Raw genomic sequence first — 72,089 nt, forward strand, 5'->3', positions numbered from 1 at the left:
AAGAAGACCAACCAAAGAGTATTACAACTGAAAAGGCTCAGCACCATCACCTCTAGGAAAGGGAAACTACCCACCAGGGACACAAAGCCCATGGTCTGATTCGGATGGGAGGAAAGGAAGTGACAGCAGAAGCTAGAAGACAATTTCTCCAGGAGTGATGCACATGTGTTCTTCATCAGTACGGGGTGATGATGTCACCTCCCCTTGTACTCACCACCTGCTGTCCCCCCTCCCTGGAGGTCAGAGTTTGGAGCACTACAGTGTATAGCTGAGTTGAACATCTAAGAATGAATAAATAATCATTCTTAAGCACGTGAGAGTAAAACTGGCTATGAATCCTCCTCCCCTGGACATATGGGGTTTATAACATGAGACCTTCACATTGTTTGGTAAAATTATTATTTATATTCTGCTTCCTAACTGAACTGAAATGAAACTAACATAAGCCCAATAAAGGAAGTCATCCTAACATTTGACAAATCTTTAACAAAAGACAATGTGTCTTTCATCCTCCGAGACAATGGACCCTTTGGATGGACATTTGTGTTTGGCACCCAGCCTGACACATCTGAAGCATCTAAATGTTTGCTGCATTAAAATCTTCGAAGTGCAGCAAAGTCTAAAAGTATACACAGTTTTCTAGTGTTTTAACTTGTGGTTTCTAAGGAGGACATAGATGTGCTCCACAACAAAAAAAAGGTGATATCACAGAGGAAGGCCAAACTGTGACCCCAGTGCATGACCTCACTTCCTTGACAATAGGTCCAAACAGAACTCTGAAGGCTCATGTCACCAAGCACCTTGGTCTGGTGACAGTTGGTCTTTACAGACAGTTGGCTCAAGACAGTCAACAGGGAGCAAGTTATGCTGCTTTCCCAGGACACAAGACCCCAGCCTCAGGATCCCGCATAGGTAGACCATGTGGGAATGGCTGAAAAAATGGTTCACTCATCCCAGAGCCTTCAGGATGATTGCTGGCAAATGCCAAAGGACAAGGGCATTAAAGGATGGGGCTCACTTTCCCCAGCCTTCTGTCACCCAGAGGCAGGAGAGAGACCAGGACAGGTGTTACTAGACTCAGCCAAAAGCCACTCAGACTCACTGAGTCCAGCAGAGTAACATTAAGGCCTGACCACCACTGTGAATCCCCCTACACAATTCCTGCCCTAAGTCAAGTGTGACTGGGTCTGACATGCCCTGAGGGCAGATGCTCATGGGCAGGTGCAGGTGGAGGGGGGAGATGCAAGCCTGGGCCACTGTCAGGTTCCCACCCAAGACCTGGCTGGTGGAACAGAAGGGCAGCAGCCTGTTTAATTCACAGTCTCCAGATTCCTCTTCTGTCTTCCTGGGTCGAAATATGGGTCAGAGCTGTCTGTCTTACAGAAATATAAGATTATCTGTGTTCAGAAAGAAAAACCTGTGTTGTCTCAGAGCCTCGGAGCCTTTGGCTTCCTGCCAGAAACTGTGCTTTGCCTCAGCAGAGTGGCATATAGGACACCAGTCTAGAGGCAGTCACAAAGCTATGTGTTCCATGGCCTTGCAGCAGACTCTGAGACTCACAACAGGTGCTGGCTCAGGCACAAAGTGTGTGTACAGAAAGGACTATAAAGACTCTCAGATGATAGAGAGTATCTTCGGGTCAGTGCTACACTGTACTTAACTTTGAGAATTTGCATGAAACTCTAGCCAGGGTTATTGACCCTGTGATTATCCATGGAAACTTTAAAAATGTTTTCTAAGGAAAGTAGAAAAAGAAACAGTTATGTACAGCTATGTTTCACTGCAGTACACTGACAGCTCTGAACCCAGCAGACAATGTCATGAGGCTGGTGATATGCACATCACCACTTCAATAAGGCCAAAATTTCTACAAATGATGGAGGTAAAATTTGGAAATACTTTAACAACAAAAACAGTTGAAATAAAATATCCTGAATATGCACTTAATATACCAAATATAAACTAGGCCTGGTGGCTCTTGTGTGGAGCCCAGTACTTGAGACACTAAGGAAGGAGAATTGTTTGAGACCACTCTGGGTTATAATGTGACCTCAAAGCCAGCCTAAACTCCATAGCAACATGAATCCTCAAAAAGATAAATACATCAAATCTAATGAACGTAATAGTGTACTAGTGATGGCCTTGTGACATTAGCATCACTATCATATTTTCACTGACCTGTAGTCTACTGGAAAACCTAAATCACAGCTGACTTCACAATAAAATATCACACTGTTTATCAAATGAAGTACACTAGTGAGTATTTGCTGTTCATCATTGGTATTTGGTGGTGATGGAGCAGTGCTTGCTGCTGCTCTCCACAGAAAAATGACTATTGCTGCAGTAACAGGAATGCACATGCATCACTGCAATATGTCCTTAACTCTTTGGGGAAGAGACCCACTAAAGGAGGCACTGCACTAATGAGAATTACTAATTTTAGTCTTATGAATACTTTAAAAACTGACTTCAGTAGTAGTTGAACTACTTACCTACATTACCACCAATAAGATTAAATAGTTCCTATAGTAAGATTAAATAGATCTTATGGTGATTAGTTCTCTCTTCAATGAAATAATGTCCCTATTTACATTTCTCTATTGTGCAAAAATGCTCAATAGTTCTTCAAGTATTTCTTGGCAATTTGTACATATTCTGAAAAATGTGCATTCCTTTCACGTTCCTATTGTTTTTACATGTTAGCTGTCAGGGAGTAATAGGCAGAATTTCTCTCATTCTGTAGTTTATTTCTTCATCCTTTTGGTTTGACTTTTTTGTGGCTTCATTGTTTATGCAGGAAGATTAAAATCTTACAAAGTCCTTTTTGCTTGTTCTGTCACCCTATCTTATTTTCTACACAAAACAGCAGCAATAGTATTTTTAAAAAGTTTTTTAATACCTCTAGATTCAGAACATGGAATGTCGGGCTCTTTCATGTTTCACTATGTTTTACTCCAATAGAGGCATATTTGAGACTGCTGCACAAATTACCAAAAAAAGTACACTTTCTGAGTAAAAGAAAAATCACAATTTCCAGTAGTGATTCTTTTATCCTATCATACATTTATATTCTTCATGTCAATGTACTTGTTTTCTTAAACTTAAAATGCAGGCATAAAAACAACTGTTTCACACTCTGCTCAACCATCTAGCAATTGCCTCCCAAAGTCAGCTTCAAAGCCATTATCATCCCATCTCATTCTCTCCTGATGCTTGAACTAAAGAAATCATCTTTAGCCTAATCTTTATAGGTAACTCCTTACCAATGCAATTATTTAAATACAAAATGATCAAAAATTGCATACTATTTGTTAGTTTTTATAAAATAACAAGTAATATAAAAGTGACAATTCTACTGTATTCAATACAAGAATGAATGGGTTAAATTGACAACTGCCCAAATGATGCTCAGGATGGTCACTGCAAAAACAAATGTTTTTCCCAAGTGATTCTCTGGGATAACTGCTAGGTGGCCAACTGATAAAAGGACAACTACTGATGTGCAATTGTGAGTATTAAAAAATGTTGATGCTGGGCAAGAAAGGGAGGAGATCTAAAGCATTAAGCAACATCTGAAGAACTTGAAGATATATTTTGAGTCAAAGTCACTCTAATTGTGTAGGTTAGACTCAACTTCCTCTTCCACTAATTTAAGCCCAGTGAGGTGCTAGGATCACAAGCATGCATCAACAGGGCCAGCAAGATTTACTTTCATGGTAAAATGAGAAAGTGCATGTACTCAGGATATGTGTCTTATAGATTCAGTATTCTATTATTAGCTATAATACAAACTCCAAATATTTCCATTGATGGTAAGCAGAAATATGCTGCAGAGAATCTGGCCACATGCTGTAGTGCAGAGAGGCTGACAATGTACTTCACGGTGTCTCTTACTTTGTGAAGTATATCAGGTTCTTCAGGTACAGAATAGATATAGTTTTAGTGGTGATTACGTAAGAGGTGAGTAATTTATTTTCCCAAGGATAATTGAGACTTGGGCAAGCTATCTTCACTGGATTAGGGGTATTAGTGCAATGTTCACTTGTGTTTTCATGACACCACAGTTTTTAACAACATAATTCCTAAGCAGATTTTGTATTCAACAACACTGCATTAAACATGTTATAAATTACATGAATGTTAAAACAGAAGTGAAAACCACAGGCCACAGGAAACCAACTGGGACTCATGACCCAGTGTATGTGTTTAAAGATAATCAGTACACACCACAAACATCATGCACTGGCCCTTATAAATAAAGTGATATGCCATTGTATAAATTCACAGTTCAGTAAAACAGAACACAATCTGAATCTTAATTTAGCAAATTTACTTTTTACTGTGTTGACAGCTCAAAATTTAGGTTTCCCTTCATGCCATTACTTCAGTATTTTAGGAAAAAACAGTAATAATTACAAAATATATAATGCATTCACAGCATCAAGGAATAAAATAAAGGCATTTGCATGATACATCCAATAACAACCTTTTCCCCCAAAACAACTCCATATTTAAGAAAAATGGATTTCAAAGTATGGTTACTCATAAATCATGCCAAATTTTATAATTTCTGGAGATATATATATATATATATATATATATATATAGATGTGCTATTGGAGACAAGTTATGATTCTGTCAGAATGGCACAATCAGAAATTCACAGTAGTATGGTTTACATTTGGTACATGTGGGGAAACCTTGCTAGCAAATAAAGATGCAATATAAACATAACAAGTAAAATTCTGATGGTTAGAAAAACAAAGGTTTACTTAAATGACCAATATTGGCTACACTGAGAAACAAAATCAGGCAACATAATTTACATGGTATGATATCCAGTGATGCTAGGAAATCATCAGATGTCTTTTCACAACTTGGAAAACATAACATTCATTAATGTACAAGTTATGTGAAAAGAACACAAGTTTGTCAAAAACACATACTCGAAGCCTCTACCAATGTATATCTTAATGCCAAATATTGCATCAACTTCAGAAACATCATTTATGAAAGAGAAAATGAAGTACGTGCATCAAAAGATTAAAACAATGCCATGTTAAAATTACAATTCCCCCAAAAAATAAGAGACTAGACTAATATCACTCTGAACAGTGAATAATAGTATTGCTCAATTTTATATCATAATGCTACAGAATTAGCATTGGGTTTCTTAGTGTCGCTTCTTCTTCAGAGTATCTGTTCATTACATTATGCATTATATTATTTGTTCCAATAAATAGTTCAGAAATTCTTCCCATGTGTGAATATCTATGTGTATATCTATTCTTTCTGTGTTATGGGGGAAAACAGATCAAAATAAGACAACAAAACAAATTCCTAAAAAAATCATGATATGAAAGAGACATATAAGACCACAATATTAGGTGATATACAGTACTTACTATGCTTTCTCTTGTTATTTTCAATAGAATTGTCCACATCATAAGGGATGATACAATTAAGCATAAGATTATATAGCTATTTTTATAAAAACACAACTTTGAAGCCATTGTAGGATGTGAAAGCAGTTAATAATCAAACCTGATGTAGAACCTGTGGTTTCCTACCAGAACCAGCGAGACAGGCCAAGGTATGGAATCCCATCCCAGTCTTGAGGAATTCCCTTCCTCACCTGGGGACCAGGTGGTTGCCCACTGGGACCAGTGAGTTGGGACCAGCGAATCAGAACCAGGGAGTCGGGCCAAGGCACAGAATACTTTCCCAGTCTGGGGTAACTTTCTTCTTCACCTGGGGACAAGCCCGCAGATTCCTGCTGGAACCAGCGAGTGGGGCCGAGTAACAGATTCCAATTCCAGTCTGGGGAAACTCCCTACCTTGCCAGCAAGATCAGCCGAGGCATGGAATCCCATCCCATTCTGGGTGAACTCGCTCTCTAACTTGGAACAACACTTGAAGCTTGAAAATACAGCAAAATGACAAAATGAAAGACCAAAATGCAATTTCAAACATCCATCCCATCCCAAAAAAGCCTAGGAGCCATGTGCATAGAATAAAACACATTCCACATAACTGAAATACCTGAAATAATAGTAACTGAAATAAAAAAGCAACTTTGGGAAGCATTACAGAAATTCAAACTAGAAATAATTTCGTAGGTAAAAAAAGAAATGTTAAAAGAAATGAAGGAGATTCTGAACATATCTAAAGAAGACACAGTTAAAAAATTGGAGGAACTAAACAAAAAGATAGAATCCCTGGATGAACTCTATAAGAAACAAACAGAATACATAAAGCAGATGCAAAGTGATATACAGGAAATCAAAAACTCCATTGAAAGTTGTAAAAACTGCCTCAATGAATGTGAAGATAGAATCTCAGACCTCGAAGACAATATTGCAGCCAGTGAACAGGAAAAGAAAGATCTTTTAAAAATAACAAGAAACCAGGAAATAACTATTCAACACCTGCAAGATGACACAAAGCAGAACAACATAAGGTTGATAGGGATAAATGAAAAAGAAGAGGACAACATAAAGGATGTCAAGAGGATATTTAGAGAAGCAATAGCTGAAAATTTCCCAAACACAAGATTGGAAACTGATATCAAGATCAATGAAGCATATAGAACTCCAAATAGCCATAACCAAAATAAATCTATACCCAGACATATAATAATGACCATCCCAGAAATTGAGCAAATGAATAGATTATTAAAAGCTGTCAGAGAGAAGAGACAGATCACCTATAAAGGAAAATGTATCAGAATCACAGCACGCTTCTCAACACAAACAATAATGTCAAGAAGAGCATGCAGTGAAATATTTCAGATCCTAAAGCAAAATGATTTCCAACCTAGACTGATGTACCTTGCAAAACTGTCCTTCAGAATCAATGCAGAAATAAGATACTTCTATGACAAAGAAAAGCTAAAAAACTTCATGATCACCAAGCCAACCCTGCAAAGAATACTGAAACACAGCCTAGATACATTTAGGAAAAATACACTAAACAAAACAGACAGTTAAAAAGAGCAGAAAATAAAGATGCAACAGCAGAAAGATAACATGTGAAAAATAAATCAATATATAACAGTTCTAATCATTAATGCGAATCGTCTCAATGGACCAATTAGAAGAAACCAAATGGCAGAATGGATTAAGAAACAAAATCCAACCTTATGCTGTCTACAAGAAACCCATCTAAACACAAAATGATATTCACAGACTGAAAGTCAAAGGATGGAATACAATACTTCATGCAACAGGAACCAAAAAAAGGGGGGGTAGCTATTCTGTTTGCAGACAATGTGAACTTCAAGCCAATAATGATCAGAAGGGATAAAGAAGGTCACTACATAATGGTTAGGGGAAAACTCCAAGAGGAAGAGAAAACTATCTAAATTTATATGCACCAAACTCCAGAGCACCTAGTTATGTATAACAAAAATGAAAAATCAAATTAGCATTAACACAATTCTAACAGGAGATCTTAACACACCATTGACACTAATGGACAGATCAACCAGACAGAAAATGACAAAGAAATAAAAGAACTGAATCGCACCTGTGAACAAGTGGACTTAATACACATATACAGAGTATTTCACCCAACAACAGTATACACATTCTTCTCAGTATTACATGGGTCATTCTCTAAAATAGACCATATATTAATTCACAGAGCATATTTAAATAAATGCAAAATGTTTGAAATTATCCCTTGCATGCTATCAGACCATACCACTATAAAATTAGAAATTAATGATAAAAGATACTGCAAAAATCCTACAAACACATGGAAACTGAATAACACTCTTAGTAATCAGTGAGTCACAGAGGAAATTGAAGAAGAAATTAAACAATACCTACAAACAAATGGAAACACAAATACAATGTACCAGAATCTGTGTGATGCAATGAAAGCTGTCCTCTGAGGAAAATTTATTGCACGAGTTCCACATTAGGAAAACAGAACGAATACAAATAAATAATCTGATGTTATACCTCAAAGATCTAGAAAAAGATGAGCAAGTCAAGCCCAAAGCCAAAAGAAAAGAAGAAATTACAAAAATCAGAGCAGAAATCAGTGCAATAGAGACTAAAAAAAAAAAAAAAATCCAAAAAATCAATGAATCAAAGACCTGGTTCTTTGAAAGAATAAATAAAATCGAAAAGCCCCTAGCCAACCTTATTTAAAAAATAGAAGAAAAAGTTCAAATCCATGCAATAAGGAATAAAAGAGGTGAAATTACTACAGACCATATTGAAATACAGAAGATCATCAACACCTACTTCGAAAACCTCTACTCTCAAAGGTTTTATAACACAGAGGAAATAGACAAATTCCTTAAGCATATGAAGTACCAAAGCTAGGTCATGAAGATGTAAAACTACTGAATAACCCAAATTCTATTAATGAAATTGAAAACATAATAAAATCGTTACCTACAAAGAAGAGTCCAGGCCCAGACGGATTCACTGAAGAATTCTACAAGAAATATAAAAAAGACCTAATGCCAACACTCCGCAAACTCCTCATTGAAATGGAAAGGGAAGCAATCCTTCATAAATTGTTCCTAGAAGCAAATATTACTCTAGTACAAAAACCAGAGGAGGACCCAACTGAAAAAGAGAACTGCAGATCAATCTCCCTAATGAACAAGGATACAAAAATCCTCAATAAAATATTGGCAAATAGAATGCAGCAAATCAACAAGAAGATCATATATCATGACCAAGGGGGATTCATCCCAGGCATGCAGAGATTGTTTAATATATGTAAATCAATAAATGTAATACACCATATCAATAGAGCCAAAAGTTATAATCACATGATCATTACTATAGATGCAGAAAAAGCTTTTGATAAGGTCCAACATTCATTTATGATAAGAACCTTGAAGAACATTGGAATAGGTGGTAGTTACCTCAATATAATTAAGGCCAGCAATGACAAAACAACAGCCAGTACCATACTAAATGGTCAAAAACTTAAGGCCTTTACTTTAAAATCAGGCACAAGACAATATGTCCCTTACCACAGCTCCTATTTAATATAGTACTGGAAATACTGGGCAGAGCAATTAGAAAAGAGAAATAAAAGGCATAAAGATACAAAAAGAAGAAGTTAAATTATCATTATTTGCAGATGACATGATACTTTATATAGAAGATCCCTGAAGCTCCATTGAAAGACTCGTAGATATAATAAATAAATTCAGTAATGTAGCTGGATACAGAATGAATACTCAAAAATCAATAGCATTCCTATACACTAACAACAAAGTCACAGAGACAGAAATAAGAGAGGCCACAGCCTTTGCACTAGCAACCAAAAAAATGAAATATTTAGGAATTACTCTCATGATAGAAATGAAAGACCTATACAGGGAAAATTATAACACACTGAAAAATGAAATTGAAAATGATCTCAGAAAATGGAAAGACATCACTTGCTCCTGGATAGGAAGAATAAATATTGTGAAAATGGCCATTCTCCCAAAACTTTTATACAGATGCAATGCAATCCTGATAAAAATACCATCAACATACCTCATACGATTTGAGAAATCACCCCTAAAATTCATCTGGAATGAGAAGAAACCTAGAATAGCAAAGACAGTTAGAGGCAGCAAAAGCAAGGCAGGAGGTACCACAATCCCTGACTTGAAGTTATACTACAAAGCAACTGTAGTACAATCAACATGGTACTGGAACCAAAACAGAGCTGAAGATCAGTGGAATAGATGAGAAGATACAACCACAACTACAAACACATTCAATTACCTTATCTTTGATAAAGGGGCCAAACATATTCACTGGAAGAATGACATTCTCTTTAATAAATGGTGGTGAAAAACTGGCTCTCCATATGCCTAAAACTAAAACTATACCCATGCTTATCACCATGTACTAAAATAAAATCTAAATGGATCAAACATCTAAATATTAAAACAGAAACACTAAATCTATTGGAAGACAAATTGGGTAAAAACCTTGAAGACATAGGAGTAGGTAAAGAATTCATGAACAGGACTCAAACCGCATGGGAAATGCTTCCCAGAATCAGTAATTGGGATCACCTCTTATTAAAAAGTTTCTGCACATCAAAAGAAATCTCCAGTATAGTGAAAAGAAAACCCACAAACTGGGAAAAATCTTAGTGAACTGCCCCTCAGACAAAGGACTTCTGTCTAAAACATATAAAGAATTTTTAAAAATGAGACCACCAAAATTCAAAGACCCAATCCAAAAATGAGCATCTGAGATGAATAAACAATTTTGAGATGAAGAAATACAAATGACAAATAAATACATGAAAAAACGTTCACCATCAATGGTCATTAGAAAAATGCAAATTAAAACCACACTGAGATTTCATCTCACTCCTGAAAGAATGGCCAAGATCAAGAAAACCACCAACAACAAATGTTGGAGACGCCGTTGGGACAAAGGAACTCTCCTGCACTATTGGTGGGAGTGTAGACTGGTACAACCATTGTGGAGTTCAGTCTGGAGATTTCTCAGAAAGCTGGGACTGGAAGCACTTTTGACCCAGATATTCTACTTCTAGGCATATTCACAGAATAACTAAAAGCATCATTCCACAGTGATATATGTGCACCCATTTTTATAGAATCACAGTTTGTAATAGTCAAATCTTTGAAACAACCTAAGTGTCCATCAACTGAGGAATGGATAAAAAAGTTATGGTGTTTTTATACAAAGGAGTACTACTCAGCTGTAAAGAATGATCACATTGACATATAAATAAATGGATGCAGACTGAGACCATACTCCTAACTGAAATAAATCAAACTCACATGTATAAATACCAAATATATTCCCTAGTATAAGAAATGATAATACATAGAAGTATGTGGTAATCATGATACCCAATCATATTGGTTTGAATCCATATAACGTTTTCACTCATTCAGTGCAATAGTTTTACCGTGGGTTTTTCGATTTTAGTATCAGTGATAGTACAAATAGCTATTCTGAAGAAAATAACACATCATAAAATCTAGTGCTGATTTAATATCATCTTCTTTGGAACTCCCATCAAGTTGTTGTACATGTTTCCACTTGTTTTAACATGTTGTATCTTAATATATTTTACTGTGATAGTATAAATAAAATTTTTTACAGGCAAAGAGATAATATAGAAATTGTTGTTCATTTTCTGTTAACTTGCTCTAAATACCCTGTAATTCTTTCATTCTCTTGAATGGCTTCACACTGTCTTGATGTGATTGATTCTATAGTATATGAAGTTATACTCAAATAATTCAAGGAAAGAGGCACTATGGTGACTACTATTATGTTAGATTACCTGGTGGTGAAACAAAATGATGCTTTAATTGTTCAGTTCTGGCCTGTGTTGTTCTATTACAATGTCGCTTTTATCTCGATCACCCTTTTTAAAAAAATTATTCTATTTTTTCTTATTCTTTTTCAATTAAAGGAAAACTAAATTAAAAAATAGCGGGATATATTATAGTAACTCTTTTGTTTTCCTATTAACCTTATTTTAACCCGAGTATTCCTCTCCCCATCTTGTTCTGCCTGATTTTACTATATTCTATTTTGTTTGGTAGTATCAAGTTTGAGGGTATAGGCAACCACTTTGTAGGCAATAAGATTTACTATGATGCCCATTATGGTTTGACTATTATCTTCTTTTGAAATTCTGTAAGGTCTCCAGTTTAGATTTTATTGGTCTTGTTCTCTACTGTTTTGATCAATTCTATTATACCTGATAATATAGGGAACTCTTTTTAAAAATAGCAAGAGGCACAGTGATAACCATTTTTGATCACCTGATATTCTATTTTTGCATCAAGTACTATGCCCATCCTTATGTTCTAACCAACTCTGTTTTGTTAACTCACTTGAGGTTTTATTCTCTTCAAAAAAAGTAATAAGAACTATGGGAGTAAAAAAAAAAACCAAAAGTGCATTGTTATTGTGAGGAAGAGAGGAAAGGAAGGTGATCTAAGGGATATAAGGGCCTGTTTGTGTGTGTAGTAAGGAAAACCATATTACTGAGCTTTTTTGGATCATTGAACAGAACTGTCTGCAGTCTTGCTGTAGGAATGTTCACTTTATATGCTTTAATTTTATAATTTGGACAACTGTTTCTAAGAAGACAATGTGTAACCTATTATCTAGTGATTTCTTACTGTATTTTTTTCTTGAAATTCTGTATGATTTGTACCTTTTACTGCTTTGTTTTTTTATGTTTTATTTCTCCTTAAATAAAAAATTAAACCTGGAATTTATATCTTTTATTTATTTATTTTTAGGTACTGGGGATCAAACTGATGACCTCACACTTGCCAGGCAGGGGCTTAAGCCACTGAGCTAAATCCCCAGCCTCAAATATATATCTTTCACATCTTATCATCTTCAGAGTAGTTGCCTCTACTCTTGGACTTGATACCAGCAAGCATACCAAATGTGAATAAAATCAGTCAAGGCCAAATAACATTCAGACAAACCAGCTTCAAATAAGATCAGTCATAGTAAGAAAATGTAAGTAATACAGATTTTCAGTGTTAGTTAATAGGAAATTAAGGATAGTTACCATCATGGTATAACCTGCCATTTTTGGGTTATCTCTCTGTGCCCTCAAATCTAATATGAGTAGACAGACCTGAAGAAAATATAATCAAATTAAACAGAGCAACAGAACTACTGTAGCTTTTAAATCCTGATACACTTTTAACAATGTGCTCTGCCTTCTTTTTTTAGGCAGTTCCTCACCTTTCTCCTTCTCAGGATACTATTATTCACTGTTCAGAGTGAAATTGTTTAGTCTCTTATGTTCAATTTCAGCATACATAAAAATAAAGATGTCTACTATGAAGAGAATGAGACACATTATGGTAATCATTATCAAATTCCCCAAAATGAGTCTTGAAGATCAAAAAAGCCTGCATCATCCTGTAATTATTTGATTAGTTCTATAATGTTCAGTATATATTCAATGCATGTGAAGATGGGAACAACTATTTTGAAGAAAACTAGAGACAGTAAGATAGAAAATGAACATCTCAGTGGACTTGCTTTGAAACCTGTGTTTCCTTAACTTATTTGTTATGAACTGTTCAGTTTTGTCATGTTTAATCTTACCATCTTTAAGATAAAAAACAAGTTTGCAGAACAGATAAGCATATTAATGTTTTTGTTGGATCACTGAGGTAAATTGTTTGCAGTGTCATTATTTTAATATCACTTTGTGTGTTCTAATTTTGTAACTTGAACAATTACTTCTAAGATGACAATATGTAACTAATCAACTAGTGATTTCTTATTGTTTATTTTTCAGAATTTCTGTATTATTTCTACACATTTTGGTTTTTTCTTTAAATAAAAATAATTCACCAAAAATATAAAAATTAAGGTTTAAAGACAAATTATTAAGTACATAGACACTATCCATACTTGAAAGTGAAAAGCCCATTTCAGTTTACCATGTTTAATTACAAGATGCCATGTTGAAGCACAAAGACACTTTAAAAAAACTAAAGAGGTGTAACTAATTAATGGAAAACCATACAAAATATGTACTTGAGTAGAGCACCACCTCAGATTTGTCATTTCTGGAAAATTTGTGAAGAAATATTGACATCAAACTTCTGTATTGATTATTTCTTCAGGTCTACTTGGACTTTTTAAAGTAAAATTGGATGTAAACTGTCTGAAGAGTGCTGCTTTTTCTATGTATTTAACAACAAACATGGATTGCCATATTTCTCACACTGTTAATCCACATAGGATCTCAGCCCAGTGAGCTCTTTCAGATATGTAACAATGATCCTGTGTGCTGAGAGTATACCCATAATACATAGAATTTATCTCTTGTGTGAGCTTCTTCACGTATTTCACTTACAATCTGGCTGCTGAAAGTGTCTCCACTTGCTTATGTAGCCAGTGGTTCTTCCCAGTGTGAATTCTTTCATGTGTTTTGCAATGACTGTATGTGGCAAAAGCTTTGCCACATTGTTATATACATAGGGTTTCTCACCAGTGTGGAGTCATGGATGTATTTTACAATATCCATGTGTGGTGAAAGCTTTCCCACATTCTTCACATAAACAGGGTTTCTCAACAGTGTAAATTTTTTCATGTATTGGACAATGAGCATTTCTGCTGAAACCTTTCCCACATTTCTTACATATATAAGTTTTCTGCCCAGTGTGAAGTTTTTCTTTCTTTTTTTTTTTTTTTTTTGTCTTTTTCATTTTTATAGGTACCAGGGATCGAACTCATGACTGCCTGCTTGCAAGGCAGGCGCTTATGCCACTGAGCTAAATCTCCAGCCCCAGTGTGAAGTGTCTCATGCATTATGCAATATGTACTTGTGCTCAAAAAATTCTCATGATGCTTATGTACACTGGTTTTATCTTGAGTGTGAACTTTCATGTTTCTTACAATGTCCATGTTGGGTAAAAGCTTTCCCACATTGCTTACATATATAGGGTTTCTCTCCAGTGTGAGTTCTTTCATGTTGCTTACAATTTCCAGAAGTGGTAAAACCTTTTCCACATTGCTTACATACATAGGGTTTCTCTCCAGTGTGAATTTTTTCATGAACCTTACAATATGCATGTGTGTTAAAAGCTTTCCCACATTGCTCACATACATATGGTTTCTCTCCAGTGTGAATTCTTTCATGAACCTTACAATGTCCATGTAGGGTAAAAGCTTTCCCACATTGCTTACATACATAGGGTTTCTCTCCAGTGTGAATTCTTTCATGAACCTTACAATATGCATGTGTGTTAAAAGCTTTCCCACATTGCTTACATACATATGGTTTCTCTCCAGTGTGAATTCTTTCATGTCGCTTACAATGTCCAGATTTGGTGAAACCTTTTCCACATTGCTTACATACATATGGTTTCTCTCCAGTGTGAATTTTTTCATGTTGCTTACAATTTCCATGTTGGGTAAAAGCTTTCCCACATTGCTTACATACATAGGGTTTCTCTCCAGTGTGAATTTTTTCATATTTCTTTAAAACTTCCCGTGTGTTAAAAGCTTTCCCACATTGCTTACATACATATAGTTTCTCTCCAGTGTGAATTCTTTCATGTTGCTTACAATGTCCAGATTTGGAGAAACCTTTCCCGCATTGCTTGCATACATAGGGTTTCCCTCCACTGCAATATTTTTCATGGATCTGAATATTGTGGTGTGTTTCTGCTTCTTTCACTTTCACATTGCCTTCTGCAGTACAAAGGAATACTTCTTTACACTGATTCCAAGATGTATGTCCATAGGATTTCCCTAGCTTCACATTTCTGAAAAAAGAAAAATCACATATAGGATTGATAACCATATTACTAAGTTTTCATGGGAGAGTTGAACAAAACTTTTTGCAGTCTTGCTGTTTGAATCCCACTTCATATGTTTCACTTTTGTATTTCATAAACTATTTCTATGAGCAGCATATATAATCAATGTCTTTAGATTTCTTACTGTTTATTTTCACTTTGAAGGGGGTATTATTTCTACTTATTTTGGGTTTTTTTGTCTTTCGTTACATTAAATTAAAAAAAGAAAAATTCACAGTGAAATGGGTCTCAGTTTAATGACTGCATTAAAGTCAATTTCTGTTTTTAATGCCTGCTAAGAAATTCTGACCATGAAGTAACAGAATGGCCTTGTAAGACATGTTGAAAACAACCATTCCCAAAAGAATGGTACACATTTGGAAATATTAAAATTTGGTACCTTTTGAAATGCAGAATCTTTAGCTTCACTTTGAGCATGGGTACATATGTGTATCACATACAGATCATTCTGAAATGTTTCCCCATCACAATCTCCCTTCAGTCCTTAACCTGTAGTTAGTTTCCTTTTCCATATGGTCAGTATTACTTTACTCTATTAACTCTCTTTCATTTCATTCCACAATTTATATTTTGGTTTCTTGTCTAAAAGAAACCCTGTGACCTTTTAGGTTTTAAAGCTGAGCTATTTCACTGAATTGATGGGAGAAAGAACCACCTATTTCTTAGGGCAAATGACATTATATTCTTTATTTTTTGATATTATATAACACATTTTTTTTCTTTTCCATGCTGGGAATGAACAACAGCTATTATCATAAAATCTATAGCTTTTTAAATCTGTTTTAAGACATTTTCACTGATCATTAAGCTGTGAGGTTCAACTTGAATTTGCCATTCTGCAAAATCTGATTCCTAGTGTGCTGGATTTACAACAATGCACAATCACAGAGAGTCTATTAACATTTTCCTTCTCCACAAATCCAGTGATAGATAGCTAAGCTTCTTCAAGGCCTGATCTATTATAACTTGATCTGCTTTGTATATGAGCAAGTATGTATCAGTATTTTATGCAGATTTTGAATTTTTAAAAATATATCCAGGACAAGTATGAGGGGATCAATTTCTAGAGACAACTGCACACTGATATTCAGAATGAGTGCACTTAACATTCCACCAGCTTTCTAAGAATTTTAGTTAGAATGGTGGATTCTTTAAAGCATGGCTTGGAAACACAAGCACTCCATTTTATTTCAAATTCTATTGAAATCGAAGAAATATTTAGATAATGAATGTGTTGTATTCACATGTATATATGGGTAGAAAAACTGAAGGGAGAATGTCATAACTCAAAGTGTATGCCTTTCATACACATCTATATGCAATGTCATACAATTCCATGATTTAATTCACTCATTATACATACCCTAGCTTATACGTCTTTGGAGACTATTACTGACAATAAATTGAATGGTGCCTCATTTCTTTGGTGGTCATTTTTCTGCTGACTCACTAATTACTCAGGAACATTACTTCTCCTTGTGAGTGCGAATTACCTTAAGTATCTCCAGTAAATTTTGCCTTCTTTTTCAGCTTCCTGGATATCCCCAAGTCCTCCTGAATTGTAGACATAGAAATATCAGTGCTCATTAGAATTATACATACAAATTAATAGATTTTGTTTAGAGTTATGATATAATGTGTCCAGGTCTGAGCTATTTTTAAAAATATTTTCACATTGTTTTTAATGAAACAGCACTTATGCGCGACATACAACATCCTGACAGCATGAGTGACAAAAGTATTTTGTCCTTACCTATTGCAGTCATGTTCCTAAAGGTTTCGCCCATCACATCTCTGTAGAGGTTCTTTTGGGATGGACTCAGCAAAGTCCACTCCTCATTGCTGAAGTTCACAACCGCATCCTCAAAGGTCACCAACTCCTAAAGGATACATATATTTCTCACACGAAGGTTGAGACACCAGGTTTGGGATATCTTAACTTTTCTCCTACAAATCTGAATCAAAAGCAAAGTGTGGTGGTATATATCTATAATGCCAGCACTCAAAATGCTGAGGCAGGATAGTTTCCGTGAGTTCAGGGCAATTCTAGGCTCCATAGTGTGTTCAAATCCAGGTGATATACATACAGAAAAGTTGTCTCAATAACGCAAAACAAAACTAAACAAATAAAACCAAAACAACACAGCTGAATGAAGACTGATTTCATCAAATTTAAATCCAGGTCTTGGTCATTAATTTAGTGAATATATACATTTTTGAAGACAGCAAGTTTGATGATAGATGGCAACTCACTGCTAATGTAACAGTGAAATAGGAGCACTGATTCTTGTGCTCAGTCACTGCAATATTCCCTGTTTACTGTCTCTAAAGCAGAGCTCACAGTGAGAAGCCTGTCTGACCAGCATCCACAAAGCACAGAAGCAGATAAATATCCCATCAATCAACTGGGAAGTAAAACAAGCACCTCCCTTCCCTGGTAAGTGGTGATGATGTTGCAGACTGTGGCCTATCCAGGGGGCAAACCAGCAGCAGCTCCTGAGATCCATGCCATGCTGGAATTTAGGACACTTGGAAGGCAATCAAGCACCACTTCTCCATGGTAATGGAGAATGTGGCCCTTCCAGGGGGAGAACCAGCAGCAGCTCCTGAGATCCGCGCCATGTGGGAACTTAGGATGCTGTGAAACCAAACAACTAGCCTGTCGCCCTACTAAGCAATAGTGAACATACTGATGCATGGCCTAGAATCAACATCCCACATCCCTACCCCTCTTCTCCTGTTCACCCCCCATTAGCAAATGGGAATCAGAAATCTGAGGGTCTGCTGGGAAGCAGACCATAACAAATAAGGGGGACTCCCTTCTATTAGCTCTTTGAAGGCAAATATATTTATTACTGTTTTGCTCTATTCTGATTAATTGTATTGCTCTGTACAATATTCTGTTTTGGTAAGTACTATAATGTTCTGTATTTCATTTCATTTTGATATACGTGTTTGAAAGAACAACTACTATAAAGATAATACATTACACTGTGATACCTATTACTGTTATCCCAGTAACCTGTTGTGAAGTTGTGTACCAATTTCACTGTATGATCATAGTTGTATTTGTTCTGTTGTATTTTACCACTTTCAAAATTTAAAAAAAGAAAAAAAAAAATCTCATCAATCACTTAGGCCAGTGAATACTTTGTTCTTAATATACTTCAGCAGCATTTTGAAACATGAATTTGTTTTCATAGAAGAAAACATAAATAACATCCAATATGATATACAAATAATACCTCAAATGTTAGTGGAAAACACTGTTTTTAAAAAATAAGTATATAAAATCGAAGCAGGCCCAAGCTTTAATTCATAGCTCACTGTCACCAAGCGATCACTTTGAATTCAGATATAAGGAATATATCTTGGGAGGCTGGTGAAGGAGTTCTTCCTTGAATTTGAGGCTACCCTAAGTTACAGAGCTGTCTAAAATAGAGAAACCCTGACTGAGATAGCCTACAGACAAAGTGAAACTTGATAAGAGAATGCATAGGACGCCTTTGGTTTGTTTTTAAAAATTGTAGCCATACAATACGGAAAAATTCCAACAGTATTCAACACTTTCTGAGAAACAATGTGGATCTCTTCCATACAACAAAGAAAACACTTTCATAGTTGGGTATTTAGCTCAGTGGCATGAACGCCTGCCTGGAAAGCGTAGGTCATGAGTTTGATCCTTGGTACAAAAAGAATCCAAATTTCACCTTCATTCACTGGGGCATAATTAGAGATAATCCAAATTAGATCTTAAGTATGCAACACAAAATTCGTGGGTTGACAGGGAAGTGAAATACTGATTGAGCTGGTGTTGATCACCTCAATGAAGCAATCAGAATGGTAATTTAGCTTCATGCTTACTGTAAGAACTACCTGAATTTCAGTGAATACCCTCTCTGTTGTATGTCCTGCTATAGGCTTCCTGAATCCTGTCAGTCACTTGCACATCTTTTCCACACTCCTCTAATCCATTCTCAGCATGAAACCCTTCATGCCTAACGATTGATATCACTGCAAAATTTCTTTTTAGAGCTTCTCCTTTACACCACTTAGTAAATTCCATTGCAGAGCATTCCCATATTTAAACTGTCTATGAACAACCAAGCCACTAAATCTGCTCTTAGTTCTGAGATGACACACTTATTCCTTTCCATTCAGAAGGATATCATGTGTATATGTCCATGCAGATGCCTGAATTTCAGCATTTGTCAATGAAAATTTAACAGATAGCCCTTTCTGGAATTTGTCCTTCACAAAATTTTACCCTGTCCTTGATAACACTTTCATATTTGCTTTATTTTTCTCAGACTTCAAAACTGTATGGCTGTTCTCACAAACCTAGTCTGTGAGCAAGGATGCCACCCAAATAATTAAGTATGTTCAGAAATTATTTTGCACTGATCTATATAATACACAGGAGTTCACCAGTTGTTTGGGAAGCCTTTTTCCACTGAGGCACACTACTACATATCTCTGAATTTGCCACTACCTGTCATGAGGATGGAAATATGAGAACCTACTATAAATTGAGGAGATCGCTATAAATACAAAAAAGCCCAAGTTTAAGGTGAGCCATTGTGGCAATGAGGCCCTGCATTACAGACATTAAGAAACTTTGGACATTCCAGATCTGCTACTCTGAGGAAAGAGAGCATAGACCTAGCTCATTACTGTTCTACAAGCTACAAAAACATCATAGCCAGGTATTCCCAAGCTCCTTCCAATGCCTAAGATGGTGGAGTTACCAGGCCAGCAGTGAATTTCAAAGATGATACTTGAGTCTGATGTTGTCATAGTGAAGCCAGGGTTCTGGGGACCCCAAATCACCCTTGCCAACAGCAAGAGGCAAAAGAGACAGTGAATGACTGATGGCCAATGCTGGAGGACCTCAGGAGCTGAAGCTAACTAAATACCTGAGGCTCCAGACACCACACTACTCCTAAATACTTGTAACTGGTTTCACCCAATCCATCCTATCTCTGGGCTCCCCTCCACGACCTCACCATTCCATGGCTCCAGAATTTCTCAGGTTCTTTGCTAATCAGGCCACAGGACATCAAAAGTACTAAATGAGATCCAGCAAGTGTTTTGCTACCAGTGTCGTACTCAGAAAAGGTAAATCATGCTGAGACACTGGAAGAGACAAAAGTCACAGCCAGCAATGGCCGGAAAATTGGACAGTTCATATAGCCTGCCCCTTCATCACTGATTGACTCCTGCTCTATTGCCCTCCTTCTGAGTCATGAATCAACAGGGAAAGAAACCCTTCCGTGCAAGAGATGATCCCAAATGAAAGATTGTAGTGCAGAGACTTCTGGAGTTGCCATTCTTCTACAGTGGTGAACTCAGCTCAACCAGAGGAGTATTTGTACTGAAGAGCTTTACCTCAGGCTTTTAATTTTCAAATCCATTTTATTTCAGTGAAAAAAGAACACATCAACTAAAATTAAATTTCAAAACATGTCAATCAGGGGCAACACTGGTATATACATTGCACACTCTCATCCCTAGAGCTTTCATCTAGAGCACAAGATATCTGTAATCAATTATCCAAACAGTACTGTTACAGGCACCTGAGTTATTTAAATAGTATTGGCATTAGGCAGGGCTAGGTCCTCCAAGGAGTCCATGCAGGAGACCAGATACCGTGCAACTATGAGGAAGACTGACACCTCATGGTATGGGCCTAGTCTCAAGACAAATGATAAGCAAATTCATCCATATCCTAAAGACTGATATTTTAAATAGTCCCATAGCACTATGAGGAGGTCAGGAGTCACCATTCAAAGAAAAGTATCCTTATCCTAAGGACTGACATTTTAAATATTTCCTATCATCCTGATGAACTCAGGAGTTACCCTCCCAAAACCCTAAGGGAAAAGTCACTGCTGCCTAAGAATGCCTGCTTCCTATGTGACTCCCTTCCCCCTTTGTTCCCAATTTAATCAACTTTACATGAACTTATAATCTTATTGGCTACCATAGCTCTGTCCCATCTTATGCCCATCTGCATTGTGAGTTCTGATTTTTCCCCACCTTAAACTCATCTCACCACATGATTTTACTCTATAAAGATCCCTAGAAAGACAGTGTTTGGCATCCCACTCAGGACCCCTTCTCTCTCTGGGGTAGCTTTCTTTCTCTCTATATTGTGCTCTTAATTTCTGTTGTTCCTAAAATTAATTCTTTGACTTTAGAGAACACAGACTCATATCAGACATATTAGACCGGGGGATTCATTACTCTATAGCAATATCATTATAAATTTTTCTCTTTCCTGAAGTCAGATAAATCAGTAGTAGTTTGTATTCTACAATGTTGATCTCACCTTTCCAGGGATGTTTGCAATGAAGGGCTTTATCCCTGCCTTTAAGTGCTACTTTTGTTTTCTGAAAGTGAAATGATCTGTAATTTTGGTGATGGTATCTACAATGCATTAAGGAAATGACTAACAGTATTTCTTATGAATGGTTTACTACCAGCCATAGAGGAAGACAGGTGGCAAAAATTCATTGTTTTGATTTCTTCCTTGAAACTGAAGGATGTACTTGAAAGAGTTTTGCCCTAGAAACAATTACAGAACCTCATGGTGGTAGTTCAAGGTGGAAGAAGGCAAAATTAGGGATGCTTACTCATATGGCCATTTCCTCTTTTTTCCTTGATTACAACTTCCTCTTTCTTTCCCAGGGCCCTAGAGAAAATTCCCATCAGCTCCTTGCATGACATCAATGTCCCCTCCAAGCACCACATCCACTCAAAAGTCATATATACCTCTGTTGTAGTCTAGAAAAAGTAGCTTCATTATTTTTGTATCATAGCAATACCTATAACTTGTTCTTACTGTATATGTGTTTTTACCTTCCCTGTCTGGATGACCTAATTAATATGTTAATCAATGCTCCCCTCTGTAAAGAATTGTAAAATTTTATCTAATTGATATGTTAACCATTGTTGCCCTCTACAAATAACAGATGTGATGCTAAGATAAGCTAACAGAAGTTGTTAATCACTGCTAGACTTCTTGTCTCTGCTGAGGAAAACAGGATTTCTTCTTATCTAACTTTGCTTGTTTACAGGAAAACTTGCTTGTTACCTGAATCTTGCTCTTCCCATGAAATGTAAGGCACCATGTTTCTGTTTTGTAGTGTGCCACACCCCATCCCCCTCCTTGCATTGTGTGACCAGCAGCTGTTTGTGGATGTACAAGATAAAAGCCCTGACTTTTTTCTGTCAGATGCCCAGTCTCCAAATTGGCTCCCAGAGACTACTTGCCAGGCCTGGCCTAAAATAAAACCTTTGCTCCCTAAATTTTAATTTCTTGCTTCCTTGCATTTTATTCTGGGGTCTGAGTTATCACAACCACATAATCCCATAGTTAGTCCAGGAGGAGGGTAGCCAAAACCTTGGTGGCTGTGGGCTCCTCTCCACATTCTTTAAATAAAAGGCCACTTTTACATTTCTTATATTCTGCTTCTCTATTGTGCTAATTTACCTCCTCAGTCACTCAGTAATCTAACCCACTTTAAACCTATCTCACTGTTGTGTCCTAGTTCTAACCAATGTGCCCCCTTCCTGTTCTATATGTGCCATTTCAATAGAGATTAAAATTCCATCTCCAGTAAAGACTTAAGTTTCAGCTCCTTGTGAATTCCCCTCCCTTCAAATTCTTAGGTTACCTCTCCATTTAACATAAAAGATTTGTTTCAGTTTCTTGTAATTCTCCCCCACCCCCACTTCAGCCTATCTGCAATACAATGTTCTGTCCCTAAGAAATGTTTAACTACAAGAAAGTTATCAAAATGGGTCAAAGTTCGCAACATTCCTGTGGTTTTCAGCTTTAAAACCCAACCTTTTTAGCTGTAAGGCACACAGTCTCCAAATTGGCTCCCTGAGATTGCATCACCTGGCCTGGCCTAAAATAAAGTCTTTGCTCCCCAAATTTTAATCCCTTGCTTTCTTGGGTTTTATGCTGGGGTTCGAGCTGTCACACTCACCACATGATTTTATTCTATAAAATCAGAGTCCTTTGCTACTGGCTCAGAATCCCTCCTGTTTCTCTCAGACAGAAGCTTTCTGATAGGATTTTTGGTGTAGTAAAGAAGAGAATATAAAGTCAAAATGGCCTTTATTCTAAGACCATGGAGAAAACCCCATGACAACTGGGTGTCTGGCTTTTTTTTCTGGAAATCTGTGGGCAGCATACATATAGTTTTTGATTGGGTGCTGCTTAAAGGTGGCATTGCTGATATGCAAGTACCTGATTGAGATTCTTTTCTGGCCACAGGTAGGTTGAATAGGGAAGAGGAAAGTGACTTCAAGGTAAAAGTCCCCTGGTTCCAACACCCACTTCCAAAATATGCGATTTAAAGCAAAATACTTTCACTTTCTTTCTCTCAATAAATATATTCCGCCTTTCAACTCTGTTGTTCCTAAAATTCATTCTTGCATTTTAGACAACACAAACACATACCAGACATAGAAGGTCAGGAATTTCATTCCACTATATCATGGTATGATTGCCTCTATTTCTAACTAACTCAGCTGCCTGTAAATTTAAAGAATTGTTTATCAATTTGACTTGGAGTAACTGTAGCAAATAAAATGTTCTTAATGAGTATAGAGAAATATATCATTAAATTGAAAAAATGATTATCACAGTTTTTCTACCTAGCACCAGCCAACATTTTCAACTTTCAAGTATGTTGAAAAACAAAAAATAAAAACAACTCAGAAAATAGCAATCCTATAAGGGACAGTCCATCATTCACTGTAATTGCCATGTTTTCTGCAGGTATTTCATAGACCACAAAAGAAACATTAAGCCTATTAAATACCAAGTATCCATTTTAATAAATGTGCTCATAGCACTGCATGGTTGACAACTGTGCTTTTTTTTCTGTATGAGGGATTGAACTCATGACCTTGTGCTCTACAGGCAGCTCCTTATATCCCTGAGCTCAATCCCCAGACCCAACAACTTTAGATATTAAATATGACTATTAACAATGTTTAATTTGCCATTAACATATTTAGTTATAAATTTTGTAAACCTACATTTTCACAACTGAAATTATTTTCTTTTCTTGCGGTTTAAATTACTTTTTTTTTTTTTAAGTACAAGGGATCACATCTATAACCTAGCACTTTCCAGGAAGGCCCTTTTGCCTCCTGAGCTAACTCCCTGGCCTGTATTAATGAATATTTCACTTTATTAATTCAAATATAACTGTGATTTTAGCAAAGGATGTCAAGGTAGACAGAAATTGATATACAATCAGAGAGGAACTGGAACCTCAAATAGTCAATGCAAAAAACTAAATACAACAATCACTGCTACAGGCACAGCTGAAGAAAGCCAGACCTGAAGGTGAAGATGCAATGACTAGGTCTACATGCTCCTGAAGAGAAAAACAACAGCTTGAAATGCACTACAGTTACCACCACCCCCTCCAAGGAGTCCTGATAGGCATCAATTACCATACTCAATGACCAGAACAATTGGACTATTGTTCCCACAAAATGCCTTGGCACTTTCCACATACCTTTTCTGGCTGACTTGATCCCCTGTTGGATAATATTAGTTAAGCAGCTACAAGCTTATAGGTTGATTGTAGTCTGAGACCCACAATATACCCACATTATGACTTTCCTGTATAAATGAACCCTGACAATAGGTCTATGGCCAAAACACCGAATACCACTCCTGATAATTCAGGTCTATTCTTTTCTCTTTTTTTTTCTAAGAAAATTTTTGAAATTCTTTTGGTTTATGACTTCATTTCTCAATGTTGTAAGCCATTAAACTTGATGCATTTGATATCAAACAGGGTAGGATTATATTACTCTTATCTCAATTTAAATGTGAAATGTCTGGCAAAGGCATTGTTCCAAACCCAGAATTTCAAGCTGCTTGTTTGCCTTGAGTTTAACATTTCAATGAGCTTTTAGAAGTCCTCAATCTACTGAACTGCAAATGTATTGGAGGAAGGAGGTCACTATTGTCCTGTAGCACAATAGGTGCCATTCCTAAGTCTGTGTTTGTCACTGCCTCCTGGATGCCACTACATGGCCTTCTTTCCTCTGCAGCATCATTCAATAATTCCCATTTTACATAAGTCAAATTTCACTCAGCTCTATTATTGTTTGTTTTCAATAGTCTTTCTGTCTACTTGGTTTTTTTTTTTTTTTTTTTTTTTTTTTTTCATTTTAGTTTTTTGATTTAAAGACATAGTCTCACTTTGGAGTTCTGGCCAGCCTTGCACTCACTATGTAGGTTAGGCTGTCTTTGAATACATGGCCATTCTCCTGTTTCAGCTTCTTCATTTCTGGGGAAAACAGGTGGGCATTATAGCACATGGTGTTTGTCTTTTTTCTCTTCTCCTTTTCACTACTATTCTTTCATTTCAGTGTCACTGTCATTTAATCCTGAGGTTTGCTTGTGTCAGTAAAGGTTTCTGCAGCTTGAGTTGAGTTTGTGAACAATAATATAGGAAGCCAAGCAACCCAATTGAGAAATGTGGAATTTCATTAGCTGGTCTCAGCACCACTTGTATACAGAAACCCCACCCCCATTTCAGGATCTAAACAAGAGGCTCTGAACTGGAAAGTTACAGATGTTTTAAAAGATAGAATCACAAAAAGATCTGTTGGAAATCATTTAGCTAGAATCTTAAAATAATTTTTGGATGACAACTGTATTCTGCTTCTTTGTTAAGCAGGTTAATTTTTTTCTTTGGGTACAGCCCGTTTTGCTTTTCTCCTGGGCCTTATACCCTGAGTGATTTTCCATTTTTCTGAGTGAAACACAGGGCACTAGTTAAATGCAAAGGTCAAGATGGCATCTATTAAGCCAACCTACAACACAGCTAAGTTACAAGTTTCAATATTTTCTAGGGTAAAAACACACATATCTATAATCCCAGCACTCAAGAGGCTGAGATAGGAGTGCTGCTTTGAGGTTAGGGCAATTCTGTGCTCCATAACAGGTTCAAATCTAGCTGATATACATAGAGAAAACTTGTCTCAATAAAACTAAACTAAACTAAACAAATAAAACCAAACAAAACAGCTGAATGGAGACTGATTTTTTCAAATTTTAATTCCACATCATGGGGATTAATTTTTGTATATACACATTTTTTGAGACAGCAAATTTAATGCTATATTGCAACTCACAGCTAATGTAACAGCCAAATAGGAGCACTGATTCTTATGCTGAGTCACTGCAAGAGTCCCTGTGCACTGTCTCTATAGCAGAGCTCTTAGTGAGAGCCTGCAGGACCAGCATCCATAAAGCACAGAGGCAGACAAATATCACATGAATCTCTTTGATGTACTAACAGTGATATCTCTTCAAATAGCATTTAGGCCACTGAGTCCTTTGTTCGTAATATACGTAAGCAGCACTTTGATATTTAAATTTGGTTTCATAGAACAAAACATAAATAACATCAAATATTATACATAAATAATAACTCAAATGTTCATGGAAAACTGCTGTATGTAAAAAATGTATAAACAATGAAACCAGGTACAAGTTGCAAATTATAGCTCAGTGTCACTAAGTGATCACTCTCCATTCAGATATAAGAAATATATCTTGGGAGGCTGATGCAGAACTGCCTTGAGTTTGGGGCTAGCCTAAGTTACAGAGCTGTCTGAAATACAGAAACCCTAACTGAGACACCCCACAGGCAATGTGAAAATTGAAAACTGACTGCATATGACACCTTTGCTTTGCTTTAAAAATTATATCCATACAATATGAAAAATTCCACAATATTCAACATTTTCTGAAGAACAATGTTGATATCATACATAGTATACAGAAATCACTTTCATACCTGGGTATTTAGCTCAGCAGCATGAACACCTACCTAGCAAGCTTGAGATCATGAGTTCAATCCCTGTTACCAAAAAAATTCAAATTTCACCTTCATGACACTGGGTCATAATTAGAGATAACCAAAATTAGATCTCAAGTGAAGAACACAGAATTCATGGGTTGACAAGGATGTGGAATACTGATTCTTACCAGAGCTGATGTTATTCACCTCAAGGAAGAAATCATAAGCCAACTTTAACTTCATGCTTACCCTAAGAACTACCTGACTTTCAGGGAAGGCCCTCTCTGTTGTATGTCCTGCTATTGGCACACTGCGTCCTGCCAGTCACTTCCACATCCTTTCCATGCTCCTCTGATCCACCCTAAGCAAAAAACCCTTCACTACTAAACTATTGATATCTCTGCACAATTTCAACTTATGGCATCTCCTTTACACCACTTAGTAAATTCCACTGCAGAGCATTTCAACAATGTATAGGATCAACCAAGCTATTAAATCACCTCTTAATTCAGAGATGACACCCATATTCCTTTCCATTCCAGAAGGATATCACGTGTATATATATGTTCATGCAAATGACTAAATTTAGGCATTTTTCAATGAGAATTTAACATTCAGCCCTTTCTGGAATTTGTCCTTAGCAAACACACTTTACCCTGCCCTTGATGACACATTTATATCTGCTTCAATTTTCTCAAAATTCAAACCTCTATGGCTGTTCTCCCAAACATCGTCTATGAGCACATGTGTCACATGAAATATGTTCAGAAATTCTTTGCATTGTTCTGTATAATACACAGCATTTCAAACGGTGTTTGGGAAGCCTTCCTCCACTGAGGCACATCACTACACATCTTTGAATTCTCAGAACCTTTGCCTCCACCTTTCATAATCATGGAAATATGAGAACATAGTTTAAATTTAGGCGATCACAAAATACATAAATGCATAATTTTAAGGAGAGCAGTTGTGGCTATTAGGGCCTGCATCACAGACATTTATAAACTTCTGGCTTCCAGATCTGTTGCTGACAGGAATAAGAGCAGAGACCTAGCTTATTACAGCTGCACCCAGCTTGAAACCACATCAGAATCAGGGTCTCTTCATGCCTCTTCCTGGGCCCAGACTGTTGGAGGAGCAAGGGCAGCAAGCGATTTCAAAAATGGCATTGTGACCTGGTGGTATCACAGTGGTGACAGCATTCTATGGACCCAGAAATGTCCTGGCCCCAGCGAGAGGTAAAAAGGACAAAGGATGACTCACTGCTAGCACTACAGCACCTCAGGGTCTGAGGCTAAGCACACAGGCTCTAGACAGCACAGCTGCAACTGCTTCTCATCACTTTTTGTTTTTTTGGTCTTTTTCTTTTTTATTGGTACCGGGGATCAAACTCATGACTGCTTGCTTTCAAGGCAGTCGCTTATGCCGCTGAGCTAAACCCTCAGCCCCTTCTCAGCACTTCTAGCTGGTCTCAACCGGATTCCACCCCATTTCACTGCTCCCATCCCATAACATCACCATTGCATAGTTTGGACGTCTCCCAGGTTCTTTCTAAGCAGTCCACAGAGAACAGAAGCAAAAAACAGTAGTCTAGCAAACATCTAGTGCTCCCTTTTGTGCCCTGGCCTTGCAATTGATGCCAAGACACTGTAAGAGACCGCCTAACTTGGCCCGCCTGATTGGACAGTTCTTACAGCCAGCCTCTTCATCACTGACTGGCTCCTGCTCTCCTGCCTACCTTCCAAACTAAGAATAATTACAGAAAAAAAAAAACCCCACCCTGCAACTGTGGATCCCCAATGAAAGATGGTGGAGGCTTCTGGAGCTGGCTGTCTTCTGGAATGTTGACCTCAGCTCATCTGATGGGTATTTGAACTGAAAGTCTTTACCTCAGTCCTTGTTTTTTCTCCCAAACCCATTTTATTTGAAAGTTAAAAAGTAAAAAAAAAAGTGGTCCAGGGATTTAGCTTAAGCGCCTGCCTGGCAAGCTAGAGGTCGTGCATTCCATCCAAGATCTGGCTACCACAAACTGTGCTGCTATAAACATGGGTGCATATATATCACTGTGGTATGATGATTTTTATTCTTTTGGGGAGAAACCCAGAAGAATAGCTGAGTTGAGTGGGACCTGTAGACCTAGTTTGTGTGGAATCTCCGCACTGATTTCCACAGTGGTTGCTTTACCACCAATAATGGAGAAGGGTTCCTTTTACCCCTACAACCACTCCAGCATTCGTTATTGCTTGATTTCTTGACAGTAGGCATGTTTTCTGGGGCAAGGTGACATATCAGTGTTATTTAATTTGCAATTGGAAAATGACTAATGATGCAGAACCTTTTGTCACATATTTATTTGCTGTTTCTATTTCTTCATCTGAGAACTGTGTATTTCACCTCAGATGCACATTTTTGGATTGAATCTTTGAATCTGGGAAGACTGAATTTTTTTAGTTTTCCGTGCTCTCAATAGTAATACTTTGTCTGAGGAACAGTAGGCAAACATTTTCTCCCACGTTGTGGGTTGTCTCTTCACTCTGTTAGTGATTTCTCTTGCTCTTAAAAAGTTTTTATGTAGGGTGAGATTCTCCTTAATTCTCTTTTATTTTTGCTGTTCAATCCAAGTTTTCTTCATAAAGTCTTTGCTTACATCAATGTCTTCAAGAGTTTTACTTACTCTATCTTGCCGCAGATTTAATGTTTCTGTTTTAATATAAGATCTTTGATCTATTCTAATCTTACCTGAATACACATTGAAAGATAATATTGAGAACATATAGAGCCAGTTATTCCAGCACCATTTATTAAAGAGGCTGCGTTTCTTCCAATGACTCTGTTTGGCAACTTTGTCAAAGATAAGATGGTTTAGTGGTCTGGGGTTGTTTTTCCATCTTCTAAATTGTTCCTTTGATCTTTGGGTCTGGTTTTGTTTTTTGTGAGTACCACACCTTTTTTAAATCACAATTTACATTTATAGTATAATTTCAAGTCAGGGATTTTGATGAACCCTATCTTTCCTTTGTTGCCCAGGATCACCTTTGCTACTCTAGGTCTCATCTGATTCCAGATGAATTTTCAGATTTATTTTGTGTAATTCTTTGAGATATGCTATGGGGTTTTGATTGGGATTGCACTGAATCTGTACAATAGCTTTGGAAGTATGGTTATTTTCACTATATTGAATTTTCCTACCCAAGACTATGGGATAGCTCTTCATTTTAGAATATCTTCTTCAATCTCCTTGTTGAGAGTACTGTAGTTTACAGTGTAGAGGTCATTTACATCCTTTGTTAGATTGATTCCCAAGTATTTCATTTTGTTGGATGCTATTGTAAAAGTTATTGTTTTCTTGATTTATCTTTCCATGAGTTTTTTATTCTTGTTTCTGAAGTCTATTGATTGTTGAGTGTTGCCTTTGTAACCAGTTATATTACTGAATTTGCTTCTTAAACTAGAAGTCTTTTGGTGGAATTTTTAGGGTCTTTTAAGTAGAGTATCATGTCTTCTGCAAATAATGATAGTTTAAGATTTTCCTTTCCTATCATTATTCCTTTTATTTCTTTCTCTTGTCTAATTGCTCCAGCTAGTTTCCAGGACTATATTGAATAAGAGTGGATATAGTAGACATGCTTGTTTTGTTCCTGATTTTAGAGTGAAAGCTTACAGTTTTTGTCCACTTAGTATGAGGGTGACTGTTGGTTTGTAATAAAAGGCTTTTATCAGATTGAGATAAAGATCATCTGTCCCAATTTTTGTAGGTTTTTTGTTATGAATAGGTGATGGACTTTGTCAAAATCTTTTTCTGCATCTTTTGAAATGATCAAATGATTTTTGCTTTTGGATTTGTCAATACAGTGTATTATATGTATGGGTTTATGTATGTTGAGCAACCCCTGCATCCCAGGGAATAATTGCACTTGATCATGGTGTAAAATCTTCTTGATGATATTCTGCAGTCTGTTGGCCAGTATCTTATTGAGTATTTTTGCTTCAGTGTTCACTAGGCAGAATTGTCTGTAATTCTCTTTTTTATTTGGATTGTTCTCTGGTTTTGGTATCAGGGTAATGTTTGCTTCCAGGAATGCATTGGGAAGTACCATTTCCCATTGGATTTCATTAAATTTTGAGAAGTGACAGTGTTAGGTCTTCTCTAAATTTCTTATTTATCCCTGCTATTTCATGGCTACCCCTGCTTTCTTTCAAGGATCAGTGGACTCTTTCCATAATGGGCTGCAAATGTTTTCAGGATTCAGTTTCAGTCCTCCAGGAATAAATAATCCACTGATGTCAGAAAATATTCTGAGAACAGGCCTGGGTGGGACACAACAGAAAAGAGATTCGGAAGTCTGTGTTAGAGGCAGCAGACTTCATTTTCATGATTTTCACTCATTTCTATTAATTTTCCACCTAGAAACCCAATATGTGAACACAAAAGGAGCACAGTTACCATGTAAAGTGAAGACATTACATTTAAATGATAGTAATTGTCTGCAACAGAGTAAGGATGAAATAAACACAAGCATCAGTTCTCCATGTCAAGCTTGCTACTCATTCAGACTCATAAAAATGCTGAATTCTGAAAGTGATCATATTGCCAATCATGGGGGTGACCATTATTGCTGAAATGGAACCGAATTCCTAATCCAATTAAACATTTCCTTTGATGAGGCAGGGAGATCCGAGGACTTCACACTCTAAGTTCCCCTTGCCATATAGTTCCCTTGCCACTAATTGGCACGCAGCTCTTTGTTGTACTCTACTCAAAAAGCAAGGCCCCATGATGAAAAAACAGGGCAAGACCCCAAGATGACAAACGGGGCAAGACGTCTTTTTTAAAAGAAGCATTTTATTTTAGCTGGCCCAGCAACACAGTGAAGATGGAATTTGCAAAGCTGTGCAACTGAGTTAGTTTTGACTGATTTTTATAGTACATTTATGACTAGCTCATTGACCATTAAGTACATAGTGATGAGAAACAGAAATAAGGTGAGCCTTTGTTCCCCTTTGCTTGAGATCAGAGGCATTTCACAGTGTGTGGTTAGCCAATTCCTAGCCCTTGGTCTACCAATTCCAGGAACACTTGTCTCTCATAAAGGGAACAATTGTTGACACAGCATCATTTGTCTCTTACAAGGGGAACAAAAGTTGACATAGCACACAGGTCACTAAGGTGGGGGGATGATGCATTACAGAACAGCAGAACGACATGGTAAGTTAATTTATAACTATGTGGTTGGTGCTTGGTTACTAGGGTAATGAGCTCAATACAGAATGACAACATTACTAATAACTATCTTTTTAAGTAACTATTTTTCAATTATCTTTTAATCAATTATTTTATTTTTTAGCATCTTAGTATAACATTCCCCACTGATTTTTGTCAGTGAACCAAATCATTGGCTCATGGAATTTTCAAGCAGTGCTATTTGTTCATATACTTGTGCCCTTAAAGCCATGAGTTTTATTGTTTGAACCTGGTCTTTGACATAATTTGCTAATCTGTTTATAACACAAGGTTCAATTGTTAAACAAGTAAGTAAGATTAACAGAGGTCTGGAGGCTGCTATGATTAACGTTGTCAACCAGGGAGATAGAGAAAACCATCACTCAAACCAATTCGGTTCAGCTTGTCTGGCTTGTTCTTGATCCTGTAGCTGCCTTTTAATGCTGGCCATACTTTGTCTGATAACCCCAGAATGATTGGCATACAAACAACAATTTTCTCCTAATGCCAGACAAAGGCCTCCTTCCTTTAGGAACAGATCTAAACCCCGCCGGTTTTGTAAAACCATCTCAGTCAGTGAACTTAAAGAATCATGGAATTTGGAGACAGAGTCACTAAGGGTTGCTAAATCTTGGTCAGTGAGTGCACGTAAGTGTCTATAATTTTGGTCTTTTGACTATTAGGCTGGACACCTTTAAACCTATTGACCTTGTTATCTCAATTTTTAGTAATACAGGTAATAATACAGGATTTTTTTGTTGTTCTTATGGGAATTTTAAGTCAAAGCTAGGGAACAAGTTACTCTTACCATTAACTCTAGAGTACCAATATATGTGGGGAAAGATATGGACTAATATGTAAAGCTCAGGGCACTGGGTAAACAGGTGATGCATGGAGCAAGGTATTATATCAGAAGTACAGGCAAACTGGGCTCCATTGGGAGCAACAAGGTGTTGATTAGCAGGATAGGAAAAAGTATAAATCAAAGCTAAAGAGGTAGGATTACAGAGTGCAGCATAAAGGGAAGTGTGCAAGGAGTAGGAGGCAAAGTAAACACAGATCCCTGAAGCACCCTGTACATTGTCCAGTGTGAGCAGGGGCTTAGCATCCCACCAACAAAGGTGTCGTCTGTACAGGAATTTAAATGTTGATTTGCCATAAGCAATGTCCAGAGGCAAGAAGGGGCTAGAGATGTCACAGTAATTGCAGAGGGCTAAAAGGTCTCAGGAGCAGGAAGTCTAGTGGAGGAGAATAGAAGATTGGGTCTCAAGAGTGAGGGAAAGGGTAATGACCACCTTTATTTTTCTGTCAAGGAGATACAGATTTACAACCCCAATGTCTACAAAAATATTTTGTCTCTATGGATTGTGAACACCGATTATCAGAGGCTGGCTGTTGGTTTTGGGGGCAAAGATACCAGCCAGTGGACTGTAATTTCTTTTGAATACATAGGTCCTTGTAAGTCTCCATTAACAACCAATCAGGCAGCATGACATGCAAACCTAACAACATTTTTTTGTTTAATTTTTGCTGGGATGTTATCTAATAGGGAACACAAATCTATCTTAATTATCTAATAGACAGTAGCATTGGCTACCAATAATTTACCAGTGAAATAGACAGTAATTTTAAGTTTTAAACAGTGGGGTTACAAGGTATCTCCTTGGGTGTCCATGAGGAATAACACCTAAGGACAAGATTATCAGATACATTTGGTAATCTTAAACTTTAAAGAATCCTTGGAGGGAACAACAGTCCACTTATCTATAGGTTGATTGCTGTCAGAGGCCAGAACTGGCTTGAAGTGGTAATGATGAATCGAGGCAGGCTTTTCTGTGACTTTGAAGGCAGTCAGAGTGCTGAGGACCACGGTGTAAGGGTCTTCTCATCATGGTTTGACTGACGCACAGTGATGTCTCTTGATGAGTAGTGTCCTAGGGTTCACTGCAGAACGTTTATCCTCAGGATGGATTGTAGGCAGAAGTTGTTCTCAGAATAACTGGTGGATGGAAGTAAGAGCTAGCTGAAGGGCCTGGAGGAACTTAACAAAATCTTAATTAGCCAGATCAGCTAAGTTTTTTTTATTTTTATTTTTTTTAGAAATCTTAGGAATAAGAGGAGGAGATCTCCCACATAGAACTTTAAAGGGGAAACAACTGTAACATATGGGGTACATTGCACATGCAAGAGGGCAAAAAGAAGGAGACTATCCCAGTTCTCACCAGTTTTTAATGCCATCTTAGTTATTACCATTTTTAAAGTCTGGTTTAACCTTTTTACTTGTCCTGAACTTTAAGGCCGGTAAGCACAATGGAGTTTTTAAACAATCTGCAAAGCTTGGGTTACTTTTTGAGTTATCTGGACTATAAAAGCCAGGCCATTGTCAGACCCCATGGGTAAAGGGAGGCCAAATTGGGAAAACTGCTATCAGGGCTGACTCAAGACTTAGTAGGAAAAGCTATCTACCAGTACTCATTCCCTTAAAGTAGAGGCTTTTTTTATGTTTGTGAACTCTATTTCTCAATGTTTTTCAGGCATAGTCCCACAACACCAAATGGTATTCATTTGTTGTGGTTGCTTAGGATTTACCAACTGGCACTGAGGGCCTCTAAGGCTTACAGACTGAGTAAGCTTTGATAACTGAGGGATAAAGAAATGATCTCAAAAAGAGCAGCACATTTTGATCCTCCCATGTGGGTGGACTGATGAGCTTGTTGGATGAGTTTTTATCTCAAGGACTCGTGGAGGAGGACTTGATTATCAGGCAGTTGGTACCAGGCCCCAGGGATATCAGACTTTGCTTGGAGTTGAGCTGCCAAATGTAAGTCTTTTTGAGTGCAAAAGGGCTTTGACAGAGTGGATGGAATCAGTAGCAATGCCGGTATTGTTTTAGTCCCCACTGATTTTGTGGCTGCTTTTTGGGTAGCTGCATCTGTTAGATTATTTAATAGCCATATTCCTTGGCATCCAAATGGCAGCTAACAAATCCAAAACTTGGGGAGCATTTTTATCTTTTGGCCCCCTTAAGTCAATGAACCTCATTCCTGATAAATGGCCCCATGAACATGGGCAGTAGCAAATGCATATCTGCTATCAGTCTGACAACTTGAGGGCCTCAGTGAGGGCAATGAGTTCAGCCCATTGGGCTGATGTTTTTGGCTCTAAGATTGGTTCCCATAGCATCTGAGAGTCTGTGACAGTGGCTCCCACGACTTGCTTACCTTGATATATGTGACTGCTTTCATCAGAGAAATATGATGGAACTCCAGACAGTGGCTCATCTGTCAAGTCTGGTCAAAGCCCCATGAAATGATCAGAGGCACAAATAGAAGTCATCATCAGGCAGCTGAGTATCTGGGTTTAACGACAGTCCCCTTGAAACTTATGGTTGTCAGATCTAGAAGTAATGCCTGATAGGCAGCCATCCATCCAGTGAAGCTTTGATGAGAGTCTCCAAGTGAATGTGAGGAGGTAATTAAAAGTTTTTGTCCAAATGTCACCTTTTGGGCCATTTTCACCAGGAGGGCCACTGAGGCAATCATCCACAGGCAAGGCAGACATTGGGCTGCCACATTATCAAGTCTCTTGGAAAGATAAGCAATAGGCTTTTGCCATGGTCCTAAACTCTGGGTCAGTATTCCTTTTGCTATCCCTTGTTTTTTATCAACATAGAGGGAAAGAGATTTTTGCAACTTTGACAAAGCCAGAACTGGAACTTTGTTAAGGCTGATTTCAATTGCTGAAAAACCTGGTCTCCTGAGTCTGTAATCTAAAGCAGGCAATATCCTATGGCTCCTAGAAATTCTCACAGGAACTGGAATCTGTTGAATGGCTTGCACCAGCTGGCAGGAAAGAGTCAGTTTTAAGCAAACTCCAATAACTAACTGAGGGGCATTTTTTTAAATCTCTCAAGCCTTTTCATTTTTTGCTTAATATCAGGTGCTGACAGTTACAAAGGTATTATTAATGGCCCTTGCCTTTTTAGGGGCTACCAGATCTACAGATGTACAAATGTAATAGGCCTCTAGCAATCTCTCCAGAAACCCTGAGGGAGACTCATCATCTAATTGTCTCACCTCTGCTACCTTGGACAAATTGGTGGGTTTTCTGGCAGCCCTTAAAGGCTTCTGAGAACAACTGGCAATACTGAGAAAGAGCCTTCTTACCTCTGGTTGTCCGATCGTGGTGGGACAAAGTGAAAACATGGTTCTGGCATTCGGGAGCAGAGGACAGGTTTTTATTTGGAATGCACACTGCTTTTTATCCCACAACATGAATGCTTTTTTTTCTCTCTGTCTCTCTTTTACTGTAAACAAAACCTGCAAAATCTGCTGGCAATCTTCCCAAGTGGGGTGATGAATGGAGAAGAAAAATTCCAAAAGAGCAATAAGGCCCTGAGGGTCCTTAGAAAAAAGAGGGGTGAGGAAGAGGTGTCCAGCCATTCTAAACGCTGATGCCTTTTAGTCCAGATGGGGCTGAGAATTACAGTCTTATTTAATTTTTATTTTCATAGGCAAATATATTTTATATATGGTCAACACTGACTTTTTACCATTATATAAACTTGGGATAACAAAGCACTCCAGTTTATCCCCCCGTTTTTAGAATATAATCTCTTTTTAATGCAAACATTTTGTAGTAAAAGTTTACTGATCCAATACTGTAAAATTCTGTACACATTTGTTTTTCTGTTTTTCTGTTTCTGTTTATTACCCATCAACTACCTTTTGTCTAGCTGTTTAGACAACATTAAAACTTTTAACAAAATCCTTGGGGCGACTTTCTTAGTAGTCTAAAATATATTAAATGATTTTATGTTTTTTTAACACCTTAAAATGTTACACTTTAAAAACTGTAACTTTTTAAACTGGCTCAATAACAGTAGGACCTGGCTTTATTTGGTAAAGACAATATGATTTTAAAAACCATAAACCTATAAATGTATTGTTATATATTTACATTTTAACTAGAACAACACTTTTAAAGGCATGCCAAGGTTGTACATAATCAGTTGAGGACTAAAACATTAAACAAGGCTCCACAAAAGACAAGACCAACATTAAAGACACAAACAAAGGATTTTCTATCCATGGTTCAGTGACCTAAAGGGAAATAAATTTACATTATGACCCTTAAGTACAATAGGCCACTTGGAACCTGCAACAGTAGTTTAAAAGAAAAAAGAAATCTAAATGTTAGTACTGAGGTAACAGATTCAAATGAACAAATGGCTCCACAGTAAAAATATACCAAGCACAAAACCAAATGGAAAAAAAAAATCCGAAATCACAAATGGGCTAGAAGTCCTGTCCCAGAGGGCATACCACTCCAGTGCAGAAGGAGCCAGCCAAGCTCCTCTGCAACTTCAAAGGTGCACCCTCAAATTACAAAGAACAAAAGATCCAAATACTTACATATGTTTTAAGCCAATCGATCAGAGTAAAAATGTGGGGAGGGGTCCCCATGTAATCCTGGACGAGCCCCCAATAGTTGTACTCTACTCAAAAAACAGGGCCCTATGATGAAAAAACTGGGCAAGACCCAAAGATGACAAACGGGGCAAGACGTCTTTTTTAAAAGAAGCGTTTTACTTTAGCTGGCCCAGCTACAAAGTGCAGATGGAATTTGCAAAGCTGTGCAACTGAGTTAGAGTTTTGACTGATTTGTATAGTTCATTTATGATTAGCTCATTGACCATTAAGTACATAGTGATAAGAAACAGAAATAAGGTGGGCCTTTGTTCCCCTTTGCTTGAGGTCAGAGGCATTTCACAGTGGGTTGTTAGCCAATTCATAGCCCTTGGTCTGCCAATTCCAGGAACATTTGTCTCTTATAATGGGAACAATGGTTGACACAGCATCATTTGTCTCTTACAAGGGGAACAAAACTTGACATAGCACACAGGTCACTAAGGTGGGTGGGATGATGCATTACACAACTTCAGAACAATATGATCAGTTAATTTATAACTATGTGGTTGGTCTTGGTTACTAGTGTAATGAGCTCAGTAGAATGACAATATTACTAATAACTATTTTTTCAAGTAACTATTTTTGGTAACTAATTTTCAATCAGTTATTTTAATTTTTAGCATCTTAGTATAACACTCTTCAGGATTTTAATATTCCTAGAAGTTATATATTCTCTAAAGCCTGGTGATCCATTTGTTAACACCTTTTTGGCTTCAGAAATGTGTAGGATATTACTATGATCACTTCTATATGTATAAACTGCAGCCATGTGTGTTGGATCCCATGAACCAAATCTGGTCCCTGGATCCTTCCTCTCAGGTGCTGAAACTCTTCTCTGGCTCCTTGACCTCATAAAAAAGTTATCTTTTCCTTTTCACATTTTTCCAAGATATTTATACTTTGGAAACAGTCAAAACCAAGCTTCCCTCATGGAAACAATGAGATAAAGAATATATTTATATTAAATTCTGTAAGTCAGGTATTTTGTACCTGAATAAAATTAAAGAAATAAATATCTAATATAATTCAGCTAGCTGTATGTTCTGAATAATCTTCCAAATGCATCAACTCATTCTTCAACTAATTATGTAAATGAGTTTTTAATCTATGAAAACTCTGACAGTTTTTTAGCATTTACCTGTTTCAGTTTGACTCCAGCAATTCTTTAGAGATCAAAACCACTTAATTTCCTATACATTCCATTCTCTGCCAAGCAGGCATAACTGGCATCTGGTGAGGAATTCATGGTTAAAACAAATGAACTGCTAGAAACACCGAGACTCATGTTACATAGTACTTAGCAAGTTGGTGGAGGCCTCCTTTATTATCTACCAATTTCACTTATAAGTACTGACTTTGAAAAGTTATGCAGAATACTCACAATGATGTAAAGAGGTATATAATTATGCCTTCTGAGAAATCACTATAATATCCCTCAATATGTTAACAAGGTAGCATATGTTGATAAGTTAGCAATATATTTGTTGATAATAACAATTCCATCTACAGGTAAAAAAATTAACATGCAACAAAATTTTCAGGAAACTTACAGTTATCCTATCTGGAAGTTAATTTTCTGTTGGGGCCTATGCCTAAATATCTAGCCCACAAAAGAGTGCATAGCAAAGGACCAAAAGAATGAGAAAAGTGGCATTGTCTTGAGAGCAACAGGAAGAGTGAAATCTTCTTCAGAACTCATAACTGCCAACCAGCCAGCCACCTGTTACTAGGAAGCCCATATTTAATCAGAACAAGGAAGGAAGTCAGTGCACAATGGTAAAAACCTGAGCAGGCCCCTGGGAGAGGTTCAAGGAACCCACAGAGCAACAGATGATTGTAATTAAGAAAAACTATCCAGGAAGTCTCCAGGTGGCCTCAGCTGTGGCCTATCTTCTTCCTTGCAGTGTCTCCTCATTCTCAATTCAGTCATGCCCAGGCCACACCACAGCCCTGCATATGTATTCATCTTCAACCCCTTCCAACATCTCTCCCTTATTTTGTTTCGTTGACTCCCAGGATGAGTAGCCAGCTTAAGGTGGGGAAGCATTCAGGAGAACTCAAATTTAAACTCATCATGACCCATCAGTTCATAACAGTAGTCATTTACCAATATAGCCAGAAATTGTCAGAGGATGTTAGTTATCCTAGCTTCCCCCACAGCCAAGCATTTACATTGCATTGTATCTTCAGAGGCCAGACTTTCCTGCAGGATGTCCAAGGCCAAGCAAACATGAGACCTCCATTAACTACTGTCTTAGTTATTTTTTACTTGTTTCTGAGACAAAATACCTGAAGCCCAAGTTGAGAAAGGAAAGGTTTATTTCTTTAGTTTTTGGAGGTTTCAGTCCACACTCAGTTGGATCCAAGGCAGGTGTGCATGGCTGGGCCGCATTTCATGGCAGCTGCAAACAGCAAACAGGAACCAGCAAAAAGCAAGACACACTTTCTTCCTGCCATTATATTACATCCTGGCTCCACACCTATGTGTGTGTAGCACTAACATAATCAATCCACGTACTACACAATGAACCATCACAAATGCACAATGCAAACTCATGAAGCCTGGGGAACACAGGCATAAACCATGACATTTCACCCCTGGCACCCAGGACTCATGTACATCCATTATACAAAAGACATTTAGTCCACTTCAAAGAGTTGCCAATGTCCTATGTTTCAGCATTGCTGAACAGTCCAATTCCCAAGTCTCATCCAAGATCTAAGGCAAACTCTTAACTGTAACCCCTGTACAAATGAAACAAAGTTAAACATTTCTCAAATGCAAAGGCACAAGATAAACCTTACCATTCCAAAAGTTACAAGAAGGGGAATATAAAGCATTGGGAACAAAAGAAGTCCAGCAGGGTGAACATTAAGTTCTAGAATTCCATGTTCAGCATCAGAAGCAATCTGGTTGCAAACTCCAAAAGGCTTGGGTAATTCCACCCCCATGGCACTTCCAGCAATTTTAACTCCAGCAGCTTTTCTCTTAAATCTTCTCTGTGCTCTTTTTGCAGCTTCCCTTGAATCATCCACTCTCCTGCCTTTTCCAAACTTCTGCAGTCTACACCACACTTTTGACTTCACCCTTATGTCTTCACAAATTGCCCTCTCAGGGGCACACTTTTTGGCCTCCCAGGCACTTTGCAATTGAGGTGGATGCCATCTTGCCTCAGAATTTGTGCATTTTCTTGCACCTAAAATCAGCACCTTCTGGATACCACCAAGGTTTGCTGCTGACTGGAGCAGTACCTAGGCTTTTCTGTCTTTTGGCTATAGGGGTCAGTTGCCTGGATTGCAGGGCTCTGTTTACCTGATTGTGAGGAAAAGCTTCTCTAAGTTGCCACCATTCTGGAACTTCAAGTGGCCTCTGTTGCTGTTCTGGAACATGGCATTCTGCAGCTTTTCCGTCTGAGCAAATTCTTTCACTTTTGCAGTGAGGCTGCACAGGGTGGGGACCCCCTTCCTATGATGCCCTGGGGCCATCTTTCTTATCTCCTTTCTCCTAAGTAATCAAAATCTCAACTATGTCTTTGCAATCGACAGTCTTCCTGGGATTTTCCTTCTGGCCAAACTCACAGCATTGTACACTATCCTGCTGATCTCTTTGCTTTTGATATGCAACATAAATCTGGCTAAAAGCCTGCAACAATAGCCCTGACAAAGCCTCAAGGTTTGATTGCTTTTTAATTTCTTTTTCAAGATTAATCAGTCCCTGATTAATTGCCCTTTGTCTCAGTCTCAGCAAAGTCCCCGGGCAGGAGCAAACTTTGAGGTTTGCAGACAAACCTTCTGCCAAGCCATAACACACATCATGTGGAGTCCAACAACCAATGCAGTCCTTCTTCCCAACAAAAACCTCGCAAGCCTGGTCTTTACCATCAGGCCCTCTATCAGACTTCTGGTCTCCAGAGCTCTGACCAGAATCCCCTCTGCAGAACAGCCTAAGCTGCTCCTGCTCCATGCATCCAGGCAACATGTCCAAACCTTTCCAAACTCTGCCCACAAGCCATTTCCAAAGCCTCTCGAAAAACATGGTCAAGTATAGTCACAGCAAATGACCTCACTCCTAGGTACCAAATTCTTTCTAAATTACTTTTTTACTTGTTGCTGAGACAAATTACCTGAAACCCAATTTGAGAAAGGAAAGGTTTATTTCTTACAGTTTTTGCAGGTTTCAGTTCACACTCAGTTGGCTCCAAGGCAGGAAGGTATGGCTGGGCCACAGTTCATGTAGGCTGCAAAGAGCAAGCAGGAACCAGCAAAAAGCAAGCCACACCTTCTTCCTGCCATTGAATTACATCCTGGCTCCACCCCAATGTGGGTTTAGCACTGACACCATCATTCCAAGTACTAGACAATGAACCATCACAAATGCACAATGCAAAGGTATGAGGCCTGTGGAACACATGCACAAACCATGACAACTACAGTCAGCTACTTACTTCCTATCACGGTCATTTGGGTCTTCTCAGGAGTTATCTTAGAACCATGCATAACACCTCATGGCTCTTCTGTCAGTGTCAGCCACTTAGAAGAGTCACAATCATTGCTTGACCACATTGCTCTCTGTGAAAGCATGGGGGATTTTTCTCCTGGTGACTCTTCTTAGGCACACCTTGCATTGAAGTTGACTTTCCTCTGTGGTCTCATCATCTTCTTGATGAGACAACCAGGGACTCACTGAATATCTCAGGATGATGCAATCAGAGGTTATTTTATATCCTGGGTCTCCACCACCCTTGAAGGCCTGGGGCCAAAATATAGGCTATCCATTTAGCTCATCTGTTTCTCTAAGTTTTGGCTTCCAAACCTTAGCTGTCAAACATCCAAAAGAAGTTTTTGGTAACAATAGAGTATATTAGACACAGTAAGTTTAACATTAATATTTTATCTAAATATGAAACAACTTAGAACATTAAATGAATCCTATTTTCTTCTATCCATGGACATTTTAGCATTTGAATACCTACAGTATTAACAGTTGCATATTTTACATAATATATCAGGAATCAGAACCATACATATTATTGCATCATGACAATCATGAGATTATTGTAATAATCTAAATTCCTGTTTTGACATAAAATATCCCTTTTAGTCAATCACCCTTATCTAATACACAAGAAGTTTTTTGTGTATTATTGAACAACTTATTGATCTTTAGTTGAATGTGAATCTCACAAGTCTTTGTTATCAGCAAAGGTGTGCACATGAGACAAAAATCTGTTACCATAAGTAATCCCCACTTAAAATCATGGAGTCTTATGCATCCAGAATTATGAATATATGCAATACCTCATATAGTTCATTAAAATCAACTGTCTACTGGTGCCATGTCTGATATTGCATGTTTGCTGTCCTCATTCTTCTTTGCATTTACAGTTCCAGGATCCATTCTCTCATGATGGGGAATGGGAACCCTTTCTTGTTGCTTTCTCTTATTATTTTTTGTTCCTTCCATACAGGTGTATATGGGAGGTCCAGGTTCTTTCTTTGTTGGTTACAGTTTGCCTGAAGTGCTGATTGTATGTTCCTACCCAATGCAGTGTACTATGTAGATACAGACCAGGGAAGCCTATGCTGGGCCCACCCATCTAGATTAATCAGACTGCTGAAGGCTTCACTGCATTAGGGTGAACTGACAGGCATCGAGACTGGTATGGGCTAGCCTATTGGTCTCAGCCTGAGGTGTGACACAGGTCAGGTGCTCCCCATCAAACCCACTTGAGAAGGGAGAAGCTGACTGAAGTCACTGCAGCCCCTTGTTCTGGCCAATTTTCCACATCCCAGAATGTCATCTCTTGGAGCTCTATGGAAGGGGTTTATTCCTGTCACTCACCACAGTTTGATGCAGGGTTCCCTGCCAGCTCAGCTGTCAGTTATGATCACCAACTCCCATCCGCAGTGTGAATGCATCTCCAGTGAGATGAAACTGATGAGCTTCTGTGTAGTTCCATAAATCTTGGCTGCATGAGATCAAGTGTAGGAGTGGCAGCAAGTTGAAGTGGCAGCACTGAGACTGAAGCTGTTTCAGTCGTAGCACTGGGACTGTATTTTTAAATGGTTTCTCTCAGCTCAATTTGTTCCAGGCTTGGGAGGGTCTATCTCCCTCTGCCTGGGTCTCACTATGATGTATTATTTTGGGGATCTAAGTTGACATCTCAGAGAGTCTCTCTAGCCTGCTGTTACCTATCCACCATCTTTTCTCCTCCAGGAGGTTGTTTATTCATCCTAATAATATGATTTCCAAATAATGAGAGTATAAATCAGTGATGAATAACAACATATTGCATTCATATACCCAGTCTTTGTGACATTTCAAGCAGCTAGCAACCAATGTGAAACCATGCTTCATAAATTCACAACCCAAACATATCTTTGATCAAACAATGCAAATTTGGAAAAAGAGAAAAGTTACTGAGCTTAAAATGAAAGGAACAGCTGTTCACAGAGTGGACAAATGGACAAACAGACAGATGATCAGTGTGGATTCAAACAAACACACAAATCAGCACACAATTTGTCAGGGCTTGTGAGAATATTTATGTTCCCAAAAGGCCATTTATGTACTTGTACCATGCCTCTTTTTTAAACTAGCTGCCGTCTTAAACCCCATGCTCCCAGTGCTGGAACACCTATTCACTTCAAGCATTCCATGCCCTCAGTGTGTTTCCCAGATGTTCTGTGCCACTTGAGCACACCTGTATGGGTATTTTTGCTTTCTGTTTTACAGATATTAATAATCACTAGCTCAGCAACTCCCAGCAACTGCTTAAAAATGGACAGGACAAACAGGCAACTGATATATGTACAGATTGATAAACATCTTACAAAATCGGAGTGCTCTCAAGCATATCCTTAATCAAGCCAAATTACAATACCTTCTTACAAATTTCAAGTCTATACCTATGAATCAACCTGTTGGATTTGCTTTAGACCAACTAGCAGAGATCTTATAAAAAGATCAAAGGCCTGGATCAGGGAGAGTTGAAATAGTGGAATTGCACTTTGTAGCCTGTGATGCCAACTCATTCCATACAGGGCAAACACAATTAGCAGAAATCCACACAAGACCTTAGCAAAAACACAGAGGATGCTCCTTCCCCAGATCAACAGAGGCATCAGCCCTAGCTCACATGGCTCTTAGGAATTTTTGTATCATACAAAAGGGTTTGTCAGAGGAATATACTGGCAAGAATATATTTGAATCAGGGAAGATAAGAGCCTCATTGGGACAGACAACTGACCTAAAGTAAATAGCACCATGAAGAGAATAGTAAAACCTGTGCAGGAAGTGCATTTTTCTTTTTTAATTGTTTAAAGGGAAGAGATATTCTTTTCTTATTTTTTTATTAAAATAGACTAAACAAAACAGAAAACAGGTAGAAAAGATATATGCTTTCAAAGACAAAATAAACTATAAGAAATCACTGGTTGATATTTACATATTGTCCTCTTACAAATAAGTGTTCAAGATACAAAAGTGGATTATATAAAGTCGGGATTCACATGATTCCCCATTATGTGGCCTTGAAACCTTACAAAGTTTTCACTTATTAATTGGAATGGCTTTATTCTGGGATGCTTGATATGGAAATATTTGAAGCTATAGTATATGAAATTATATTCAAATATTTCAAGGAAAAATCAGACACTATGGTAACTACTATTAAGTCAGGGTATTTGTGCTGAAGCACTAGGTTGCTGAAACTTCATGCTTTGACCCATATTGTTATGTTGTTACGTCATCTTTTATCTCAATCTCTCCCTTATTCATTAAAAAATTATTTAGTTATTTTTTATGATTTTTTAATTAAGGGGAAAAATTAAAGGAAATTAGCAGGATTTATTATAGTAATTTTTTTGATTTCCTATTAACTTGATTTGAAGTCCTGTAATACTCCCACTATCTTGTTTTGATGGATTAGACTCTGTTCCATTCTGTATGATAGTATCAAGTTTGAGGGTATAGGCAACTACTTAGATAAGAGTCACTAAGATGCCCATTCTAATTTTACTATTATCTCCTTTGGAAGTCCTGTAATGTTTACAACATTTAGATTTTATTGGTCTTATTCTCTACTGTTTAGTTCAACTTTATAATACCTAATGAGATAGACAATTCTTTTTAAGGAAGCAAGAGGCATTATGGTAACTATTGTTGATAACCTTGTACTCTGTTTTTACATCATGTGCTATGTGTATCCTTGGTTTTGACAGAGAGCTTTGTTTGCCTTATTTGACTTTATTATCTTCCCCCAAAAAAGTAATAAGAACTAAAGAGTAATAAAACCCAAAATGTGTAAATTGTGTTGTGAAAAAGAGAGGGAAAAAAGTGTTCTAAAGGATACAACTGCATGTGTGTTTAGGGGTGTTAAATAGATGAGCATATTAATGTTTTTGGTTGGATCATTGAAGACAACAGTTTACATTCTCACTGTTTGAATGGCTACTTCGTATGCTTTGATACTGTGGCTTGAGCAACTATCTCTAAGATGATAAAGGGTAATCTATTAACTGGTGATTTCTTACTGTTTTGATTTGTAGTCTGTATTACTTGTACCCTTACACCACATTGTTTTGTTTTGTTTTTTCTCTTTTTTCTTTTAAATAATTTTTTTTAAAAAGTGGGGATTCAAAGAGCAATGGATCAAAATCATGACTGTGCACTTGCAAGGCAGGCATTCATACCACTGAGCTAATTCTACAGCCCTGTGTTTGCAGAGGGAACAGCAGAGGACAGCAAAAAGGAAAAGTAAGCCTTGGTAAGTGGCAAGATAGTAGTGATTAAATCAGTTCTAAGGAATATAGGTGTTCCAGTACATCTCAAGAGATGAAAAGGAATAGCATTGACAATGGAAATAAAATATCACCAACTTAGTGAAGTAAAAGAGAAACATCAGCTCCAGTGTGTAGCAAACATGAAAAGCAAAGGTTGTCAATAGTTAAAGGCTTCGGCATGCATCTCCTATGGGAATAGCAGCAGACACCAAATTGCAGTCAAATCCTTGATTTCCACAAATAACATGACAAGCTTTAGAGGAGACATAAGACAATACAGTTAGTTGAGCTACAGATTCAGAAACATTTAGTTGAATGGGTAAGAGAGATCACAGTTGAATCAACAATATGCCTGTATAAGCACCATCAATGACATCAGGAATCACAAAAGTGCCTATATTTGATGCATATGAACAGGAAAGAACCAGGCCAGCTGTCCCAGGAAGTAGGGGATCATGAAAAGTAGTAGGGACCTTGTAAAACTTACCAGGGATTTCCAAAGTAGTGTCAGGTTTCATAGGAACATCTTTCAAAGCATTTTTGTAGTCTGGGTTAGCATTTTTGTATGTTAATTGCTAAAAGATAGACGCTGCTGCTGTGTTGTCCATATGGCATTCACTAGCTTAATTTGGCATTCTATAAAGGTAAAGACAAGGTTCAGTGGCCTCCTGTTTAACAGTGCTAAAGGCACCTTGTGTGTGCACTGCTTCAGGGATTCTTTTTCAAGCTTTTAAAGCAATTTAAGCCATTTGAGGGTAATAGTCTGAGGGTGGCAATGAATTTGTTATCAAATTTCTGAAAAAGATCTCTCTCCCCATAATTCAGTAACTCCTATAGCAATATTGCAATCTAAATTATTTGTAGCTTGCTTGTCCATAACATCAGTATATTCTTAGAGACACACCTGATGTTGGGTTTGAGTGACAATAGTATGCACTAAGATTTCCACTCCAAAGGGGTCATTTCATAGCCATGACTAATAACCCTCAATAATGCCAATTACAAAAGTACTTTTAAGTCCATATTCCTTGACAGCCTTTTAAAAGATCTTTATCTTTTTTTATTTCTCTCTTTTGGAAGAGGGGATTCAATTTATAATCTTGCAGTTGCCAGGCAGGTGCTTATGCCACTGAGCTTAATCCCCAGCTCCGTTTAACTCTTTAAACATTTCCTGAAAACCTTCAAAGTGTGGCTCTTGTTACTGATGCAAAATATGACAAGCAGTTAATTCCCCATGTTGTTTGGCTTCTTGAGCCACCTTTTGCATGGGAGTTAGAAAAGGTAAGGTGTTTCCCAGAGATTTTACAAGGCTTGCATCTTGTGGAGGCAGTAGAAAATGTCACCTCAGCAAAGATACCAGGTGTGCAAGACACAGATCAGAGCTGGAGGGTCCTCAATGCAGCAGTTTACCTGTTTTTTCCCAATCTCTCACACTGACCACACCCACCTCAAACACAATGATCATGAATTTCCCACAAGAGCTGCACCAAAATATCATTGGAAGTAACAGGGCTCACCTTCCTAAAGAAAAGCAGATCTGTGTTATTTTTCTGTTGCATTTCAGATATAGGATTCATCATGACTTCACAGGTGAAGGGATTTTTTTTTTCAGAAAATGAGGTGGTTTTCCAAATAAAATGAAATAGACATGCTTTTGGGGCCGTTTTCTACCCCATGAGCACAGCAATGATAAGTCACCATCCACGGCAGCCATCTTCATTTCAGAGTCTGTGTTTAGGTAGCAAGCTGCTGGTATCCATGCGTAGATCCCCAACCCTCAAACAGATGCATGGTGAAGCCCCAAAAGAATGAAACAAGTGACACAATCTTTAGGGATGCAAGAGGATTAAACCCTTGGCAGAGCTCATAACTCTTCTAGCTGGCTGGCTGACTGATGCTGAGCAGCCCATATTTAATCAAAACAAGCAAAGAGTTGAGTGGACAATGGAGGAAACCTGAGCAGAGTCATGGGATGGTTGTAAAGAACCTTCAGAGCAACAAATGATGCTAATTAAGGAAAATGATCCAGAAAGTCTCCAGGTGGCTTCAGCTATGACCTATCATGCCCACTGAGTGTCTGCTCATTCTCAGATCAATCGTGCTCAGACTATGCCAGAGCCCTGCACATGTACTCAGCTTCAATGGCTCCAACAAGTTTCCAAATAACTTTATGAATCACAAGTGCACATCACTCAGGTCTCATTCAAACACTGTCATCTTATCTCACACCCAGACATAGCCTTTCTATTTTACTGAATACTGATAGACATTTGCCCTATCTCATCCCATGTATGCTTACTCACCATGCTCACCAGAAGAGAATATGGCAGTCTGAGCCATGAGATGCTGAGGACAGAGTAACACTTTTCTTTTGGTCAATACTCTTTCTCGGCATGCATAATATTTTCATACCAAATGAGTATGAAACTCACCATTGTGATAAAAATGAAAAATTAAAAATAAAAGATGCTGTAAGCAAATGAGAAAAGGTAATGTGAAACTCATTACCTTAATTGAAGAAATGACATTTTACCTAAAGTTGTTTGAATAACACAAAGAGGTTACCCCTACAATGTTAAAATAGTATTGATGGAAGAAGCAGTAGACACGAACCAACAAATGAGGCTCTACTGAGCACAAAGAGAGGGCATTGTTACGCACCATCCAAATGTGAACCCAGAAGGAGGATTGAAGCTCTGAGAAACATATCTCTCTTGTGCTTGTAGAAGTCGAGTAAAATCTTGCAGAACCACTTAAGGCAAATTCTTGATGGTATAAGGGAGCCTATAGATGAATTTTAATGAGTTTGGATAAGTCTATACTGCTATCATAATTTTTTTTGGCAACTCAGGTTGTGCATCCTACATTTTTCTGCATATCAGAACATCAGTAAAAGACCTGAGAGACTTGCAAATTATTTGCCAATATAAAATGACTGCCTCTGTGAGTGCATCCTTTAGTGACAATTTAGGTACACAGAGGCCAGACAGCATAAGCTGCAAAGGCTCATGTTAAGGTGACTGGAAGCACCATGCAGGTTCCTAACACACCTACTTCTTGCCCATGCAACACACAATGTAATGGCTTGATAGTGCTGGAGAAGCTATCAACAGTCCTCAAAATCAAGCTATTGATATAGCTGGGTTTCTCTCCAAGTGAAAAATGACATATAACATTAGGTAACTAAAGAAATTTCTCCTGTCTCAAAAATGTCACATCTTATCCTTTCCCATCTGTTGTAGTCAGGGTTTGTGAGGAATGAGACTTAACATGGAACTTATAATTGATAAGATAATTTTAAAATATTTATCCAAGAAAGTCAGATTTAGAAAGATGTGGAGCTTTTCATATACTAGAGACCAAAAATCTAACTGAATACTTGAATGCTATGAAAATATCCAGCACAAGTACAGCCGAAGAATTTGAGACCATGGCAAGGACAATCAAAAGTGTACCTGGAGACTTAGAGGCACTTACAATGTGTCATGAAAATCTCTGTTAAGGTTGTGTACTAGGAAGGCTCAAAGTTCAGTGTTGGAAGCTAGAAACTCTGTGTCTCTGGTCATAGAATCTATGCCACAAAGTTGAGTGATCATTACTAGAGCCAAGGCATGAAGCTCAAGATAAGAGCCAGAGATCCACAAAAGAGAACAGTAGCCATGCACAGCAATAATGAGGACATGAGTTTCTTTGATGATGATGATGATGATGATGATGATGGCTGAGTTCATATCTGGAAAACCAGTGCTACCAGCTTCTCCATGAGAATCAACATCCCAGCTCCTTTCCCTCTAATTCTCCTTTAATGCTGTTGTAAACAATCCATCAATGGCTGTTCTGTGCCAGAACCATGATGACTTCATTCACTGGGAAATCCAAGTTGACCATTACTAAGCAGGCCACAGCACCGGAGCAGTTCTTTAGATACTTAAAATCCAAACAGGCTTTATATCACTTCATATATTAAAGTGGTCATCTGGTCTGCTTTACATAAACAACAGTGAGAAAACCTGAGGCTCATTCTAATGAAATAATCAGGAATACAAACCTTAACAAAGTAGTCTTCACATCTGCTTTGGCAAACCTCTCACTGGAACTATGTGATATGTTTCTATCTGTGTGTCCTACACACTACATAACTGTGGGCATTTGAATGAAACTATAGTCAGGGCTATTGACCCTCTGATTATCCATGGAAATTTTAAAAATATTTTATAAGGAATGTATAAAAAGAAACAATTATGTACACCTATGTTTCACTGCAGTACACTGACAGCTCTGAACCCAGCAAACAATGTCATGAGGCTGGTGATATGCACATCACCACCTCAACAAGGCCGAGGTTCTCCAGATGCTGGAGGTAAAAAAGTGGAAATACTTTAACAACAAAAACAATTTAAGTAAAATATACTGAATACACTGAATATACCAAATCTAAACTAGGCCTGGTGGCTTGTGCATGGAGCCCATTACTTGAGACACTGAGGAAGGAGACTTGTTGAGACCACTCTGGTTTATAAAGTGATCCCAAGACTTCATAGCAACATGCTTACTCAAAAATATAAATATATCAAATCTAATGAACATAATAGTGTACTAGTGATTGCCTTGTGACATTAGCATGACTATCATGTTTATACTGACTTACAGTCTACTAGAAAAACCTAACTTACAGCCCATTTCACAATAAAATATCACACTATTTACCAAATGGAGTACACTGGTGAGTATTTATTGTTCATCATTGATATTTGGTGGTGATGGAGCAGTGCTTGCTGCTGCTCTCCACAGAAAAATGATTATTGCTGCAGTAACAGGAATCTGCATGCATCACTGCAATATGTCCTTAACTCTGAGGAAGAGACCCACCAAAGGAAGCACTGCACTAATGAGAATTACTAATTTTAGTCTTTTGAATGCTTTAAAAACTGACTTCGGTAGTAGTTGAACTACTTATCTACATTTCCACCAACAAGGTTAAATAGTTTCTTTACTACTGCAGTCTCATGTACCTTCCTTAGATCTTGTGGTGATTTGTTTTCTCTGCAATGAGATGATGTCCCAATTTGAATTTCTCTATTGGGCAAAAATGCTCAATAGTTCTTCAGGTATTTCTTGGCAAGTTGTACATATGCTGAAAAATGTGTGTTCCTTTCATGTTCCTATTGGTTTTACATGGTAGCTATCAGGGAGTAATAGGTAAAATTTCTCTCATTCTGTAGTTTATTTCATCATTTTTTAAACTTTATTTGTGGCTTCTATGTTTATGCAGGAGGATTAAAACCTTACAAAGTCCTTTTTGCTTGTTTTGTCACCCTATCTTATTTTCTACACAAAATAGCAGCAGTAGCATTAAGAAAAAAATGTATTTAATACCTCTACATTCAGAACATGGAATGTCTGGCTCTTTCATGTTTCACTATGATTTACTCTAATAGAGGCATATTTGATAGTGCTGCACAAATTACGATAAAAAGTACATTTCCTGAGTGAAAGGAAAATCACAATTTGCAGTAGTGATTCTTTTATTCTATCATACATTTTTATTCTTGACCTCAACTTACTTGTTTCCTTAAACTTCAAATGCAGGGATAAAAACAACTGCTTCACACTCTGCTAAATCATCTAGCAGTGGCCACCCAAAGTCAGCTTCAAAGCCATGATCATCACATCTCATTATCTTCTGATGCTGGGACTAAAGAAATTGCCATTAGCCAATCTTTATAGGTAACTCCTTACCAATGCAATTATTTAAATACAAAATGATCAAAAATTGCATACTTTTTCTTAGTTTTTATAAAATAACAATTAATATAAAAGTGACATTTCTACCATACTCAATACAAGAATGAATGGGTTAAATTGACAATGTCCCAATGATGCTCAGGATGATCACCGCATAAACAAATTGGCTTCCCAAGTGATTCTTGGGTATAAAAGGACAACTGATAAAAGGTGGCCAAGTGATAAAAGGACAACTATTGATGTGTAATTTTGAGTATTAAAAAATGTTGACGCTGGGGAGGAAAGGAAGGAGATCTAAAGCATTAAACTACATCTGCAGAACTTGAAGATAAACTTTGAGACAGGACCACACTAATTGTGTAGGTTAGACTCAAATTCCTCTTCCACTAATGTAAGCTCTGTTAGGTGCTAGGATTACAAGCATGCATCAACAAGACCAGCAAGATTTACTTTCATGATAAAATGAGAAAGTGTGTGTACTCAGGATATATGTATTATAGATTCAGTCTTCTAGTATTAGCTGTAATACAAACTCCAAATTTTCCCGTTGATGGTAAGCAGAAATGTGCTGCAGGGAATCTGGCCACATGCTGTAGTAATACAGGGTGACAATATAGTTTACAGTGTGCTTTAGTTTAGGAAGTATGTCAGGTACTTCAGGTACAAAATGGATATAGTTTTAGTGGCAATTACACAACAGGTGAGAAATGTATTCTTCCAAGGATAATTGAGACTTGGGCAAGCTATCTTCACTGGATTAGGGGTATTCAATGAAATGCTCAATTGTGTTTTCATGACACCACATTTTTTCAAAACATAATTCCTTTGGAACCTAAGCAGATTTTAAATTTAACAACACTGCATTAAACACTTTACAAATTACATGAATGTTAAAATCGAAGTGAAAACCACAGGCCACAGGAAACCAACTGGGACTCCTGGCCCAGTGTATGTATTTAAAAATAATCGGCACTCACCACAAACATCAGGCACTGATCCTTATAAATAAAGAGATATGTCATTGTATAAATTCACAATTCAGTAAAACAGAACACAATCTGAATCTTAATTTAGCAAATTTACTTTTTACTGTGTTGACAGCTCAAAATTTAGGTTTCCCTTCATGCCTTTACTTTCAGTGTTTTAGGAAAAAGCTGTAATAATTACAAAATATATAATGCATTCATAGCATCAAGGAATAAAATAAAGGCATTTGAATGATACATCCAATAGCAACATTTTCCCGAAAAACAACTCCACATTTAAGAAAAATTGATTTCAAAGTATTGTTACTCATAAATCATGCCAAATTTTATAATTTCTGGAGATATTAATATATTTTGTGATATGCCATTGGAGACAAGTTATGGTTCTGTCAGTATGGGTTATCAGAAATTCACAATAGTATGGTTTACTTTGGTACATGTGGGGAAACATTACTAGCAAAGTAAACATGCAATACAAACATAACAGGTAAAATTCTGATGGTTAGAAAAACAACAGTTTAGTTAAATGACAAATATTGGCACCACTGAGAAAGAAAATCAGGCAACATAATGTACATGGCATGATGTTCAGAGATGTTAGGGAATCAGCAGATATCTTGTGTTGTCACAACATGGAAAACAGCATTCATTAATGTGCAAGTTATGTGAAAAGAACACAACTTTGTCAAAACCACATGCTTCAAGCCTTATAAATGTATATCTTAATGACATATATTGCATCCACTTCAGAAACATCATTTATGAAAGAGAAAATGAAGCATGTGCATCAAAAGATTAAAGCAAATGCAGTGTTAAAATTACAATTTACCAAAAAATAAGTGACTAGACTGATTAATAGTATTGCTGAATTTTATATCACAATGCTACAGCATTGGGTTTCTTAGTGTCTCTTCTTCAGAGTATCTGTTCATTACATCATGTATTATATAATTTGTTCCCATAAATAGGTTAGAAATTCTTCCCAGGTATGAATCTCTATGTGTATATCAATCCTTTCTATATTATTGGGAAAAACAGATCAAAACAAGACAACAAAACAAATTTGTGTAAAATCATGATATGAAAAAGACATATAAGACCACAATATTAGGTGATGTACAGTATTTACTATGCTTTCTCTTGTTATTATCAATAGAATTGTCCACACTATCAAGCATTATATAATTAAGCATAAAATTGCATAGCTATTTTTATAAAAACAACTTTGAAGACATTGTAGGATGTGAAAGCAGTTAATAATCAAACCTGGAATGGATATCTTTTATTTATTTACTTTTTTGGTACTGGGGATCAAGCTCATGATCAAACTCACTTGCCAGGCAGGTGCTTAAGCCACTGATCTAAATCCCCAGCCCCCCAATGCATATCTTTTACATCTTGTCATCTTCAGAGTAGTTGCCTCTACTCTTAGACTTGATACCAGCAAGCATACCAAATGTGAATAAAATCAGTCAAGGCCAAATAGCATTCAGACAAACCAGCTTCAAATAAGATGAGTCATGGTAAGACAATGTAAGTAATATAGGGTTTCAGTTTAAGTTAATAGGAAATTAAGGATAATTACCATGGTATAACCTGATATTTTTGGGTTGTATGTCTGTGCCCTCAAATCTAATATGAGTAGACAGACTGGAATAAAATATAATCACACTAAACAGACCAATAAGAGTACTGTAACATTTAAATCCTGATACACTTTTAACAATGTCCTCTGCCTTCTTTTTTGAAGCAATTCCTTACCTTTCTCCTTCTCAGGATACTATTATTCACTGTTCAGAGTGATAATATTTGTCATGATTTATGTCTGTGTCCCCCAGGCCTCATAAATTTGAATTGTGCATTTGTTATTCATTCAGTGTCAGTGCTCCACCCACAAAGGGGTGGAGCCAGGATGTGATGTAATGGCAAGAAGGTGTCTCTTTCTCTTTGCTGATTTGAGCTTGCTGTTGGCAGCTGCCATGAACATTGGTCCAGCCATGCCCACATGTCTTGGAGCCAACTAAGAGTGGACTAAAACCTCAAAGAACTGTATGAAATAAATCTTTCTTTTCCCAACTTTGGGCTTCAGGTATTTTGTCTCAGTGATGAGTAAAAAAGTAACTAAGACAGTAGTCTAGTCTTGTATGTTGAATTTCAGCATACATAAAGATAAAGACAGCTACTACGAAGAGAATGAAAGACCTTATTGTAATTATTATCAACTTCCCCAAAATCAGTTCTTGAAGACCAAAAAAGCCTCCATCATTCTGTAATTATTTGATTAGTTCTATAATGTTCAGTATATATTCAATGTGTGTGAAGCTGGGTACAACTATTTAAAAGAAATCTAGAAACAGTAAGAAAAACAGTGAACATTTCCAGTTGACTTGCTTTGAAACCTGTGTTTCTTTAGCTTGTATTCTTATGAACTGTTCTGTACTGTTTTGTCATGTTTAATCTTACCCTCTTTAAGATTAAAAAATAAGTACATAGGACAGATAAGCATATTACTAAGTTTTTATTGGATCATTGAGCAGAACTGTTCACAGTGTCATTATTTGAACGCCACTTTGTATGCTTTAATTTTTTAACTTGAACAACTATTTCTAAGATGACAATATGTAACTTATCAACTAGTGATTTCTTATTGTTTATTTTTTGATATTCTGTGTTATTTTTACCTTTTTACTGTTTTTTTCTCTTTAAATAAAAAAAATTACAATTCACCAAAATATATGAAAATTAAGTTTTAAAGACAAAACATTAAGTACATAGGTACTGGTTTGCATTAAGAACTGGTGGTCAACTTAAGGTCAGCTGGATTACATCAGCATGGCATTGAGCAAAGATGTTCCACCTGAGGTAAGTTGCCAGGATAAATACGTGGAGAAGGGAGGTGATGAGGGTTGAGGCATTAAGGAAGCATTGTGGGTTGTCTTACGAGTTGCTGTCTGAGCTGTTGGGTCTCCTGAAGAAGCCTTGGTCCTCACATTGAGTATTGCTTCTTGGCTAGGAAGGGCTTGGATGGGAAAACATGTGCTGCTTGGTCTCCAGAATGAGCTCATCACGCTGCTTCTGGACTGTGCTTCTCATCGGAGGAGCTCCAGGCCTCCATGTCACTGAGGACGGCTGTGGTGCCTTTCAGGATAGACCTGTTCTTTGTTGTGAGTGTGACTTCTCAGCTCCAGCATAGAACACTCATCCCATTAGCACAGCTCCATCATCCAGCTTGCATAAACTTTCTAGCTTCCACCGCTGACCCTTGTGTCTTTCCAGCATGGATCCATAAAAGAGATTCTATGAGTCCTTCTTGTATGCTCTGGACTTCCAGTTGGACTAATAGTAGGCATTGTCCTGAGCTCTGGATTTTTATCTGGACTCGTGGGACATTGCTGTGGGGTTTAGGCTCTTGACTAAGTAATCTATGTTTGGTGCTGTGGATAGACTTCCTGAAGTTTCCTGTGTTAACTCCCGGTGACTATTATAAAAATAATATTATAAACATTTGTCTTGATCCAATTGTTCTCTGTGCACACCCCTGACTACAACAGTCACTATCCATACTTGAAAGTGAAAAGCACATTTCAGTTTAACATGTTTAATTACAAGATGCCATGTTGAAGCACAAAAACACTTTAAAAAATCTAGAGAGGTTAGAAGAGATTAACTGAAAACCATATAACATGTGCACTTGAGGAGAGCTCCGCCTCAGATTTGTCATTTCTAGAAAATTTGTGATTATTTCTTCAGGTCTCCTAGGGATTTTTAAAGTAAACTTAGATCTAAACTGTCTGACCAGTGACACTTTTAATAGGCATTTAACAACAAATATGGATTGCTAATATATCGCACATTGCTAATCCACATAGGATCTCAGCCCAGTGAGCTCTTTCAGATATGTAACAATGACCATGTGTGCTGAGAGGATTTCCATAACACATAGGATTTATCTCTTATGTGAGTTTCTTCATGTAAGTAAAATACATGGCTCTGGCTGCTGAAAGTGTCTCCACTTGCTTACATAGCCAGTGGTTCTTCCCAGTGTGAATTCTTTCACATGTTTTGCAGTGACTGTATGCATTAAAAGCTTGCCACATTGTTATATACATAGGGTTTCTCACCTGTGTGAAGTCATTGATGTCTTTTAAAATATCCACGTGTGGTGAAAACTTTCTCATGTTCTTCACATACATAGGGCTTGTCAACAGTGTAAATTTTTTCATGTACTGGATGATGAGTGTTTCTGCTGAAACCTTTCCCACATTCCTTCATATATAACTTTTGTGCCCAGTGTGAAGATTTCATGCATTATGCAATATGTACATGTGCTCAAACCATTCTCACGATGCTTATATTCACTGGATTAATCTTGAGGGTCAACTTTCATGTTGCTTACAATGTCCATGTAGGGAAAAAATTTCCCACATTGCTTACACACGTAGGGTTTCTCTCCAGTGTGAATTCTTTCATGTTCTTTACATTGTCTGTGTTTGGTAAAAAGCTTTCCCACATTGCTTACATACATAGGGTTTCTCTCCAGTGTGAGTTCTTTCATGTTGTTTATACCCTCCACGTGTGGTAAAAGGTTTCCCACAGTCTTTACATACATAGGGTTTCTCTCCAGTGTTAATTCTATCATGTTGCTTACAATTCCAGGTTGGGAGAAACCTTTTCCACATTGCTTACATACATAGGGTTTCTCTCCAGTGTGAATTCTTTCATGTATTTGACAATGAATGTTACTGCTAAAAGCTTTCCCACATTTCTTACATATATACAATTTCTGCCTGTGAAGTTTTTCATGGATTGCACAATAAGTACATGTGCTGAAAGCTTTCTGACAGTGCTTGCATTTATAACGTTTGTCTCCAGAGTGTAGACTTTCATGTGCTTAACAATATGTACATGTTGTAAAAGCTTTCCCACATTCCTTACATATGTAGGGTCTCTCTCCTCTGTGAATGCTTTCATGTTTCTTACAAATTCCATGTGTGGTAAACCTTTCCCGCATTGCTTGCATACATAGGGTTTCCCTCCACTGCAATATTTTTCATGGATCTGAACATTGTTGTGTGTTTCTGTTTCTTTCACATTCAAATTACCTTCTGCAGTACAAAGGAATACTTCTTTACATTGATTCCAAGGTGTATGTCCATAGGATTTTCCTAGCTTTTCATTTTTGTAAAGAAAAAAACTCACATATAGGATCGATAACCATGTTACTAAGTTTTTGTTGGAGAGTTGACCAAAACTGTTTGCAGTCTCGCTGTTTGAATCCCCACTTCATATGTTTCACTTTTGTATCTTGATTAACTATTTCTATGAGCACATATGAAATCATCGACTAGTTATTTCTTACCATTTATTTTCACTTTGAAAGTAGCATTATTTCTACTTATGTTGTTTTTTTAGTCTTTTGTTACATAAAATAAAAAAAAATCACAATGAAATGGGTCTCTGTGTTAATGACTACATTAACTTGAAGTTCTGCTTTTAATGCTTGCTAAGAAATTCTGACAATGAAGCAACAAAATGGCCTTGTAAGATATGTTGAAAACAACCATTCCCAAAACACTAGTACACATTTGGAAATCTTAAAATTTGGTACCTTTTGAAATGCAGAATATTTAGCTTCACTTTGGGCATGGGTATATATGTGTATCACAGAGAAATCATTCTGATACATTTCTCAATCATAGTCACCCTTCTGTCCTTAACCTGTAATTCCCATTTCCGTACAGTCAGTGTTACTTTTCTCTATCAATCTCTTTCATTTCATTCCACAATTAATATTTTGGTTTCTCATCTAAAAGAAACCCTGTGACATTTTAGGCTTTATATCTGAGCTATTTCACTGAATTGATGGGAGAAAGACTCACGCATTTTTTATCATAAATAACATTATATTATTTATTTTTTGACATTATATAACACGTTTTTATGTTCCATGCTGGGAATGAACAACAGGTATTAGCATAAAATCTCTAGCTTTTATATTTATTTTAAGAGATTTTCACCGATTATTAAGGTGTGAAGTTGGAAATTGAATTTGCCATTCTGCAAAATCTGATTCATAGGGTGCTGGGTTTACAAGAATGCAGAATCACAGAGAGTCTATTAACATTTTCCTTCTCCACAAATCCAGTTATAGATTGCTAAGCTGCTTCAAGGCTTGGTCTCTTATAACTTGATCTGCTTTGTATATGAGTAAGCATGTATCAGTATTTTATGTGGATTTTGAGTTTTTAAAATTATAACGAGGACAAGTATGAGGGGATCAATTTCTAGAGACAAGTGCATACTGATACTCAGAATGAGTGCCTACCAGCCTACTAAGAATTTTAATCAGAATGGCTGATTCTCTAGAGCATGGTTTGGAAACATGAGCACTCACTTTTATTTCAAATCCCATTGCAATCTTAGCAATTTTTAGTTAATGAATGTGTTGTATTCACATGTATATATGAGTAGAAAAACTGGAGGCAGAATATCATAACTAAAAGTGTATGCCTTTTGTACATGTCTATATGCAATGTGATACATTTTCATGATGTAATTCACTCATTATACACACCCTAGCTTATACATCTTTGGAGAATATTACTGACATTAAAATGAATGGTGCCTCATTTCTTTTTTTTTTCTTTTTTCTTTTTTTTTGTCTTTTTCTTTTTTATTGGTACCTGTGATCGTACTCATGACTGCCTGCTTGCAAGGCCGGTGCTTATGCCGCTGAGTTAAATCCCCAGCCGCCAGTGCCTCATTTGTTTGGTGGTCAATTTTCTGCTAACTCACTAATTAGTCAGGAACATTACTTTTCCTTGTAAGTGCAAATTACCTGAAATATCTCCAGTAAATTTTGCATTCTTTTTCAGCTTCCTGGATATCCCCAAGTCCTCCTGAATTGTAGACATAGAAATACCAGGACTCATTAGAGTAATACATACAAATTAACAGATTTTGTTTAGATTTATGATATAATGTGTTCAGGTCTGAGCTATTTTTAAGAATATTTTCACATTTCTTTTTAATGAAACAGCACTGATGCGCAACAAACAATATTCTGACAGCATGAGTAACAAAGAGAATTCTTCCTTACCTGTTGCAGCCATGTTCCTAAAGGTTTCATCCATCACATCTCTGTAGAGGTTCTTTTGGGATGGACTCAGCAAAGTCCACTCTTCATTGCTGAAGTTCACAACCACATCCTCAAAGGTTACCGCCTCCTAAGGATCATACATATATTTCTCAAAGGAAGGTTCAAACCTCAGGTTTGGAATATCTTAAATTTTCTCCTACAATTCTGAATCAAAAGCAAAGTGTGGTGGTGCATATCTATAATCCCAGCACTCAAAAGGTTGAGACAGGATGGCTTCGGTGAGTACAAATGAAACATACTGTAAAATGAAATATACTGTGATACCTATTACTTTTATCCCAGTAACCTGTTGTGAAGTTGAGTGTCAGTTTAACTGTATAATCTTAGTTGGCCTTATTCTGCCTTGTTTTGTTGTATTTTTCAACCTTCAAATTTAAAGGAAAGAAAAAATATCTCATCAATCACTTTGATAGACTACAGATGACGTCTCTTCAAATCTCATTTAGGCTAGTGAGTACTTTGTTCTTAATATACTTAAGCAGCATTTTGAAATATGAATTTGGTTGCATAGAACAAAACATAAATAACATCAAATATGGTACATAAATAATAACTCAAATGTTAGTGGAAAACTGCTGTATTTAAAAAATATGTATATAAAATGAAACCAGGCCCAGACTGTAAATTATAGTTCACTGTCACCAAGTGATCACATTCAATTCAGATATAAGAAATATATCTTGGGAGGCTGGTGAAGGAGTTTTTCCTTGAATTTGGGGCTATCCTAAGTTGCAGAGATGTCTAAAATAGAGAAACCCTGACTCAGACACCCCACAGACAAAGTGAAACTTAAAAAGAGACTGCGTAAGACACTTTGGTTTGTTTTAAAAAATTATAGGCATACAATACAGAAAAATTCCAACAATATTAAACACTTTCTGAGAAATAATGTGGATATCTCCCATACTACACAGAAAACACTTTTATAGTTGGGTATTTAGATCAGTGACATGACTGCCTGCCTGGAAAGCATAGGTCATGATTTCAATCCTTGGTATAAAAAAATTCAAATTTTAGCTTCATGACACTGGGGCACAATTAGAGATAATCAAAATTAGATCTCAAGTATGGAACACAAAAATCATAGGTTGACAGGGATGTGGAATACTGATTGTTACCAGAGCTGGTGTTGATCACCTCCAGGAAGCAATCAGAACCCAAATTTAACTTCATACTTACTCTAAGAACTACCTGACTTTCAATGAAGACCTTTTCTGTTGTATGTCCTGCTACTGGCTGTCTGCATTCTGTCAGTCACTTCCACATCGTTTCCACACTACTCTGACCCATCCTAAGCAGAAAACCCTTCATGCCTAACTATTGATATTGTAAGATCATCATCGTGAAGAAGACCCCAAGGAACAAGCTCTCATGAAAAATCAAGGGGTTTTATTATCTGCACATGCAAGGGACTCTCCGACCACACTCCAGTGGAGAGAGGGGAGAGAGTGCCCGGGTAGGTGAGTGCAGAGTATGTAAAGCCGAAAACCACAAAGCAAGCATTGGTTACAGAAGCAGATGACATTGTTTAATAGGGGTCATGTCATTTGCTTATTGGTGGGTGAGCTATTCACTGCAGGGGGCTTGATGTTTTGAAAACTCATATCCTGTCAGGCGATGTGGGAAGCCGCCTATGATGGCGCCCATTTCCTGCTTCCGGGTTCTTCCCAGCCTGAACAAGCCCGCCAAATTGTCATATCTGCCCAGTTACCCGTGACGCTAGCCTATCAGCTTGTTAGGCGCGCTTCTCTGTGATTGGATACTGCTTCCCCTTATAAGAGGTTGTTCCTGCCCCCAATGGGCGGAAGAGGAACACACTGAGGGTGGCGGACCTTGTTAGGTCCGGTTCGCTGTACGCAATAAACTTTGAGAGCTGATCCTGCTCGAGTCTGGCCTCCTGTCTCCCGCGGCTCCGGTCATCTTGTGGCCCATACGGGGAAAAAGGTAAAAGACTCAGCGACGTGCCTCTTCGGCCGGGAGGTGCGATTGCTGTCGCCTGCGGTACGATGGAGGACCTAGCCCAATAACAACAGAAGGCCGCGAGCGCCTCTTCTCTTCACCCTGATCAGCTACATGAGATACAGCGGTTCCCGGGACAGGTGAGTACTGGGTCACCTGGGTTGGGTGGACGCACCTAACAGATTTTGAGCGCCACACGAGTGGACGCCGGTTTTTTTTTCTTTTCTTTTCCCTTTGCATCTGTTTTGCTTTCGCTTCGCTAATACAGCCCGACAGGCTTTTGATAGAGCTCGATCGGAATGCTCAGAGGAGCCCGGAGCCACTGCCGATTGTGGGTCTCCGGAGGACCCTCAGGGCTCTAATTCTGATTCTGATTCAGAAGGTTCAGAAGAGGAGGTTGTCTTTGCTAAACAGGACCCTCCTGCACAGCTTAAAGAGGAATTCAGGGCTCGGGAAGATAAAAAGGGGAACCAAACACCACCCTGCCCGAGCTACTCCGCCTTATGGGAGGAGCTTAAGCCCTTCCGCCCTTTGGCAAGTTTGCGACCCATGGTCGCCCCCTTCAGGGCGCCAGGCCCCACTGCACCGCCGTGGCCGGAAGAGGAGTTGCTCCCTGGGCTGCCACCACAACCTATGGCACCGCCCTGGTTAGAGGGAGAGCTACTTCCTGGGTTGCCTTCTGTGCCCCCATCTGGGGAGGGAGGAGGACGTTCCTTCCACCAGAGGGTATGGTCGCGGCTTCCCTTTGAGTGTTCCGGTCTCCATGCATTCCCGGTACAAGTAGGAGGCAGGGGAGGAGGAGGATATTATGAGCCCTTAGAAATTAAACAACTTAAAGCTATCAAGGACGCAGTTTCAGCTTATGGGCCCAATGTGCCATTTACCATGGCGCTTTTAGAGGCATTGGCAGGCCTGTGTGATCTCTTCACCCCAACAATCTATTGGCATTAACCCAAGAGGACTTCGCCCAAATCATATTTGGCAAATGGATGTTACACACATCCCAGAATTCGGAAAACTTAAATAATCATTGCCTGGCAGCCTGGGCTGCTTGGGGAAAGCCCAATATATTAAAAACAGACAATGGTCCTGCTTACACCAGCAAAACTTTTGTAACATTTTGTCAACAAATGGAGGTCACTCTTAAACATGGCATTCCTTACAACCCCCAAGGACAAGGCATCATTGAGCGATCCCATCGGACACTCAAGGGTGTCTTACAAAAGCAAAGAGAGGGGATAGGCCACGGCTTAACGCCCAAAGGAAGAATATCATTGGCACTCTTTACCATAATCATTCCCCTGCCATGGAACATAGCAATCCGTCCCCAACCGACAAAGGGCTGGTTAGATGGAAAGATGTCCTTACAGGACAATGGATGGGCCCAGATCCAGTGGTTAGCTGGACCCGAGGTGCGGTTTGTGTCTTCCCACAGGAACCAGGTCGCAAGCTGCTGTGGGTCCCGGAAAGATTGACACGAGCAGTAAACTCCCCACCAGTTCCTGATAAAGCACAGGAGGATAAGCCCACGGACACAAGTCAACTCGACCCTTCTGGGACCGACGCTCAGCGCCCGAGACCATCTACAAACTAAAATGTCTGGTTTGGAGTTTTTTCTATTCTGTGGGTTCCTATTGATCACCCTTCGGAATTGTTCAGTGGGGGCCGCTTGGGGGGCCACGGGATATTGTAATGAACCTCAACCTGATCCCCTTAAACATACTTCCTCCCTCTTCGCGCAGCATCAACTTTGCAATGTGCTGGGTGCTTGCTTAGACCTCTGCCCCTTTATGACACTTAATCAGACACTGAAAAATACATCCTCTGCAGCCAATAATTCCACTCAGAATATGACCCACCTGCTTAACTCCGATGCAAACCCAGCAACAGGTTAAGATCACAGCCATGGCAGCCATGCAAATGGCAGCAGGTGGCCCATCAGGCCAGCAGGCCGCCGCATATCTCCTTCACATTGCAGAACATCAGCTATAAGAGCTGAGTGGGCAAGCCAATGATGGGTAAGACGGGAAAAGCCCTCCCAGTCAACCTAAGACAGGCTCCACTCAGATATATATGGCCTTTAAGGCCAGGGGTCCCTCCCGGAGTCAAATTATTGGCATTGAGATGCGAGACCAAGGGTACTGCAGTGCCATCCGCCTCAAAGGTTGGGGGAAAGGCAGGAATGAATGTCTATATGCATCCAGGTTCGGTTCACAAAAGCCTGGCCCTGCGAAAAAATGAACCACTCACCTTGAGCATGGTCTTGGCGCAAGGATATGCACAAAACAGGGTGATGCACAGCAGGGTATAGACCTCTACATTCTCTCATGCCTCGGCCTACAAGGTAGGCCCACTCCTAGGTGTCTAACAGCAACAAGGTCATAGACAACTTGGAGGGACCCACAGACCATCCTATTTTAATAAATAAAAAAGGGGGAGATGTGGGAAGCCGCCTATGATGGCGCCCATTTCCTGCTTCCGGGTTCTTCCCGGCCTGAACAAGCCCGCCAAATTGTCATATCTGCCCAGTTACCCGTGACGCTAGCCTATCAGCTTGTTAGGCGCGCTTCTCTGTGATTGGATACTGCTTCCCCTTATAAGAGGTTGTTCCTGCCCCCAACGGGCGGAAGAGGAACACACTGAGGGTGGCGGACCTTGTTAGGTCCGGTTCGCTGTACACAATAAACTTTGAGAGCTGATCCTGCTCGAGTCTGGCCTCCTGTCTCCCACGGCTCCGGTCATCGCAGGGTCGATAGTTCACGGTGCTCTTATTTTTGGGGACGTTGGACCACAACTTCCCTATCAGGCCAGAACATCTGGTTGCTCTGACCATGTAATAAGCAAGAGGAGGTTTCCTAAATGTTTTAACTCTTCATTCCCCCCCTTTTTTGTGAGGATCTCTAATCCTAGAGATTATTAGTAGGTATTGGGTCATATTGGTATCTCAAGATCATCATCTTTACCTGGGAGACCGGTGATCGCAACAGATGTGTAATCCTCTTTAGAATGCAATGGCCAATGGTAAGGAGTAAGAGCAAAGCAGCTAAAGGGCCTAGGAGGGGGACCACATAAGGAGCTAGCCCTTGCCAGAGGGAAGAGAAGGATGTCCCCGAAGATTTTTTTTTCTAGTTTTGATATTTTCTCTGAGTTTGGACATGGCATCTTTTATTATGCCTGAATGGTCAACATAAAAACAGCACTCATTTTTTAGAGTGGCACATAGGCCACCCTCCTTTAGGAGGAGTAGGTCTAGTCCCTTTCTGTTTTGGAGAACTACTTCAGCCAACAAGTGTATTTGGTCTTGAATGACCTGAATGGTACTAGATAATGCCTGCACATCATTAACAATCTGGTTGGAAGGTTGGACAGAAACCCCTACTCCTGCTGCCCCCATACCTAAGGCTCCTGATATCTCTAGGCCTAACAATAAGAAATAAATTGAATTGCCCTCTCTGAGTGGCCTGTGATGTAATCCAAACTAGGAATGGGGACAGGCTCATCCCCAGGTAGAATCTCTATATCAGGCAACAGGACAGCTCTTATATATATCCCTGTCCAGTTAGTTGGGAGGAAGGTAGAGGCCATAATTCCTCCACAAATAAATACTTGTCCTTTGGCAGGATAAAGGAGGTAGTCCAGTTAACTATGGAACTACAATCAGTAAATGTAATGAACTCCACGTCAATGTTGGAGGTATCGTTATGAAAACCTCCTTGGAGACAGAGTCTTTGAAGCCTACTGGTTGTACTCTAAATGGGGGACCAGCACTACAATTTAAGTAATCTTGTTTCCCCAGTGTAGCCAGAGAAACACTGCTGGGGATGGCAAGGGAGATGGGGGAGCCCTGTGCCATGCATAACCAGCAATTCTTCAGCCAAAGTTGGGTTGGATGCATTTAAGGCTTTATGAGTGGCCTCTAGAATATCATAAGTTTGAGCATCTAGAACAACTACCCATGATTTAGGCAGCTTATTTTTATTAGCAGCTTGACTCGTTCCTCAACCACCAGAGTTTTCTGATCTTATATTGTGGCCCGCCCCTATCAGACACATGTATAGGGGCCACCCTGCTCCAGCACACTGATTTATCAACCATGTTGAGACATGAGGCTTGGGCATACTTTGAACTTCTTTTCACTATTGGATTTGTCGACCAGTCATCTTTAACTCTTTCAGCCCTTGTCCACAAAAGCTCAGCAGTGAAGTAAGTTTTGCTATATATGTCTATACATTCTTGTACAGAGTCATAGCAAGAGAAATGCATTTTTGAATACTAACAACAATTCTGAGGGCATGGCCCTCACTGGCTGCCTTTGTTAGGTATCACACGGGGCTTTATCATTTACATCCACCTTTTAGTCAAACGCCCTGTAACTGAGGGTATAGCAACAAGGAATGTTAACATCCTCACAATCTGTCTGAAGACTGTATGTATACAATTTATCATTTGTGTGGGAAGAATCTCAATCCTTGTTTCCTATTGTATGTACAATTCCCCCCAGTTGGTGTCAACTATTTATTATCACTGCAAAATTTCTCTTTAGGGTTTCTCCTTTACACCACTTAGATAAGTCCATTGCAGAGCATCTCTATATTTAAACTGTCTATGAAAAACCAAGCTACTAAATCAGCTCTTAATTCAGAGATGACACCTCTATTCCTTTCCATTCAGAAATATATCACGTGTATATGTCCATGAAAATGCCTAAATTGAAGCATTTTTCAATGAGAATTGAAATGGCAGCCCTTTCTGGAATTTGTCCTTCACAAATTTTTACCCTGTCCTTGATAACACTTTCATATTTGCTTGATTTTTCTCAGACTTCAAAACTCTATGGCTGTTCTCACAAACCTAGTCTGTGAGCAGGGGTGCCACCTAAATAATTAAGTATGTGCAGAAATTATTTTTCACTGTTCTGTATAATACAGAGGAGTTCACCATGTGTTTCGGAAGCCTTTCTCCACTGAGGCACATTACTGCACATCTCTGAATTCTCAGGACCTTTGCGACTACCTGTCATGAAGATGGAAATATGAGAACATACTATAAATTGAAGAGAGCACTATAAATACAAAAAAGCCCAAGTTTAAGTTTAGCCATTGTGGCTATGAGGCCCTGCATTACAGACATTAATAAACTTTGGACATTACAGATCTGCTACTCTGAGGAAAGAGCAGAGAACTAGCTCATTCCTACTCTACAAACTACAAAAAGCATCATAGTCAGGGACTTTGCAAGCTCCTTCCAATTCCTAAGATGGTGGATTTACCAGGCCCGCAGTGAATTTCAAAGATGCGACTTGAGTCTGCTGCTGTCATAGTGAAGCCAGGGTTCTGGGGACGCCAAATCACCCTTGCCACCCACATGAGGTAAATGGAACAGTGAAAGACACATGGCCAATGCTGGAGGACCTCAGGAGCTGAAGCTAACTAAATACCTGAGGCTCCAGGCACCAGAACTACTCCTAAACACTTGTAACTGGTTTTTCCCAATTCCACCCTATTTCTGGGCTCTCATCCACAACCTCACTATTCCATGGCTCCAGGATCTCTCAGGTTCTTTGCTAATCAGGCCACAGGACATCAAAAGTACTAAATGAGACCCAGCAAGTGTTTTGCTACCAGTATTGTACTCAGAACAGGTAAATCATGCTGACACACTGGAAGAGACAGAAGTCACAGCCAGCAATGGCCCGCCTGATTGGACAGTTCATATAGCCTGCCCCTTCATAACTGATTGACTCCTGCTCTACTGCCCTCCTTCTGAGTCAAGAATAAACAGGGGGACGAAACTCTCCCTGCAAAAGAGGATCACAAATGATAGACTGTAGTGCAGAAGCTTCTGGAGCTGCCATTCTTCTACAGTGGTGAACTCAGCTCGACAGAGGAGTGTTTGTACTGAAGAGCTTTACCTCAGGCTGTTAATTTTCAAATCCATTTTATTTCAAGGAAAAAAGAACACATCAACTAAAATTAAATTTCAAAACATGTGAATTAGGGGGCAAAACTGGTATATACATTGCACATTTTCATCCCCAGATCATTCACCCAGAGCACAAGACATCTGTAATCAATTTTCCAAACAGTACTGTTACAGGGACCTGAGTTATTTTAAGTACTATTGGCATGAGACAGGGCTAGGTCCCCCAAGGAGCCCATGCAGGAGTCCAGATACCTTGCAACTATGGGGAAGAATGACACCTCATGCTATGGGCCAACCTGAAGACAAATGATAAGCAAATTCATCCATATCCTAAGGTTTGATATTCTTAATAGTTCCCTACCACTCTGAGGAAGTCAGGAGTCACCTTTCAAAGAAATGTATCCTTATCCTAAACACAGACATTCTAAATAGTTTCTGTCATCCTGATTACCTTGGTAGTCACCCTCCCAAACCCCTAAGGGAAGTCACTGCTGCCTAAGAATGCCTGCTTTCTATGTGACTCCCTTCCTCCTTTGTTCCCAATTTAATCAACTTTACCTGAACTTATAATCTTATTGGCTACCATAGCTCTGTCCCATTTATTCCCATCTGCATTGTTAGTTCCTAGTTTTCCCCTCCTTAAACTCATCTCACCACATGATTTTACTCTATAAAGGTCCCTAGAAAAGACAGTGTTTGGCAACCTGCTCAGGACCACTTCTCTCTCTCAGGCAGCTTTCTTTCTCTCAATAAGTACATTCTTCTCTTAATCTCTGTTCTTCCTAAAATTCATTCTTTGACGTTAGAGAAACAAAAACTCATATTACATATAGTAGACCATGAGATTCATTCCACTCTAGCAGTATCAGTATAAACTTTTCTCTTTCTTGAAGTCAGAGAAATCAGTAGTAATGTATATTTCAAAATGTTGATCTAACCTTGCCAGAGATACTTGCAGTGAAGGCCTTTAAGCACTGCTGCTTTTTCTGAAAGTGAACTGATCTGTAATTTTGGTTATGGTATTTACAATGCATTAAGGAAATGAATCAAAATATTTCTTATGAATGTTTTACCACCAGCCATGGAGGAAGACAGATAGCAAAAATTCTTTGTTTTGATTTCTTCATTCAAACCAAAGGATATACTTGAGTGTGTTTTACCCTAGAAACAATTACAGGACCTCATGGTGGTAGTTCAAGGAGGAAGAATGTAAAATCAATGATGCTTACTCATATGGCTACTTCCTCTTATCTCTTTGATTACAACTTCCTCTTTCTTTCCCAGGGGGCCTAAAGAAAATTCCCATCAGTTCCTTGCATGACATCAATGTCCCCTCCCAGCACAACATCCAGTCAAAAGTCACATATGCCCCATATCCCCATAGTCAGTTGGAAAAAAAAAACAAACCCTTGGTGGCTGTGGGCTTCTCTCTACATTCTTTAAATAAAAGGCTAGTTTTACATTTCTTATATTCTGATTCTCTAATGTGCTTATTTACCTCCTCAGTAATCTCAGTAATCTAACCCACTTTAAACCTATGTCTCCTCATGATTTTATTCTGTAAAGTCCCTAGAAAAGACAGAGTCCTGTGCTACAGGCTCAGAACCCCTCCCGTTTCTCTCAGACAAAAGCTTTCCCTAAATGGCCTTTATTCTAAGATGATGGAGAGAACCCCATGACCACTGTGGGTCTGCTTTTTTCTTCTAGAAATGTATGGGAGGATCTATATGTCAAAACATTTAGATGAACTATTGAACTATATGTCAAAACATAGTTTTTGACTTGGATGGTGCTTAAAGGTGGCATTGCTGATATGCAAGTAGATGATTGAGATTCTTTTCTGGCCACAGGTAGGTTGAATAGGGGAGAGGAAAGTGACTTCAAGGTAAAAGTCCCCTGGTTCCACCTCCCAATTCCAAAATATCCTATTTAGAGGAAAATACTTTCACTTTCTTTCCCTCAATAAATATATTCTGCTCTTCAACTCTGTTGTTCCTAAAATTCATTCTTGCATTTTAGACAGCACAAACTCATACCAGACATAGAAGGTCAGGAATTTCATTCCACTTTATCATGGTATGGCTGCCTGTATTTCTAACTAACTCAGCTGCCTGTAACTTTAAGAATTGTTTATCAATTTGACTTGGAGTAGCAAATAAAATGTTCTTAATGGATATAGGGAAATATATCATTAAATTGAAAAAAATTATTATCATAGTTTTTCTAGCTAGCATCAGCCAACATTTTCAACTTTCAAGTATGTGGGAAAACAAAAAATAAAAACAACTCAGAAAATAGCAATTCTATAGGGGGACAGTCCATCATTCACTGTAATTGCCATGTTATCTGCAGGTATGTCATAGACCACAAAAGAAAGATTGAGCCTATTAATTAACAAGTATCAGTTTCAACAAATGTGCACATAGCACTGCATCATTGACAACTGTGAATTTTTTTTGTATGAGGGATTGAACTCATGACCTTGTGGTTTCCAGGCAGCTCCTTGTATCACTGTGCTCAATCTCCAGCCCCGACAACTTTACACACTCAATATGACTATTAACAATGTTTAATTAGCCATTGAGATATTTAGTTATAAATTTTGTAAACCTACATTTTCACAAATGAAATTATTTTCTTTCCTTGCAGTTTAAATAACTTTTCTTTATAAGTACCACGGATCAAAGTTACAACCTAGCACTTTCCAGGCAGGCATTTCTCCCTGCTGAGCTAAATCCCTGGCCTGTATTGATGAATATTTCTAAATATATAAACATCACTTTATTCATTCAAATACTATTGTGATTTTAGCAAAGGATGTCAAAGTAGACAGAAATTGATATACAATCAGAGAGGAACTGAAACCTCAAAGAGTCAATGTAAAAAACTAAATACAACAATCACTGCTACAGGCACAGCTGAAGAAAGCCAGAATTGAAGGTGAAGATGCAGTGACCATGTCTACATGCTCCTAAAGAGAAAAACACCAGCTTGAAATATACAACAGTTACCACCACCTCCTCCAGGAAGTCCTGATAGGCATCAATTACTGTTGGGAACCTGCCGTATTACCCATAAGAATATAGCCACAAGATGGCGTCCGCCTGCCGCCTCCGCTGCTCCCCCGCCCATCGTGTGCCCAAGATGACGCACACATCCTGCTTCCTCGTTCTTGCTCGGCTTACTGTCCCAGCCATATATGGTAATGATTGATTGCTTCCTTGTTGCCGCCCAATCGCCTGTCCCCACGTGTAATCCCATGATTGGATAACATTAGCTATATAAGCCCAAGTATAGGAAGTGCCCGACGCACAACACGTAGGAAGCCGTCAAGGACGGACGTGTATTGAGGTTGTTGCCCAGTCAATAAAGGAGCCTGCAGAGACAAAGTGTTCGTGTGCCTCATTCCGTGGTACGGAAGTGGCGCCGGACAGCTGGTGGCCCGTACGGGGACTTGAAACCATTCCCGTGCCTTCTGCGACTCCTGTGACTGCATTGAGAGATGGTACGTACCTGCAGGTGAGTGGAGGCTCAACCCGGCCCTTGGTGGACGCACTTTAAGGGATTTGTTAGTCGACCCCTTGTTAGGGTCGATTTTGCCTGAAAAAGAAGGGCAGGCCCCTGCTGGCTATAGCGCCTTGGGGCTTTCTATATTTGCTGAAATG

Source organism: Cavia porcellus, unplaced genomic scaffold (genome assembly GCF_034190915.1).
Source record: "Cavia porcellus strain 051 isolate PalLab524CR breed Dunkin Hartley unplaced genomic scaffold, mCavPor4.1 scaffold_37, whole genome shotgun sequence".
Classification (NCBI taxonomy): domain Eukaryota; kingdom Metazoa; phylum Chordata; class Mammalia; order Rodentia; family Caviidae; genus Cavia; species Cavia porcellus.